This window comes from Spermophilus citellus (assembly GCF_964194105.1).
Source record: "Spermophilus citellus genome assembly, chromosome: 7".
NCBI classification, from domain to species: Eukaryota; Metazoa; Chordata; class Mammalia; order Rodentia; family Sciuridae; genus Spermophilus; species Spermophilus citellus.
The window spans coordinates 57,089,219-57,154,058 of record NC_138188.1 but is presented as its reverse complement, the minus strand read 5'-3'; the positions used below and the strand labels follow the sequence as shown (position 1 = coordinate 57,154,058).

The window sequence follows — 64,840 nt, the reverse complement described above, 5'->3', positions numbered from 1 at the left end:
ACTGTGTGGAGGTACCATAATTTATTCAGCTGTCTGCTATTAAACGCTTGGTAGCATTTCATTTGCCATGCAATTGCTGAATAACAAATTACCACAAATTTAGCAACTTCAAGCACAAATTTATTATCTCAGAGATTCTGTAAATTGGAGTCCAAGCATAGATTAGATTAGATTAGATCCTTTCTCAGCATCTCACCCCTCTGAAGTCACAGTGTTGGCCAAGGCCTTGATCTAGTCAAAAGCTTGGAGCCCTCTTTCAGATTCATTAGTTGCAGAGCTGCATTTCAATTTTCTTGATAGCTGTCAACCAGTACCATTCTTAGAGGTCCTTCCCCTTGCAAGTCCCTCCCCTTCAGCATATTCTCACTAATAGTAGTTTGCTTCTCCAAAGCCATAAAGAGTGTCTTTAAATAGTTCACTGATCAAGTCAGCTATAATAATATATATAATCTCCCTTTTGACTAATTCAAAATAAATTGATTAGGGACCTCAATTACATCTGAAAAATTCTTTTATTTTTGCCACACAATGTAATGCAGTCTCCCATCACATACAGAGATTGTTCTTGCAGTCAAGAGAGGGAGGTTATACAAGGCATATACCATGGATTCTACCCCAAATACTGCAAGACAATAAATTTCTGTTGTTTAAGCCTCCTAGTCTATGGTATTTTGTAATGGCAAGCCTAGCAAACTAATGCACCTATGAACCTATTCTCCCTTCAAAAATATAAATAAATAAAATACCCATTATCCTTTTTTATATATCATTCATCTTGTTTTTTCGAATATTTTTGGCTTCCACATACTTTCAATAAAAAATTATTTCTCTTAATTTTGTAGATGATTGTGATTTCTGTTTTTCTAGCACTTCCTGGTATATAGACACTTCAACTCCCTTCACTGTTTGTACCTACTTCCTCACATGCAAGTCACAAAATTCAGATGCATGTTCTCCAACACCCTGGCATTTAAGACCTGGGTTACTGACAGTTAAATACAGCAGACTGGCAGGGTGAATTTGGACAAAGAAGCAGGAACAAGAGAGTGCATTATGAAAAGGGGGCAACAGCAGCTGGTTCCACGGTTGAGCACCTTCAGCAGCAGTGGTGGGGCTGAGGTGTCAGGGCTCTATACAGGCAGCAGTGTGCTTCCCCCAGGTTGGTTCCATGTGCAATCATGGCCCATGGCCCTGACAGCCTTATCTGCCATTGTTCCTGACTCCACTTGTTCCCTCGTCTTCCTGCTCTAGGAGCAATCCCATGTTCTCTCAACAAAATTCCTTTCTGTTTTATCATCCTGACTGGCATACTTCCATGTTTTTCTGTGCAGAAATTAATGGCAACTTCCTGAAATTTTTACAATGAATTAAAATTGTTCCAATGAAATGTAAATTAACTTGATAGCTGCTCAGAAATGAGAATTCTGAAGTTATCTGGCAAGAAAAAGAAGCTAAAATTACAGTGATCTTTGACATAACACACTTGTCAGCTTTAATATCCAATTTATTTCCACTTCTCATTTCTAATAAGCACTTAATCACAAAGATGCACAATATTATAACCTTTAAGACAGCCTCTGGAGGCCTCGCTACTCCTTTGATCTTTATGTAGAAATCTCCTTGTACTCAGTAATTTCATAGCCCAGGAAAGCCAAAACTCTTCCTCAAGGTTTCTGTTAATCCTGCAGCAACTGATATCTGTCTGGCCTCCTCCACCTCTAAGCTGAGGTCCATATATTCTGCTACACTCCTCACAACACTAGCTCTGTCTTAGCCTTTTCCCACATATCAAGCTTTTATGACACTGACAGATTTGACTAAATCTTTTTGGAGATTCCCGCAGAGGGGTCACATCAAGGATTGGTGGGTTTTTGTCTTTTGTTTTGTTTTGTTTTGGAGGGGAGTGTTTGGTTTAGCTTGGTTCAGGGAATTGAACCCTAGTCCTGACATATTGCTAGCATACAGTCAACCACTGAGCTATACCCCTAGGTCAAGCAGTATTCTCGGTCTTCAGTCACAATTCCACCATTTTGTTGGCTCTAAATTTTTCCTTTATACTAAACAAAGAAGTTGTGGCCATTCTGTGAAGATTTGGAACCCTCTGATACCAAGAGACCTACAGCTTTCTTTTTTATCCAGTAGTAATCATTGTATCTTGTTTTTGTTGTTCTTGTCCTGACCCTCCTCAATCTGTCAGAGGTATCCATATTGTCTTGACAAGAATTATAATTAGAAAGGCCACCATAGAAAAAAAGAATGACATAATACAAGGTTTTCATTTGTATTGGGTGTGTGCACCCTTTGGTTTCTGTTTTACAACTAAAATTTCTTAGGTATCAAAATAGAAAGTCCTTGAAGGACACAAAGCAAGGAATTTAATCTATAATAATTTATTAGAAAGAAAACTAAAGGAGAGGAAGAGAATTCCTCCCTTGAATCTCTATAGGGACTAAATGAAAGTTACCTGGTGGGGAGGCTATAGAGAGCAGAATGTGTAGTGGAACATTACCTGGCTAGAGGTGAAAGGCGGGGCTGAATCACTGGGGTGGAGTTGGAGGCAAGTAGAAGAACAGGTTCACCATCAAGGGCAGCCAGGTTTTCAAAGCACAGTCCATGGGGAGCCTGACAGTCTATGGCCATTCCATTGAGGCCCACAGTACACTTAGAGACCACATAGAGGAACTATGTCAGTTTTCTTCGTATTACTAATGGCCCATGGCTTGTCACCCATGGATCAATAGGATATTTATCTGGTACACTCCATCCAAAATGTTCCTATAGACACTGCCCTTTTTCAAAAACCTGGAATTTGCAAACATCACTCAAAAAGAAATATTCTTACACTAAGAAAGAGTTGAAAATATGGAAGGCCAAGTCACCAATTTCCACATTTGGGTAAAAATGCAAAAGTGACAAAACACATTCTGGTGACACATTTATCAAAGCATAATTCCCCCCCCCCAAAAAAAAATCATTCTAAAGAGAATTTTTTTTTATCTAGTTCTTAATGTTATAGCATTTTCCTTGTAGTAATTGGAATCAGTAACCATTACTCAATTTGCCAGATTAGAATAATTTTGTATAAAAAAAAGAAACAGAATTCCCCAGGACTCTGAATTGACTATGAATCAAGCATTTTTTTTTTTTGTCCCCGCATCAATGAAGAAATATTTAGCAAAGTCTGACTCATTTGTGCTATCTTTGTTAGCAAGGAAAGAATTGCAAATCCAGACTCCTATTTTAAGGTTGTTGGAGCAAAGTAACATGAAGATCTCTGCCATATTGCCAGGAATCTATATGTCACTATATCCTTGGTTTTCCTATTTCCAGGGCATTAGAAATTCATGTACTTGCCTCCTCCAGCAGCAGCTTGGTCAAAGAGCTTGTAATTTTTAGTAGCACCCATAATTTTCACTACTGAGCCTTGGATCAAAAGATTTACCATAAGCATGGGACCAAAACTGTTTAGCAGTTAAGTCAAGCTATAAATGAGCTCTCTTCTAAGGGTAAATTTACTTTCTCTTAAAAAGGGGAACTTCCCTGTGACATCCAACCACTTGTTACTAGATTTGCTCTTGAAAAAGCAAGTAAACTGTGGAATAAAGAAGAACTTTGTATCTGGTGCCTACTTCTTGACAAAATCTCTTGAGAAGATGCCTCAGTTATTAACTTAAGCACAACTGCTTTTAGGATTTTTGACAAGGTTTTTGATGCCAACACATGCCTGTGTCAAAAACAGTGAATCACCAGGACATGCCACCAAGCAGTAGAGCCAGGTATGGTGCCAAGCATTACAGGGGCCCATCTGTACACAGGGAAGCAAAATTCTTTCAAGCAAAGTTTTGCTTGGCTAAGAAGTACTGCACCATTTTGAAGCCATTAACAGTGTTTATAGTCTCCAAAAGATATTCACAAAATGGAACTTCTTTGATTGCTTTAGCATGCATGTAACAGGAAAAAAAAAAAAAAAAACAGGAGCTGGCTTCCCTGAAACACATTATTAGTTGTGTTAAAGAAATTTGTGTGGCAGCTCCATTTTCCATTGTGAATCAGGAAATGTTAACAGTTAGATGGAAATCACATAATGTAGGATATGATGCCTCAGTTATTTTCCCCTGCTCCAAGCTGCTCCCAGATTGCCATTCCAGAGCACATGGTTTCCTCAAGAACTCTGTAGATATGTGTGTGGCTTCTTTCCTTTCTGATACAATTAACATTCTGGCAGATGTCAAGAATGGGTGGGTTGGCTGTTTGGTTGGTTGGTTGGTTGGTTTGTATTGGTGATTGAACCCAAGGGTGATTGAACCACTGAGCTACATGCCCAGTGTTTTCTATTTTTTTACTTTTAAGACATAATCTCACTAATTTGCTAAGGCTGGCCTTGAACTTGTGATCCTCCTATACCAGCCTCCTGAGTCACTGGGATGACAGGCATGTGCCACTGTGCCTGGCTTAAATCAATGCTTTTTGGGTGGGTCAAATACAAGTGGGTATAAAATCCTAGTCATCACAAACTGAGTCCTTTTTTCCCAAGAGAAAGATCCACAGCCTCTAAAGCATTTCAAAATGGTCACACACAAATTATCTCCTTGGTTTTGTTTGGGATTTGAGATCCCACTGGCAAGAACTCAGCCACATTGAAAACACAAAAGCTTTTGTGTTGGTGGGAAAAGGGGAAAAAATGAGATATATATCTCATTATTTTACTGCTGTGAATGTCCCCGAACATGGTTCTCTTCTCGTTCCTGCAAGCTAATAGAAAGAGTCCGATCTCCTGTTGTGGATAGGCACTGCTTCCCCCGCCTCCTTGCATTTCTAACATAATTCAGAGCCAATGGACATTTTTAGATCTCCCCAAGCACGTTAGGTACTTCCATCTATTCTCCCAACTCTTTCTTCCTATAAGGAGGAGAAAATGACCAAAAGTTTGGCCATCAGTCTGCATTTTATTAACAGAGAAAACTGCTTTTTCTTAAAAGGTTTGCAGCCATGTTCCAATACTTCTCTTCCATTTTGCCTCTTCAATCTAATTTGTACATTTATGTGGTCCTGGTTCTTTAGAGCAGGTCCATAACATTCTCCATGTTCTAGCAGCTCCTCCTGAGTCTGAGAAGAAAAGTCTGGTCAAAATCTTTGCTACAGACCCACCTATCTTAGCTCTAAAAGAAAAAAATGAAGAAAGCTTGTTTAAGCCTCTGGCCTTAATAGCTCTATTGTTCTCTGATTTAGCTTCCCAGAAAAACCTTACAGACAGGGTGTCAGTCAAGGAAGAGTTACATCAGGAAAATAGAAAGCACTCTAGATATTTAAAATAGAAAAGAGCTTAATATGGGTTGGGGCTGTGGTTGGGCTAGGGTTGTGGCTCAGTGGTAGAGCGCTGGCCTGGAATGTATGAAGCACTGGGTTCAATCCTCAGTACCACATATAAATAAATAAAATAAAGGTTCATGGACATCTTTAAAAAAAAAGAAAGAAAGAAAGAAAAGAACTTAAATACAGGGAATCAATTTCTATTCCTGGAGACCTAAAGGAGACAAGAGAGGAACAAAATTTTACCCAGAGATCAGGACCCACAGGAAGCCACACTGTGCTGTTCATTGCTGCTGCAGACGTTCACAGATGCATGTCACTACTGCTGCTGGAGCCAGAAGTTGAAGGGCTCCATCTGCTGTCTTCTCCATCTCATGGCAAAGGAGTCTCTTCCATTAGAAGAATCTACCTGGAAGCCAGCTGTCATTGGAGTCTGGGAAATGTAGTCCTCAGACTTTTCTGCCACACCGATATGGGCCTGAGTACTATCAAACAATAACTGGTACATTGGAAAATTATGCCTACTTTAAAATTAGGCATGTTGTTTTCTTTCCAGCCATCCTTATAAAACATAAAGGCAAAATGCCTTCAGCTAGAACCATATACCAAAGGAAGAATAAGAGTGAAATGTGGGCCCCAAAACCTTATCTGGGCCCCTTAACATTTTTACATATTTGCCAAAAGCAAGTGGAGCAGTTTCAACTACCTTCCATTCAATCAAGAGGAGTTTATTACTTTTCTAATAAGCACATGCATTCAGACACATGTCTTTGGTAGAGTACTCAAAGAACCTTATATGACCCAAACCAAAGAAGGTAACTTAATAATGGCATGGTTTCCAAGTTACTGCGGTGAGGCCTGTGCTTGAGAGAGGCTGGAAATGTGTTTGCAGAGAGTGACAAATTAGAGAGTTTGAACAGAAGTTTATTGAGAAGAATGAGAGAGGGGATTTGAAATGAAAGTTTATTGGGGATGAAGGTGGGTATTTGCTTTCTTCTGAAAGGACGGGATGGAGGAGGAAGGAAGGATGAGTAGAAGAAATATCAACTGACTTTGAAGAGCAGGATGCCTAATATTCTATTTCACTTTGTTTGAACTGATGTGATAACAAGTCTCTTTTAGGTCCTCACAAATTGAGTGTGGATTTAAAAGAAAACAAAGAGCTGAGTTTCATATTCACACTGATGCCAGAGAAGAGGTAAAGAAAAAGCCACAAATTATGGAATGGAGCACAAGAAGGCAAGAAAGTCAAGGAACTGGTCTCCAGGAGGATGGACACGTATGCCCCTACAGAAGTATGCACATCTTGAGAAGGGCTCTGGGATTCTGCAGGAGGTGAGCAGAGGCTGTTGTGCCTTTTCATATCTTAGGAACAATGAACCCTTCTGATATGTAGATACAATGGACTCAAAGGAAGTTTTGCCATGAGAATTCCATCCATGCCAGCCAAAAGTCCCTGTTGTGATAGCATTGGTAGGCTGGGCCTCCTTCTGCTGACCCTTTTCGGTAACCATTGCACTATATCCAAGGGTTCCATCTATCTACCTGTCACAATCAAGAAAGGATACCCAGAAACACGGGCAAATTGCTTCTTTGTAAGAGTCAGTTTTGTAGTTCAATACAGATCTATGTAGTTCTATGTATCTTTAACATTCTAAATGACTTCTGCCCACTTACTCAATAGGAAGCCCATGGCTGGTTACTAACAGACAGAGGGGGCTTGAAGATTAGCCTGGCATTGTTTCATTTTCTTGAAACATTAATAAGATACAGATAGGCATGGGAAATTAGAGTAAATTAAGATTAAAAGTGCCCTCCAAAGGTGAGGAGAGATGAAGACAATGTCAGGTCCTGCATTGAGACACTTTCTATTAGCTCTTTGGCTGGAATCACAGCCTTTTCTAGATTACAGAGATGGACTCACTTGAGAAAGGACAAAGAAAGGTACATTGAAGACTGTGTGCTTTTACATATTTGTGGTTAATCTACATATTTTTAATTTGGAGTGTTGAAAGTAAGCTTTATAAGTTACTATGTTTATGGACATATATTTGTTTATTTAATAGGCTTCAACTTCATGTTACATCCAACAAAAACAAACACAAAATATCAATAATCATAATGTTAAGGCACATTTACTTTAATTCATATCAATAAATATTAGGTTCTATGACATGGTAACAATAAATTGTCAGCTCATAATCAGTTGCAGTACAAAGCATTTGAGATGAAACAATATCACCATTCTAGAGTTTTATATTTTAACAAAAAGATTTTTACAATTTTCTGAAAATCAAAAAGAAATTTAAGAAAAAAAAATTTAAGTCCAGGTATGTATACTGGTTTTTAAATTACTGAAGTGTACTATCTTCTTAGAAGTGCTATCTTCCAAGAATATTTGTTATACATTCTTAAACAAATAATTGAAAAGAAAAGTTGATGCAAATTATGCAGAGACACAAGGACTTCATGAAGAATTGTCTCCTAACAAAGTTGACTGCTAGAGTTTTGAAACAATAATAGTGAAAGTATTCCTTTAAGGAACCAGTAACTGAAACTAAAGAAAGGTTTTCTTTACTTGTGAAAGTTGCTTCTTTACTGAGTGAGCAGCCAACCATCCAATCAGCCAAATCAAGAGATCTCTAGGTGTCAGAAGCCAATATAAACTAGCAAAAGTTGAATTACCATCTAGTATCCCATCTTCTTTAAATCATTAGCAAATAGTCAAGAAGAAGGAGCAATAAAATATCTCTGGACATAAATTAATCTCTTCTGGTGATCAATTATTTTGGAAAGGAATTACTATGACTGCAGTATTACTATACCCTAGCACTTGTGTATTTAGAAGTAGGTTTCTTGAAACCCCTAAAACATAACTCCTGGAGAATTTGCTGACAACATTTATAAAGCAATTAAATATACAGCTATATCTGGTTTATAATTGCTAACTAAATTAATTAACCAATTTTTTTTTCTTTCTTGGTGCTGGAGATTGAACCCAGGGACTCACACATGCTAGACAATTATCCTACTAATGAGCTACACCCTAGTCTCCACCACACACAAATTTTTGAGCACCTTCCAAATTTCAAGCATTGAGCTAAGTACTAAAAAAAATGAAAAAAAATTAAAATCTAAAGCAAAATGCATTTAATACCATTTTTAAGAGACTTATTTTCCATCTCTTATAAAATACTAATAGATATTAATCATTAGTAGGTGAAATTTTAATATTTTTAAAGATTTTAGGGAAACGTTGTGTACACTGATCTCTTTTGCATTTCCTCCTCCTTCTACCTCCCTCACTACAGAAGTACAGGACTTCACACTGCCCTCTGGCCCTCTGTGTCTCATCTGGATACTCATGAGCCCAACCACATGAGACAGATCAAGAAGGCAGTCATACACACACCAGAAAGTGGAGCCTCACCAGCCGCTGAACCTGCCAGCTCCTTGATGATAGACTTCCCAATCTATAGACCTGTGTGAAATGTTTGTTTTTAATCCATCAAGTCCACCACATTTTGTTATAGCAGCTTGAACTGACTAAGAGAGTATTCAAGGTTTCAAGACATAGCTTTCATCATCAGAAGCAGAAAATTTAAAAATTATCCATAGAATTGATTTAATAATTTGCAAACTGATTTTCATTTTTACTCAAATACATAATTCAATAACAGTAACATGCTTTCTTAAAAAAAATAGGAAATGATTTAGGCAATGAATGATGATAACCTAGAAAGAAAAGGATCCAAAGAACAGATTTCTCCTTGTGTCTTCTGTTTGTTTTCAGGCAGAGTATGTGTTGATGATATTTCTAAATCAAACACAGGCAAATTGACAGCCCAATGCAATGCTTTGTTGGAACCAACCAACTGAATCACTAGAAAACAGATTTCTTCTGTTTTATTTCATGTTTCTCTAAAATGACACCTAGTTTATGGTGGTAAATTGTTTTTAAATGATTGGTTCTCTGGGAGTAATAATGCATGAATTCTGTGCTTGAAGATTAATATTATTTTCCACTCCATCTATCTTACTGTGGAAAATGGCGACAGCAGTGGATGTTATAGCAGGCTGGAAATGCTGGTCAAACCCAGCCATCTGCCCCTGGATCAGTTTCAGAGCTCTTTTAAGGGAGTCTGGATGAACAGAAGAGGTTTGTTTAAAACACTGTGCCATGCTGCAAGGCCAATAACTAGTTGGACAGTGCTAAAGATAGGAATAGGGTTACAAGCCCCCCAGACAACTCATAAGAGGACTTGTATTAGTAAATTGGAAATTACATGCCTGGAAAAAAAAAAAGGGGCAATAAATGTTATCTTAGAAGTGACTTAAAGAAATTTCTTCTTTCTCCAGAGAAAAGGCTTTTAATAGTTTCTAATATTTATTCACATATGCTGTTATGAAACAAAAGTAGGGCTCAGAAGTCATGTTTTTAGGACAAAAAATACAAATCTCTCAAACTATGTGAGAGACGATTGTACACAAAGACAGCATTCCACTGTCACAGGGTGTTAACATACAACTAATTTGCTAGACTTTATGTGAAGTGACAAAATTTTAAATGAAGTTATGTATGTTTTCCTTACTAACTTCACACTTACCGAAAGAAAAGAGCCAATGGATTACAAAATTTAATTACAACATTTAAGATAAATAGAAGCAAATGATACTGCATTTAGTGTTTAAAATAATACGGTTTGCTTGCAATGATTTGTGTATGGTTTGAGTGTGTTTCCCAAGGCTTCATTGAAATGTAATCCCCATTGTGAGAAATTTAACCCACTATGACGTTTGGGAGATGATATGAATTAGATAAGGACATCAGGGCAGAGCCCTATGATTGAATCCTGGTGGCTATTTTATAAGAGAGAAAGAAACCTAAAGAACACACACACACACACACACACACACACACACACACACATACACACACACACCCTGTGTCTGGACAAGCAATTCCCTATACCACCTTAGGACTCTGCCACCAAGAAGGCCAACCCAGAAGCAGGCCTTCAATCTTGGACCAGAACCATGAGTCAAAATGAAATTCTTTTTTTTTAACTTGCCCAGTCTGTGACATCATGTTATTAGTAACAGAAAAATAGACAAATACAATGTTCAACAAATTATCAAGCAATTAATAATTTCTGTCAAATTCTTGATGATTTGGAGATTGGATTATCTTCATTTTACTCTGCTTTTCCATTAAAAAAAATCACTAATAAATTTTTAAAAGGAGAGAGTGATTTGACTACCCTACAGGGGTCAGCCTTCTCTTTTCTAAGACTATTTTGCTGCTGGATTACATTTGGATTGGAATGTGTATAATAGTAGCCCCCTCCTTATCCACAGCTTTACTTTTCACAGTTGCAGTTACCTAGTCAACTGCCGTTAAAAAATTTCATGTGGAAATTTCCAGAAATAAAGTTTATGTTTTAAAGAACTCCTATTACAGTATATTGCTAAAATGTTTCTATTTCATTGTTATTGTTGTTAATCTCTTACTATGCCTAATTTATAAATTAAACTTTATCCTAAGTATGTTTGTAGATGTAATGGTTAATTTGTCAACTTGATTGGATTAGGAGGTGCCAAAGATTAAGAGGCTTGTTGGTGTGTCACTGAGGGTGTGTCTAGGAATGATTGGCATGTGGGATAAGCAATATCGAACTGAAGTGGAGACCCTCCCTAAGCATGATTAGCACCATCCAACAGTATGATGGCTTGGATGGAATAAAAGTTGGAAGAATGAGACAGCAGCAGGGGATGCAAGCTCCATTCTTCTTGAATGGTTTCTTGATTGCTGCTGTGATCGCCTGAGGATATCAGACTCTCCCTCCTTCACTCTTCCAAAGTGGACTCTGCCAGTGATTGATTGTCCAGGGAGTTTCCAGAAGTCTTTGATATTGGACTGTGGTAGCAACATCGATCCCTCTTGTTCTGAGGCTTCGGCCTCTTGGATTACACTGGTTCCTCCAGCTCTCCAGCCTGCAGACGGCCATTGTGGACTACCCAGCTTTTGGTTGTGTAAGACATTCTAATAAATCCCCTTTTGATAACTATACGTCCTGTTGATTCTGTTCCTCTAGAGAACCCTAATACTGAAGAGGAGAAAATATAATCTACAAGGGTATGGTACTTGTTTTAGTAAGCTTTTTCGCAGCTAGGACCAAAAGACCTGACAGGAACAATTTTTAGAGGAATAAAAGCTTATTTGGGGTTCACAGTTTTAGGAGTCTCAGTCCATAGACACCCACCTCCATTACTCTGGGTCCAAGATGAGGCAGAACATCATGGCAAAGGGTGTAGGTAAGGAAAGCAGCTCAGGATATGGCACCAGGAAGCAAAGAGAGCCTTCTCAGTATATATCCCAAAGGCACACCCCAATGACCCACCTCCTCCAGCCACACCCAACCTGCCTACCAGTGAATCCCTGTCAGGGGATTAGTGCACTAATAATGTTAAACTCTCATAACCCAATTATTTCACCTCTAAAGTTTGTTGCATTGTCTCACATGAGCGTTTGGGGGAGCTAATATCTAAACCATAATAGCACCCTCCAGTTTCGGTCATCCGCTGGGGGTCTTGAGATGTGGATAAGAGGAGGCACTGTAGTTGGCTAGGGGTGCTGCACCAAAGTACTGTTCCACAAACTCGGTGGTTTAAACAACAGAAACTCACTGTCTCACAGTTCTAGAGGCCAGAAGTCCAAGATCAAATGTCAGGGGGTTGGTTCCTTCTGAGGAATGGGAGAAAAACTCTGTCCCATGCCTCTTCCATAGCTTCCAGTTATTTGTTGGCAATTTTTGGTATTCCTTGTCTTGTAGAACCACCCAGATGTCTGCTCTCATCTACATATGTGTCCTTCTCTCTGTGTGTGTGTATCTGCATGCAAATTCTCCCTTTTACTGTAAGTACACTACTCAGATTGGATCCAAGCCCACCCTACTCCAGTTATGACCTCATCTTAACTAATTTCATCTATGATGACTCTATTTCCAAGTAAGATCACATTCTGAGAAAGGGAGGTTGGACTTCAATGATGGGTTTTGTAGGACACAATTCAAACAATAACAGAATATTATAACATTCTCATTATTTCACAACCTTCTGGACCATAAAATCCAAAAGAAGCAAGTGAGACCTCATTATAAGTCTGGTTGTCAGCATTTTTATATTGCACACAGCCTGCACTGGAGCATGAATATGTAACATTATGTACATAGGAAAAAGGACCAGACCTTCCTACAGAAAAGCAAATCTGATGTTTATAAAGTAGAAACTTCATAACTAATATCTTATATGTATTGTTGGCTTTCATCTATTGCAACTAACAGTTCAACTAAAAATCACTTTATTCACAAGACAGGATTTCAAAAATTCTGCCAAGGAAATTCTAAAACTGCTATAGTTTGATCAAAAACTTAACAATGAGCTTCAACTAAGCAAATGAACATTTTAATGTTGTTCAAAACAAGGGAGATACACATTGAAGCTTGAAATGGTTTTTATTATGACAAAATTGGAAGAGGTAGATTTTTTTAATGTGGTTTTCTTTGTTTGTCATTAAAAGTGACAGAAAGTGATTTGAAAAAAAAAAACTGGGAGATGCTCATAAAGTTTAAGGTAAAAAGAAAGTACTGTCCATCTTTCTTTGTCCACTTCCCAGAAACCCAGTTCCCCCCTGGAGAATTAGAGGCAATCCCTTTAATCTCCACATTTAAAACCATTGATACATACAAACTCACACAAATAATAGCAGCTGTGGACCATCTTGGGCCTGACTTTTTTCTCTTTACTTTGTATTTTGAAGACCCCACCAGACCAATAGTGGTTTCATTTGCCATAACAGCTGCACTCATTGTGTCCCCAAATCAGAATTCTTCTCTGGTAGAAATTTTATCTACATAAGGCACACAGTGTTCTCACAGTACTATAGTGTGTCCTCCCCAACCCACTGGGCAGTGGTGGCCTTCTGGTGAGGGGGAAAGAGGCAGGAGCCATGCCTACAGCATAAAACCAATGGGAAGAAAGAAGGGCTGTCAAATCCCAGCTGTACTGGAGAAGCTGTTTGGTTACTCTTGCAGTTTCACAAATAATAATAAAGTGAGAAATTGTTGCTTCCTTACCCAACCTCCCTTCCCAGTTCCTTTGCTCCTTAAATTTAGAAGTGAAATATGTAAAGGTATGTAAACTTTTTTGTGTGTGCTGGAGATGGAACCCAGGGTGCTATACCACGGAGTCATATTCCTAGCTTTATTTTAGTTTTTATTGCGATCTCACTAAATTGCTGAGACTGAATTTGTGATCCTCCTGCCTCAGACTTCCTGAGTTACTGGGATTACAGGTGGCAGGACTGTACCTGCATTGTTCTAGTGATTTTAAATGCTTTCACAAATTTGCCCCTATTTAGTAGCAATTAAGTAAAAATGATAGAATTTTCTGTGTCAAATCTTTAAATACAGAGAAAATTATTCTTTTTCTATGATATTTATCATCCTTTTACTATAAAATAATACATGTACATTGTAGATTATTTTAAAAATAAAAAGACAAGCACACCACTTTAGCTGTACATAACCAGGAGGGACATTTTAGCACATGCACTCTCAAATCTGTTTCTGTGCATATGATATATTTATAGGTTGTTTTACTGTTGTTTTGCTTTGCTTTTCAACACTTATGACCAAACTCATACTAGGCAAGTACTTTACCTCTGAGTTACATCCCCAGCCCTATATTGATGTTCTCATAAACTTAGGATCACATCACACGTACTAAGTGGAGGACTGCTTTCTCTACCTCCTCTACCTAAACATTTCTATATCATTAATTCTACAGTATAGTTACTAATAGTTACAGTAACTCCATAATATGGCTGGAATGTGATTTATTTCAAATACTCTGTTGTTAAACATTTTAGGTTATTTGTAGTTGTTAAATATTCAAAACAATGTTGAACTACATGTACCTGTGACTGTTTTTCATATATTTTGCAAAGTTAATATCCAAAGTTATTTAAAACATTTGTTCGTATCAAGTGGGAGCATGGAGATCCCTTTGAGAATTTGATGGGTTTTGAGCCTCTCCTCAGAAATTAAAAAGGGCAATAACACTCAAACATTTTCACATAATTTAGGAGCCCTTTTTCCAAAAGAAACCTACATTGAGAACACAGTACCATTTTATGGCCCTACCAACAATATTCATGACTTGATTCTCGTGCCTAAATTTTGTTCTCAAACTTTTTTTTTGTTCCAGGTATTGAACTCAGGGTCACTTAACCACTGAACCACATCCCTAGCCCATGTTAATATTTTATTTAGAGACAGGGTCTTACTGAATCGCTTAGTGCCTGGCTAAGTTGCTGAACCTGGCTATGAACTCGTGGTCTTCATGCCTCAGCCTCCCGAGCCTCTGGGATTATAGGCATGTGACACTGCACCCAGCTTTGTTCTCAAATTTTTTATTGCTTTGATAGATGAAATAAGCATACCACTTTTTCTTAATTTTTATTTTTTGATCGCTAATGAAACTTGGACACTTTTTTCAGAACTTAATTGGTCATTACATTTTGTACTTTGCTTATTCAAGGATTTTTAGCTAATAATTCACATTTTCAAAATTAAATATAAAAGATCAATATAAGACCATAAGCTCAGATGATAAATTGGAAACAACCAATTCCTAGGTACTCTCTGGGTAAAGGAATGGTCTTTGATAAATGACTACCATGTGTCATGTCTCATTTTCTCCACTAGAGAGCAGTATTTGTTCACTATCCTCTGACTTGTACAGCATTGTGACAGTTCAACTTACTTTCACTAGGAGTCTTTCTGAAAAATATTTGCAAACAGTAGATTTAAATACTTTATCATGTATGTAATACCTTATAGTATAAAAACATAATTTTCTATTAAATATGTTTCAACACGTAAAAATGGAATTTCAATTATAATCATATTAATACTTCAAATTAAAAACCAAAACTGTATTAACATTCATTGTTACATTAATTTACTTATTAAATTATCATTATCTATAAAATATTTTAAGTACAATTTATGATCAAAACTTTACAAACCACTTATACAAACTGAAGAAAATCAATTAACTCCTGAAAAGCCATTCTTGTATTCTGTTTTGTTTTTGTGGTCGATTATTCTGTAAAGCAGAAAAAGAAATACTTGTCTCCCCACCTCATCAATAATTTTCAAATTAAGAGCTAGTAGAACACCTGCTTCATTGAGCTATACTGCATTGTCACTGTTCAGCCGCAGATTTTTGAAATAATTTGCAATGTGATATTCTCTTTAACTTTGTGAGTTAAACCCCAAAATGATGGATGTGAAGATTTTAAGTTTCTAAGCAAAACTTTTTTCCTGCAGTGGTAAGAATTGAAACCAGGGCCTTGAGCATGTTAGCCAAGCACTTTGCCACTGAAAAGTCCAGTCCTCTGAAAAGTCATTCTTGGAAGGTAACCATACTAAATCTTGATTCCAAATATTTTGTCCCATTGACTGACCAGGTACAATATAAAGCCTTATTCTTCCCCCCCCCCACATTTAATAAAGATTTACTCATCACCTGTCATTTACCGAGTATTCTTCTAGATGCTGAAGCTGTAGTACTGAAGGAGAAAACTCCTTGACCTCCAGGAGTTGACACACTAGAGGATGGGGCAGGAGCATGAAGAAATCCTGTCTTCTACACACTTCAGAGAGTGTAGAGGATGGGGGGGTGCTGAAAGGAAAGGAAAGCTGGGAGTAGGATATAAAACACAGGGAACAGTGGAGAGACAATCTTAAATAGAGTGATCACAGTGCTTTTACCCACAAGCTGACATTTGAACAGAGAGCTTTAGGAGCTTGGAGTCAAGTAAACCTGAAAAAAAGATTATTCCAAGCAGAAAGGGAAAATCAAGTGCAATGACTAACTGGAAAGAGACAGTGAGTCAGTGCAGAGGGACCAGAGAAGTGATAGGAGGCCAGAGGACCGAGGGCCTGGTAAAACCTTAGGCTTTTGGGGCTGGGGATGTGGCTCAAGTGGTAGTGCGCTTGCCTGGCATGCACGGGGCGCTGGATTCAATCCTCAGCACCACATAAAAATAAAATATGTTGTGTCCACCGAAAACTAAAAAATAAACATTAAAAAATTCTCTAAAAAAAAAAAAACACCTTAGACTTGAACTTGTACTCTGAATGGCATGGGAGACAGCCATTCAGGTAAGAGGGCAGGGTTGCCAATATAACTTTGTGAGACACCACTATAGAGACAGAATGAGACCGTAAAGAAAATAGGAATAGAGAAAGAAGACAACATGTTTGAAGGCCTAACCCTGGAATATTCCATGCTTAACAATCAGGGCAACAAGATACCAGCAAAGGTGGCTAAAAGTGAGTGTCTAGTATGAGAGGAGAAAAATAATCAAGAAAGAAGTATCTGGAAGCCAACTGCTTCAAGGAGCATAGCGACCATCATTAAAAGCTGAGGGCAAGGACTGGCCCTTGACATCAGCAGGATGGAGCTGTGGTACCTTGAAAAATGCTAAGTTTGTGGAGTGGCGGATCCAGAAGCCTGATCAGAGGATTGCAGGGACTCAGTGACAGTGGAGACAGCAGGTAGAACAGGCATTTAAAGGAATTTTGATAGAAGGAGAACCTAAAAATGAAGCAATAGATGGAGGATGACAGGAGGTCGAGGGAGCATTTTCAAAAGATGGGAGAAATATAGTATTACTGGGTGTTCTGGCTGGATGGATTTGGCCACCCCCATAAGAAATATGCAAAAGATGGAAAAATGAATAGTGATCTTTATGCAGTTTGATCAGACTGGGGAGAAGCAGCTAGATTCCTTCTTCCCTCTACTCACAAAATCAGATATATCTTCCAGAAAAAAAAAAAGTCCAGGTGTAACCCATGAGGTAGATTTAGTTAGCCAGCCTGTATTGGGCCTGGTGGGTCATCTGCACTCCCACCTTTGGCATCTGTCAGGGTTGGAGCCCTTTAAGCTTCTTTCTCTTAACAGGAGAAATATGTTCCCAATTTAGAGGGGGGGTGAGCCCCAAATTCATTCTGTTTCAATATCACAGTTTTATGCTATAGGCAGGAGAGGGGAGAAATTGGAGGTTACAGAAAAGATGAGAAACTTTCCAAAGCAGTGTCCTTGAATAGGATGGGATCCAAAGCAGAGTTAGCCATATTCAGTATGTGGCCAAGCTCACTGGCCAAGGAACTAGAAGGTAGGAAACAAGTTTTGGTTAAGAAGATAAGGGCACTGAGTACAGTTCACAACAATGTATTATATACTTAAAAATGTCTGAGATAATAGATTTGTAAGTGTTCTCACTACAAATAAGTATGCAACATATGTAATTACTGTGCTAATTGATTTGATTTAGTCATTTCACAATGTATACATATTTCAAAACATCATGTTGTACACCATAAACAAGGACAACTTCTATTTACCACCTTTTTTTGCAGGGCTGGGGATCAAATCCAGGACTTCATGCATGCTAGGAAAGCGTTCTACCACTGAGCTACATTCCCAACCCATTTGTAATTTTCTTAAAGAAAAAAATTTTAATACTCTTATCAGAACCTGCTTCAGTGCATCTTCACCAGCATTTTGTATTAAGACTTTAAAACATTTTTTTTCTAACTTGACAAATTAAAATGATATTGTTTACTGGGTTTTGTTTTAATTCATATCTATTTTTAGTAAATAACGTTTTACATTAAAAAGTAAAGAAAAAGGTAAGAGTCACTATTACTCCATGGCCCTTTACTCTGTATTTTATTGGAAAATGTGCCTTAAAGAAGTTGTTTGTAAGTCAATACCATTTTTAACTAATTCCATTTTTTAGCAGCCTGATTGCTGGGCTTCTGAAGTCACCATATTATCAACTCACAGAGACTTTCACAGCAAAACTCCCCAAAAGAATAAGCAGGTTCTTTGTCCATCATGTGAATACCCCATACCCCATACATGTCTAGTAGGAAACCCCCTAACCAGTTCGCTCATGCTTTTTGCTGATTTGCTGCAGAAAGTGAACTATGAGGAACTAGGGTTGTGGCTCATGCTAGGTAGAGTGTTCACCTAGCATGCACGAGGCTCTGAGTTCGATCCTCAGTACCACATAAATGTAAAATAAAGATATTGTGTCCACCTAAAACTTAAGAATAAATATTTTTAAAAAAAAGAAAGAAAGTGAACCATGAAAAAGTAATTGCCAGGGAGTGTTTGAAATAGATTACTACAAATTGACAACAACTTTCAAATACTTAAAATTTTACTAGATTCGGGACTTACTGGCTGCTCTCTCTGATTGGACCAACATACTGATCCCAGATCTCTACCTGACTCATACATTGGCATCTTTCTGGTTTCTGCTGAAACGTCACCTCTCATACAAATTAACCACACGTTCTGTCCACCAGTGTCATTCTCTTTCCTTTGTTTACTTTACTTTTCAATGCACTTGCCTTGCTGAAATTCTGTGGAATGTTTGCCTATTTTTCTGGCCTCTCCACGAAGACAGGAAAGATGCCGGTTTTGCTTACTCTTCTAGCAGCACACAGGGTAGCTACTCCATGAGTATGTGTTGAGCACATAAATCGATGTGCATGGATTATCAGAGAAGAAGGGAACAGAAGCAATGCTGTTGGCAGTATTTGGGACACACTTACATCAAAACAATTTTGTTTACCTGAAATTCAAACTTAACTAGGGATCCTATACTTCATTTGGCAACCGTTTTAAATGTTGGCAAAACACTCCAAACCATGGTACACCCACATAAATACTTAGGTCACAGAACTAGTCATAGCAAGATATATCAGGAAAATAGTTAGAACAAATGAGGCTTGTTTCAGGAAATTATACTATGAAGAAATATGATTCAATTATTTGCTCACTAAATGCTGTGTGCCAAGCACAGTTTAGCACATGAAAGTTACTCCACAGTGGGACAAACTATCCTGTATCTCACTTTGTTCTTATTTTTATTGACAACATCTTATAAATTAATTACCTTCTTAAAAATGCCATCCAGCTAGACACAGTGGCAGACATCTATAATCCCAGCTACTCAGAAGACTGAGGCAGGAGGATCACAAGTTCAAGGCCAGCCTGGGCAACTTAGTGAGAACCTATCTCAAAATGAAAAGGGCTAGGGATGTGGCTCAATGATAGAGCACCACCAGGTTCAATTCCCAGTACCACAAAAACAAAACAAACAAACAAACAAAAATGCCCTCCACTCACTCTTGCTCAGAATCAAGAAAGATATCAGTTTTCACAGCTGGAGGATAGGAGAGTGTGTGGAAAGGATTTATTTACTTATACCTAAAATAAATATTTCAATCCAACTGCAAGGGGAATTTTCTTCACTGTTTTTATAACTCCCTCAGTGTAACTTAAGATGACAGGCTCACAAACTTGCATTGTTTCTAGATATTCTATTATCCTCCTTAATAAAATGTCTTCTTATTACAAATACCTATATTCCCACTGCCATCAATCTACACCTGGCAAACATTTGCAATTCTTTTCCCCTTGAGTTTCTAAAGAGACATTTTTCAACAAAGCTGCCCTTTCTTTCTCATCTATATCTTTATCTGCTCAGTTAGCAGTATTTAGTTAGCATTATGTTACTTCTGGATCAACAAACAACCTATTCCATGCCACACCTTTCATCGGAGGAAGAAAAAAGGTGTGAGGTTTGAATAGCATAAATTTATTAACAATTTCTCACAGGGTACAGTGGAGTTTGGAAGCCTTTCATGGAGGTCTTTTTTTAAAAAAATAAATATTTTATTTTAGACTAATTTTAGATTTCCAGAAACACAATAAAGATAGTACAGAGTTCCCAAATCCCATACTAAGATGCCCCATTATTAATATCTTACATCTCTCACAATGAAGGTATTGAACACAATCAAAAGTACTTTAACAAACATAACTACCATACTGAAAAACAGTGAACAGTAATTCCTTCAGAGGCTTTGTTTAGAGGCTGGGGGTGTAGCTCAGTGGTAGAGCATTTGGCTAGCATGTACAAGCCCAGCAGATACAAGGCCCTAGGTCTGATCCCCAGCCCCACAGTTTTCCTCCATCTTTGTCCCCCACCCACCTGCCGCTATTCCCACAGGGCAATGCAATCTTCCATTCTCCACATGTGAAAACAAATGGAGAAGTGAGCAGACGTAGGCATCTGCTCACTTAGGCCAGAATTTCTCACATGGGGACAGCACTTGGGCATGTCTGGAGATATTTTTGATTGTCACCACTAATAAGGTGTTATTGGCACTGATTGAGTGGAGACCAGAGATGCTACTCAATATCACACAGTGCACAGGACTGTCCCCAAGAAAGAGAATGATCCAGCCCAAATATCCACAGAACTGATTCTGAAAAACTGCACAAGGCAGAGCTGGAGTGAGGCCCCACCCTTCCCCAGGCCACCAGTCACCTCCCAGCCCTGACTTGTATCAGTATCCAAGGAGCCTCTGGTCAAGGTCTTGAGGAATGGGCAGAGAAGTTCATCTGATCCTGGAGCACTTCCTTGCCGCAGACTCTGGTCCATCAAACGAACTTTCAGTCCAGAATGAAATATACTGTATTTCCATTCTTATCCTTAATAATAGAAAAGTGAAAATCATTTAGAAGGAGATAGAAATGACAGTTCCCTAGAAAACTGGACATGTTGCTTTCCAATGCATCATTGAAGAACAAACTGAAAAGAACAAATGAAAATCATTTGTTCTGACTTTGACAACCCTCTTGACTCTTGGGGCAGGTATTATAGGAGAAATAGACTTTCCTCTTGGGAAGTGGTTAGAGCTCTGGTCAAGGATGATTGCAACTTACATGTTAGACAGTTCATCCAAGAGGTTCTTGTCTGGGTCACCAGGCCCAAGCAGCCCCGTCAGCTGTTCTGACCAGGAACAAAGGGCCCACTGAACACAAGAGAAGGGAGCAAGAGTCAGCTCGGAGACAGAATGAGACAGATAGCAAGCATGCTGCAAAGGATGGAGGAGGAGCCAGGCAGCTTCTCCAGCTCTTCTTAAGGCTTCATTTAAGGAACCCCCAATCTAAGCAGCAGCTTCCTCATCCCATCACAGGGAGTTGGCTCCCCAAGATTACAGAACAGAGCTTTTTATGGCAAAACTCTTAAATAATGGCAATCATACAATTATGGTATACTTATCATCTACCATTCTAAATTTACTATATGGTTTCAACTTGGAAATTCTTAAAACTCAAAGCTAGGCACAGTGTTTCACGCCTATAATCCCAGTGGCTCGGTGGGGGCCAAATCAGAAGGATCTTGAGTTAAAAGCCAGCCTCAGCAATTTACCAAGGCCCTCAGCCACTTATCAAGACCTTATCTCTAAATAAAATACAAGAAAGGGCTAAAGATGTGGCTCCATGGTTAAGTGCTGCTGGGTTTAATCCCTGGTTAAAAAAAAAAAGAAAGAAAGAAATTCTTGAAACTCTAAAAAGAACTTAGTTATGTCCATGACATCCGAGGCCCCAAAGAAGCACGCCACACTGCATGGCCTCCTTTTAGTCTCACCTCCCAGCACTCAGTTGTGCATAGAAACTTCTCTGCCTATTTTCCCAACTCTTGATATTTTTTGTGGACCACACTCCTAAAATTTAAAAACAAAAAAGTGCAAATACAATCCAATTTGCACACTCCATTTAACAAAAGCATCTTTGGTAATCCAGGCCTTCTAGGAAGGCTAAGCTTTCTACATTTTCTCCATTTCCCCTGCTTCTCTTCAAGATGGCAGCTGAGAGAATGGCAGTGGGTGCCAGATACACATTCCACATTCCTTGCTTTCTAGCTTCTCTTCCTGGTCACTGGAACCCCCAGCTGGCATCTGACATTCAGTGTAGGCCTAAGGAACTGTCAAGTTTTTCTCAGATGGATCAGGAGTTTGTCAGCCTTATTGATACCAAATCAATTTCCATTCTATTTGCACTGTTTTTGCTTGGAATGTTACTTTGCTCTGTCCCACATACATTAATATAAATCCTATAAGTTCACCCACCAGTACCACTAGCTATCTAAATGGTTTTCTATAGTATTGTAGAGACATCTAGAACACTCTAGAGGGTATTCTGAGGAATTAGGTCCTCAACCTCATCTGATCTTGAGGTTGCCCACATTGAGATGGTGAGAATCTCTCTGGGAGACTTCCTCCTCTAAAGAAGGAAGTAAGGCCAAAGGCACTCTTCTTTCCCCTGTAACCTCACCCTACCTAAAATATCTTCACTTTCAGCACTTTGGTCTAATGAGGTACATGTAGATGTCTCATCTCACCATCTTCTCTCTCTGATTCTCTTACCTCCTTCTTCCCACAAGGATAACCTCTCCTCTTTATCATTTTTTTTCTAGCCAGGACTAACCTAGCAGAATGCTAGTGATATACCAGCCCAGATAGGGTGCTACTAACTTCTCTGTCCTGATGGGAACCACCCTCTTCTTCCCTACAGAATTTGACCTCAGGGTTTGTGATTCAAGCTTGAAGCTAACTAGAAGAAGAAGAAAACATGATAGATACCATAACAAAACAAAAATACATCTCTTAACCAGGCATAGTGGCACACTCTATAATCCAGCAACTCAGGAGGCTGAGGCAGAAGGATTGTGAGTTCAAACCCAGCCTCAGCAACTTAGCTAGGACATAAGGAACTCAGGAAACCCTGTCTCTAAATAAAATCCAAAAAAGGGCTGGGGATGTAGCTCAGTGGTTAAGAACTCCTTATTTCAATCCTTGGTACAAAAAAAAAAAAAACAGAATATATCTCTTCAGTATTTTCTAAAATATTATTTCTTTATGTCTATTTTCTCAAAAACAGAATTTTTGAACTCCTTTTTAAGAGGCACTTAGCCCCCTAAATTATCAGTACACCATCAGCATCCCAAATAAGTCTTTTCATTATCTCATACACAAATAAAACAATCACGAACCATGTCTCCAAGTTTTATTATCAACCTAAAAGCAAGACTGCAGTATGGGACTGGAGGCTGTAGAAAAGCTATGGGTGAGGAAGTGTGCAGAGCATTCAATTCAGAAAGCCAATGAATCATGGAATTTGGGGCAAATAAAAGTATGTTTGGAAAATCCAAGGCAAGCACCATTAATAAAGTAGAATTGTTTTATGGATAGTTAGCACCCATCCTTAATTACTTGAATAATCTTTAACATCATATAGGAGGGATACACCCTCCGGTTTCAAAAGATGAGCCCTGCCCTATAAAACTTATCACATGAAACCAGTTTTATCTAGCTTCTTTTAAAAATGAATCTGTAAGTACAATTGCCTAATTGAATAAGGCATTAGTATGACTCAATTTCATTTTAATTTCTTTAGGAAGTCATCCAAATACGTACGTAATTTTTGGCACAAATAGTCATTTGCAAGGTCACAGAGAATGAGCAAAAAGAATAACTTCCCCATTATTTGTCATTTCAAAATAGTGTATGTCTTTTTGCATATTGATTAGATCTCAGGGGAAAGTTGGAGCTTATTTCTAAAGTCTTATTATTAAACCCTCAAGTAGATTCCAGGTGAAGAAATTTGCATAATGACTTTTAAAAGCAATATTTAAAAAAGTCTTTTCTAAGCAAGATAAAATTTATTCAACTAAATTGATAAAATACCCATTACATCTTGTTTTTAGCAGGTTCTTTTCAACACGTGCATAACAGTTTCATTGTCTTCCATGTATGACTTAGATCCACACTAAGAATAAATCTCTGCTTTGGCAGCACTATAGTTTCAAAGGGGAAAAAAGAAAGTGTGATTATGGAAAGATCAGATGAGTTTAAAAAGCTGTTGGTACAAAAGAAATTCTGGGGAAACAAGCACAGAAGAGGTAATTTTCTCAGATTCTCAGGCCTACTGAAACCTCTTATATAAACATCCCTTAAACCTGGTGTAATTTTTTTCAGAGACACAAACATATTTATTTAGGAAAGCAGATACACATTCATGGGGGAATGCAGGATATCTCAAGAGAAACATCTGTGGGAGTAAAGTCAGAAATACACATTAAATGGAAAATGTCAACCATCTTGAGCATGAGAAGCTTTGGGAGTAAAGCAGGGAGTCCACATTCAAGGGAGGACACAGGTCGTCTCCAGAGGGACAGACAGCAGCCCCTTGGTATAGGGTATGAATATTTATAGAGGAATCATAGCTAGGGGCTGGACTAGATATGGAGCCAGGACAGAGTTACACAATTTCATATCAATTTTTCTATTAATTGTGCATTTCCCTCATGTGATTATCTGCAGACAAGAGGCCGGGTCATTGGAATGGGCAAAGGACATGGGCTGAGTTGCTCAGGAGTACTCATTTTGGATTTCAAAGGCTCAGGGGTATTTTAGGGCTTCTCTTTTGAGACTCAGTCACTCTTTCTTTTTCTGCATCTCCAAATTCCTTTCTCAGGATTAGTGGGAGAAAGGAGGGCAATAAGGCCTTGGATATGATACAGAACTGGAAAGAAGGAGAAAGAATGAAGAGCTTCATGAGATCTGGCCACTCCCCAGGACCTTGGGCAGCAGGAAGAGAACAGGCTCCTCACTCCTGATCCTGTCTTTTCAAGGCCTTACTTGTTGCCCCAAGTGGCCACCTTTGAGTGTACAGGTCTTGGGAGGAAGCAGCTGGACTTCATATAGGCAGAGATATTCTTCAAGCTCTCAAAGAGGGAACTTATGTCCAAAATGTTCAAAACTCATCCAGGCACTTGGGGTAAAATATATGGTGCACATCAAGGATATCATAAGTGAGAAAATACAGGTGATCCTGTCACCAACAAACCATGGCCACTTCCCCAGGGACTGTTAAATTAGTATTGGATGAGTTTTATGGCCTTCCTTTCATCTTCTCTGGGAGGCCCTCCAAGCACTCAGTTTCTCAAAGTCTACAGCAGACTCTGGACAGCTGATTAGAGATGCACATAACCTGGTTCTTTCTACTCTTCAGTTTCCCCATATAGGCTGTGCTTGCAGGTAATGCAGCCCAGGGTAGCGTTGCTCTGGGTGATTTAGTAAGCCTTGTCAATTAAGTAGGGCAGATTGGGAAAGTCCAAGCCCAGCTTGAATTTCTCATTTAGCCACTGGCTTCTGTTATAGTCAGGAGTGTCCCCCATCCTGTGTCTCTTCTCATAGTTTAATACACACGTGTCCTCATATGTCTCCTCATAGCTTAATATACATGGAATATACGACCCAGTATCATGGGCATGGTACTAGTGTTGCAGATGAGCTGACTCAACGAATGTAAGTGTTAACCAAGATGTAAACTAGCACTGAGAAAACCATGGCTTTTCACACCTAGAAACTTCCCAATCATTTTCTTTTTATTTCAAAATCTTATTTTCTTTTTTTTTTTTTGTAGATGAACAAAATAACTTTGTTTTATTTATTTATTTATTTTTATATGATGCTGAGGATCAAACCCAGTGCCTTACATGTGCTGGCAAGTGCTCTACCACTGAGATACAAACCTAGCCTTCATACTATAATATCTTTTTTTATTAGTTGCTCAAAACATTACAATGATCTTGACATATCATACATTTGATTCAAGTGGGATATGAATTCTTTTTTTTCCAAGTGTACAGATTGCAGTATCACATTGGTTTTACAGCCACATTTATACATACAGCCATATTAGTGTCTATTGTATTCTGCTACCCTTCCTATTCCCTCCTCCCCTCCCTTCCCCTCCCATCACCTCTCTCTACCCACTCTATGACACTTTTCCTTTCTCTCTCTCTTTTTTTCTTCTTTGCACCATCTTATATGTAATTTTCTACAACAAAGAAATGAATATTTCTCTATAATTTCCTGTAGCTCTTTTTGATACCTATTTTATATACTTGCCATGAACAAACTTTTGCAAATTTTCATATATCCTACCATATTTAAATGCACACATTCATGGAAACACACACACACACATAGACTCATATATCCCAGACCACAAAGGAAGGCAAAATTATATCTGGATCCTTTTTATCTTCTAAAATTCTTATTCCAGCATTTCCATAGGCAATGTTTGGTAAATGTTTATCAAGTTGAATTAAAGTTTGTTTTAATACTTGAAATTTTTAGCTCATATTTTCTGTAGAAAAAAAAACATGGAGCTAACAGATGGTGAACCCAATACAAGCAAAAGCTTTAGAAAGGAGAGAAGATGGCTAAATAAAATATCTAAAGGACTTCAAAAATTTACAATACATTGACATGGTGTGCAGCCTACATTTTATTTTTAATCAGTTTTATTATTATACCTAAGTTCAGCAGAAAATTTGCTGATGTCAATATGGTAAATTTCCAGGATTTTAGACTGCCTATTCAAAACCCAAAGCTGTGTTGACAACAGGTATATCAAAGAGACTGATTGCATAGGCTTCTGATTAAATTAGTATTGGATGAGTTTTATTGCCTTCCTTTTTAATATCTTACCACTGAAAGCTCAGTGCAGGAAGGTTGAATTTAATTGTTATCAGGTTTCAGAAAGTATGGCTTTCCTTCCAGATTCTACCCACTTTTCCCTCTAGGGCAATTTCCTTTAATTAAAGAGGTAAGTGTTGCCTCTTGGGGTGGTGTATCATGAGGGGACTCTAAATTAAAAACCTAGAAAAAAGCTATGCACATATGGGATGAAGGTAAATGGATACAGATTTGTTGTAGTAGAGGAACTGGGAGAGGAAGAAAGGAAGCCAGGCAGGCAGAAAGAGAGGGAGGGAGGGAGAGAGGGAAAGGTAACAAAAAAAAGTGGAAGAAACTTCAATGAAAACGTGGGACCAAATAGAGAACAAGTGAGTTTTTGTGAATTTAAACACATCGAATCTGGCTAGGACTGTACCTATTGATGTAGTCATCTGGAAGTCTCACTGCCCTGCCTTGCATAATTCTCACTGAATGGTATTGATATTTCTCAGAATTGAACATGCGTATGAATCATCTGGAGACCTCGTTAAAATGCAGATTCTGATCCCCATGTCTCTGGAGTGGGGCCTGAAAGTCTATTTTTCACAAACTACCAAGTGATGCTGGAGTCTGGGAACCACCCTTCGAATAGCAAGATGTCCATTGGTGCACAGAGCAAGGAACTGGTTTTCTTCTCTTCGAATACAAAAATGGGGCTTCCCAACTTTGGAACTGTTGACATTTGGGGCTGGATAATTCTTTGCTGTGAAGGGCTGCCCTGTGCATTGTAAGATGCTTGGCGGCATCCTTCACCCCTACCCACTTGATTCCAATAGCATTCCCTCCCTTAATTAGGACAATCAAAAATGCCTCCTGATATTGCTAAAATTACTTTGAGAGTGTGGGGGGGGGCGGGATGGAATAGATGGATGTTGAACCACTGAAATAGAAGACATCATAGGAATATTTTAGGGGGAAAGACTGCTAAATAAAATGCATGCATCTTTGTAAAAGCATCCCTGTGCTTCTAACATCAGTTCTGTGCCAGCTTTGACCCTTATCCAACCTTGGCCTTCCTCTAGAAAAATAGCAGTGGGGAACGGTGGTGGAAGTCTTCATGCCAACACCTCAGATGAAAACATTACAACTCAGCCAGCTGCAGCCTGGCCTCCCTCCAGAAGAGCCTGTCATCCAAAAACCACCCCCTCCATTTGCCGCAGAGCTGGCAGGATCTCAGAATATTCCTGGCATCCAGGAATAAAATTCTTTGTACCTATTCTTAGGCTTTGGGTACAGGTTAAACTAGTAGAAATTTTTACTATTTTCAGTTATGTTAAATCAGACACAGAAAAAAAGTTTTAATGTCACCTCTCCAGTTGCATCCGAGATTCACTCCTTTCTAGTGCTTTAAGAAGCAAACAACAAATATTTTTAGAAGACTTCAAAATTATAAGGAGATATTAACATGGGTGAATTATAGTTACTTCCTCCTGGGAACAAAAAAATTAAATAAAAGCCGGTAAAATATGTCTTCTGGTATCAAATTCTCAGTCCCTGAAGGGCAGAGAGCTGGGATGACTTGAGTGAAAGCACCTTCAAAGATTTGTCCTCAAACCTCATCTTCTGCACTGGGGCTCCAGTCCAGACTTCCCACTTTGGAGACCTCTCTTGACTTGCTCCTCTGAATTCAAAGGACTTAAGTTCCAGACCAGGAAGTAAGGCATGATAGAAGAAATAAGAAACAGAAAGAAAACATAAAGGAAGAACAAGGGGAAAATATTTTAATTCGGAAGTTCTGCATAATTTTCCAGGCTCTTACTCCCTAACCGGTCTCCCATGCAGGCCTCTTACTCCCATATTCTTGGGAAATCTGTAAATGTACCTGTGCACTGTTAATTAATCCTCAAATAGATAGATTAAGTAGAGATATCTTGAGAAACCTATAATTTAGGGGCCTTTCTCGTACTACCTACTGATCAGACAATGGAAACCCCACCAGTCTGAGTATCCTGAGAATGATCAGTACACCAGAAACTGTCTTGAGATCACTGGACTGACATCATTCCTACTTGCCTTTCCATACCAGCACTCTATTTCTTTAAAATAGAGCCCGGAACCCCAAAACCTCATCTCTCTTTCTGGAACTGGTCTATATTCTCTCTTGGAATGTGTATTTCTTGCTTTACCGTCAAAGACATCTCTCTTGAGAGTGCCCCCCATTTTCCCTTGAATGAGTGTCTACTTTCCCAAATAAAACTCAATCTAGGCTTCTGACTGGCACATGCTTTGAAAGTGTTTTCTGTCATGTAAAACAAGAATCCCACTGGTCCCCCTTCTCTCCAGGAACTCCTCAGACCCTTCTTCAGAGACACCTCTTTTGTGACAGAAGTACATACCTTCTGATTGAGCCTTGGAAGTAACAACACTGTCCACTTCAACTTAATTATCCTCCACAATTAGTTCCAGGAGAAGATCGTTGTTTGAATTTACCTCTCTGAACCTAAAAAATGATAGTGTCTTCAAACTCTCATTTTTAATAAGTGATTTTTTAAAATCAAATTTTCCAGAACACATAATAAAAGATAAAATGACATTTTCCTTTTCGTCTCCACTCAATGCCCAAATTGCTCAAATTGTATTCCAAAGTATTTTTCTTTACCTTTCTTATTTTTATTGTTCAAGTATATTTTGAAAATTCAGCTGAGTATTTATTGGGTTGTGCTAAATTACATACTGTATGGAAGACAAAAGAATAAATGTCTCATCTCAAAGATGTTAACTATTGAATTAAGCTAAGACAAATAAAACAACTAGTGAATAATACAAACAGCCCTAGGTTTCCCTGAATCTTGAACTGTGCCCATAGATGGCTCCCAATGAATAGGTGTGAAACAAGTAAATGAAACTATTCACTTTCTACAATTTCTAAATGCCGACAAAGCTGACAGACGGAGACCTGTGAGGGTTATATTGTCAGAGTGGGCCTCATGGTAAAAACTAGACAACTCTCCACTCCTAGAGAACCAAACTCTGGTTTGGCTCCTAGAAATGTAAGCCTGCATTTCTATGATACCTCCAGCCCCCACTAAAATGCCTGGCAAGAAAGCTCAACACCACCAGGAGAATTTTCTGTGCTTTCTGACCTCCTTTTCTTAGCGCTTTTACTAAAAATGGCTTACCATTATGAGTCCTTATTCTTTTATCAAAAATGGCTTACTGTTGTGAATCTTTTGATGTATTTGTCTCTTCCACAACTCATGAGGATCTTTCTTTTTCAAACACCTAAAAGACATTCTTTGAAATGCAATCATCAGGATAGAAGCCTAACGTTAATAATGGCCAGCTAGTAGACACAGCTGGCCTAGTTACCTTTGCATTGACCAACCCTCCACAAATTTTCATTTGAGCCCCATTTCTAATCTCTCTCTCTCTCTCTCTCTCTCTCTCTCTCTCTCTCTCCCTCGCTCTCGCTCTCTTTCTCCTTCTCTCCGCCCTTCCCCACTCTCTCCCTTTGAGGAGATGGATGTATTTAATGTGGTGATGGTACCATGGATGTATCATATATTCAAACTCATTAAAGAAGTATACACACTATATGTGTGAAATTTTATATATCAGTTATACCTCAATAGGGCTATAAAATACTTCATAGACAATGTAACATATTGCAAGATTTCATAGGTAACTCTTAGACATAAACCATAAGAACTTGTTGGAAAAATATAAGATTAAATCACCCAGTCATGTTTGCACAAATTGGAAAGCTCAGCTCTTTACTATTAGTAGTTATGAATAAAATCTGTTTTAACCACTTTAACTAATGTCCTGCTTTGTTCATCAAAGAGTGTGGTGAGAGTGAAGTTGAGCCTGTGAAATAGACAGAATTCCCAGGCCATTCTTAACCACTGGTTAGTGTCCCACCTCCATATCTCCCTGCAATTGCTTTCACTGCATACCACCAGCTCCTATTCCCCTGTTGAGTCTGTCTTCAGAGTGTGAGCACCTCTGGGGCATGTGGTCCTTACTGTACCTAAGGGCAGACCAGTTTCACACCGCTGGAAAGGGTCTGCTAACAAGAACCCCTGCTGCCCACCTCCCCTTGCATTTATCTCCCCCAGAGTACTCAGAAACTGTGGCCCAAACCAGCAACACCGGTTAGCAAAGTGCTTGCTCCTAGCAGGTACTGTGGGAAGGAAAGAACTTCCCACTACAGAGGCAATGAAAACTCTGTCCATGATGCATGTTCCTCCTGTGTCCTGCTTTGATGGGAGAGATGGAAGGACGTGAGAGGGCCTCTGAGCTCATTAGTACAATCTCCTCACTTAAACACTGAGGAGTTAAGATCCACTGGTTACTATCACTACTTTTATTTTGCAGACATCCTCTATACCAGGAATTGGTTCAAAAGCTCCACAAATGACACTCTGCTCCCCATTTTACAAAGGAAGATACTGAGACGAGACTCAGAGAATTAGGTGTTTTACCTGAGGTAATGCAGCCACCAAGTAGCAGAGCTGAAATTCAAACCCACTTTAAAAAAAACACTTAAGCACATTCTTAAACATTTCGCACACGAAAATTAAAATAAGCCACTGCCTTCTACCTCAAAATTAGTAAAATATTGAGACCATCATCCCACTTTGTTAGATACATTTCACTTTAACTGTGCAGAACTGTCAGTGCTGTGGATGTGAGTGAAGGAAGCTATGAAGTGTAGAAATAAATATGCATAAAAAAGTTTTCCTTTTTTTTCTTTTATTGTTTTTGTTTTTGTTTTTGATACTGAGAAGGAACTCAGGGGTGCTTTATCACTACCCCAGTCCTTTTAATTTTTTTAAGACAGAGTCTCACTAAGTTGCCAAGTGTCTCATTACACTGTTGAGGCTGGTTTCAAACTTGTGATCCTCCTGCCTCAGTCTCTCTAGTTGCTGGGATAACAGGAATGCACCACTGCACCCAGCGCCACCCTCCCCCCCAAAATTTTCTGTTTATAATCAATTTTCCTTCAGTTTGCCTAAATTTCAATAATATATAAAAGTGGCAAAATAACATGTTTTCCTGTGAAAAGCTAAAGTGATAAATTTTGTTTTATTTGTCTTGGTTTAATGAAAGCCTAGTTCAGAAAAAAAAAATCTGGAAATACCAGACATTCCATAAGGGGGCAACATGAGGCTGTCACATAGGTAAGACATCATTTCAATAAACTGCAGTTCCTCTCTTTAACCTCCAAAATTTCCACAGCCCCAGTTCATTCCAAAAATAATATTCCAGGAATTGATTTTAAGAATCACTGCCAGGAATTCCAAGCTCTGAGAAACTTTCCCATGACAATCATAGCTAACCATCAGAAGAAATAAGAAATGTAAAAACTGAAGTTTGACCTTGAGCAACATCCCTTAGTCTCTTCTGGTCTCCAGGTGTACATCTGTAAAAGGAGGCTAATACCACAGTGTTGCTTACCATGGAGGGCAGGTACAGGTTTCTTGTAATCCTGTATTTGCACACATAATATTTTTAAAATTTGATTAAAAACATAACTAATTCAAATAGATTGCTATTACCTGTTTGGACCCAGGATCTTCAAGACAAAATATGTTTTAGAAGCATAAACCAGGAAATGTGTGCAGTACCAGTCCCTATGACCCAGATGTACAAGGAAATCAACACCTCTGCTAAAACTCACTCAACAGTAGCTTCCCCTGGCAGGGATGCAGCATTTAGGGAATCACAGAGACATCACTCAAAACCTGTGGGGCCTTGCAGCCAAGCTCTTTCAGAGATGTGGGAGTTTCTTGTGTGTTTCAAGAAACTGATAGCCTGTATACATAACTGGTACCAATAACATAAATACAACATAGATTAAAATCATGCATTTAAAAATGCCTCAGAATGTAATTAATATTTTTAAAGATGATTTTATGGTCTTTGTCGAAAATTATGCTGTAATATTGATTTGTCTGCTCTTTGCCTTAAAGGTAGCAACACTGTGTTTTTCTGTCATAGCACTCCTGATAATAACAATTGACGTAAATGATTTAACCATGAGAACCTTGTTTCATACATCCTACTAAAGAACAACTGTTTACTGCATTAAGAGTTCGTGACTTCATGTAGGTCTACTAGTTTTACAGTTTAGGATTCAACGGACATTTTCTCCTTATTTGTTTATCGCCAGAAATAACTCTGAAAGCATTTTGAAATTCCATCATTCAAGGTTCTTTGCTGATACAAGGGCAGTTTTGTCACCAGCTCTAAAATGAAAAAATACTGAAAAGCAAATAAATAAAACAACTTGGAGATTCCCATCGAATTGACCTAGTTTAAGTCATCAATAGAACTTAAGAAGTCCTTGTCACTAAAGAAATCACAAAGGTAAGACCAAGTATTGAGCTTAAGCCATAAAATGAACTTGCAAAAGGGGGTCCTGAGTGATAAAAATTTGTTAATACAAATATTATGTATTCTGGAGACAAGAGCAGGAAACCCTTCCATTCTAGAAAATTCACCAGCTGGGGAGGAAAAAAAATACACAAGCCTTAGTCAGAGTAATAACAGACCCACCCTTGAGGAAAAAAAAACAGCATGTTCAAGCTGGGCTCATCCATCTGTTGAGTCAATATTTGCACATTCAAAACTTGCAGGTATCAAATGTACATATTTGCTTTGAAAAGAATTTTTAGAGCTAGAAAATATGCTATTCTTAGTGACAACTATTTGATACCTCCTGACATTCCTTCCACCATAAATGAAAATTTCTCAGAAGAAATTTGAATTCTTACATTTAAAGCTTCTTACAATTGTGGTATGAGACCCTTAGCTGAAAACAAAAGAATTCTTATGCCTCTGAATCCCAGAGCCCTGCAGGAAGCTTCACTTTTTATTTGATTCTGAGGGCTGACCCCCTGGCAAAGTGGAAAAGAGAGAGAGAGAGAGAGAGAGAGAGAGAGAGAGAGAGAGAGAGAGAGAGAGAAGTTCTCAAGAAGCAATGTGAAAAGTAACAAAAAAAGAGAGAGAGAGAGAATGAGAGAAGATGAAGAGCTCTATTTGTATTCAAAGAAAATTCTAGGACAGTGCTATAATAGAAAGCAGGTATGTTTTGTGCACCACAAATAAAAGCACAAGCCATTGCAAATATGAATGCAATTTCAGGGAGAATCAACAGCATGTTTGAAATCAGAGCTGTCATGGACTTACAGTTGTGGCCCTAGAATTAGTAGCCCCTTTTTATAAGGCGCTTTAGTGTATGGCTGGAGGAAGACACAGCATCATCTACAACCTTCTTCGTTTAGTCTACTTTTAAAGAAACATACACATACTTGTGAAAGCAATGGTCAAACTTCCTCAGACCCTGAGATAATTTAACTCATATGTACAAATTTTAAGGCCAGTTTTTTCACAATAAAATTTTAAGGCCAGTTCTTGCCCATGGTTGAGGCCTTAGCCTCCTGCAATCCCTGACAAGCCTCTGTATTTTATCAAAGTATCTGTCTTGGTTCATTTGTGTTGCTATGACAAAATAGCTGATAATGGGAAATGTATAAAGAATGGAAACTTATTTTTTGCAGTCTAGAAGCTGAGCAGTCCCAGAACAAGACACTGTCAGGTACAGGGTCTGGTGAAATCCTTCTTCTCATAGATGGTACCATTTACATGTCCTCACATAGTGGAAGAGACAGAATGACAAAAAAAGGAAATGAATCCTGTGATCTCACATGGCAAAGAGAGGAGGAACAAAAGGAATCTAAGCCAGTTCCCATCATCCTTTTAATTAGGCATTAATCCATTTGTGAAGGCAGAGCCCTCTTGATTTAATCACTTTCTAAAAGGCCCCATCTACTAATACCACCACAACGAAGATTAAATTTCAACATGTGATTTGGGGGGAAAAGTTCAGACCATAGCAAGCAGTATCCTTATCTCCCTTCCAGGAAAGTTGATCATTAGCCTGGTTCATGTCTCCCATCTTTCAACCTGGTCACCTGTGTGCTACTTTTCAATGGGTTCCACCTACCTGAGTCCTCTCCTTGTCATTAGTTTGAACCCTGGTTGCATTTCTCTCCCATCGTGTGTCAAATTGCAAACATGCCATTTCACTAACCCAGCAAACATCAGGATTACACACAGCAACCGACCTTTCCAGAAAGTTTAAACAGATAAAATATGCCTTCAACACAAACTTTCTCATGCTTACCCACCACTTTCATGCCTTAGTCCTCTTTTCACATCCTCTTGCCCCAGGCTTCAGCAACAGGGATAGTCCTACATCCAAGTCCTGCATGCACACCATTAAGGAACAGAAATTGGCGTTCTGGTGAGCATCTCCACAGGAGTATTGACTGTGTTGAGGAATCAGTTCCAGTGTGTACAAGATACATCCCCATCTTCAGGTGGTGAAGAGAAGCTCACAATCTAACAAAATTTCTCATACCATCTCCTCAGTCTTGAGGAAATGCTATTAAATAACTAGCTTGTCGAGAATGTAGGTTTTATGTTAATGTCTATAGATAAGCCCAGAAAAGTTGGTTAGGTGAGAACAGGAGGTTTGTAATGCCAAGGAAAGAAGTTCAACTGGATCCAATGGGTCAAAGACCATTAGATAAAGGGCTTTTGTGCAAAGCATAGTACAATTAATGCATGATATAGTAAAACAGCCCAATAGCATGAGAATTGTCTGAAAGCAGAATGATCAGCTTTGTAATTCATTTCTCTCCTTGTTAATTTTCCCATTCCCCTCACAACCTCTTATATGTAATTTTGGAGAATTACAGTAGATGGGGTAGAGAGAGAAGATGTGAGGGAAGGGGAGGGGGGATAGTAGGGGATAGGAAAGGTAGCAGAATACAACAATTACTAATAGGGCATTATGTAAAATTGTGGATGTGTAACCGACGTGATTCTGCAATCTGCATTTGGGGTAAAATTGGGAGTTCATAACCCACTTCAATCTAATGTATGAAATATGATATGTCAAGAGCTTTGTAATGTTGTGAACAACCAATAAAAAAAGTGAAAAAAATAAAAATAAAAAAAAAACTCAAAAAAAAAAGAAATGGAATCCAATCGATAAAAAAAAATGATCAGCTTTGTCAAAAGAACAAAATTCAACAAATTATGTTTAAAGATCTAATTGCTTTGTTTTTTGTTGTTGTTGTTTGTTTTATTTTTGTTTTTGATTCCTTTTGTTTTGCTTTAGTAATTCATGAATCAGGCTACATCCCATCTATGAAATTGAATGACACTTTGGTAAGTAAGCAGAGAGGGTGGGCTTTGTAGGGGAAACAGAAACAAGAAGAAAGCAGAAACAAGAAACATAATGTGAATTGATCATTTCCAGGTTTCTTTTCTTACAGGGCTAAAGCAGGGGGAGTTTTTTAACATGCTGGTTTTAGTATGACTGAGCTACTTTGCTGTGAATCTCCTATTATTTGAAAGAATCTCCTATTTCTAAGCTCAGTGTGGTTATGAGGCACCTCACATGAGTGACTCTACTCTGGTAGGGTATGGTCTAGTAAGGCCTGGTGCAAGAGCTCAGACCAAAAGAACAGCCTCTCATAACTTTTATTTGACTACTTAAAACCTGGATAAGCTAATATAATTTTCCAGCAAAGAAATCAACAGGGCCTAAACCAGAGAAGGGCCCAGGAAACTTAGAAATACAAAAACCTTGCACAAGAAGCCACAAGATCAGGACAGAGAATGTATAATTGCAATAAAAGTGAGGCTTCACACCCTGGTTCCAGGTTCAAGAGTGGCACCAGGAGCAGAAATCCTTTGATTTAATGTAAGTTTATTACAAAGGAGCTGAGAAGCTCCATTTTCCCCAAAACAGAAATAACAGTGGTCTGAAATTTGAGCCTTATTTTCCCCAGTTCATTCACTAAGCATTTATTTAGTAATTTAATGTGCTAGGAAGACAGAAATAGTTAGATAAGGTCCAAATCCTCCAGGAATCCATCAACTAGTTCTATGACTGTATGTACATAATTAATCTGGTTTTCCTTTTCTAAAATAAAAAATTGTCACTCCATATTCATTGGTGATTCCCCCCATAACAGTATCTGGCAAAATATTATATAAGTGCATGCTCTCTGAGAGCCTTCACTAGCTGTGGTATAAAGATCTATTATGATCCCATTTCTAGCTAGGCAGAACACAAAGAGGACACAGAGCTGAAAGAACATTATTTCAAGTGATAGTTTCAGACATCACAAAGGACCAGAGACAATGGTCCTTCACTGCTCTGCTAAAAGTAGAATTCTCAGGTATTTTTCAGAATTCTATGCACCACCAGTAGTACAAGAAAGTATCCTATGCTGCACTCAGAGCCACATGTAACAGGGCATGTTATTTTGTAGCATCTATTTTACTTAAAGGTTTGAGATAATCTATTGATTCACATACTTTACATTAAAACCCTTACATCAAATACATTATCTAATAGAATATAAATTTGGCACAAATTTTTCATTTTAAACATAAATTTAGTGCTGGGGTGTTTGGGAATACGTGAAAGAGATTGGGTGAGAAGGCAGAAGAAGGGAAATATATAGACTTTGTGATGTGCTCCAGGGAAAACAGGGGAACCATGCTGAGTGCATCCATACCTTAGGGTAAAAAGAAAAATCCTGAACCATTTAATGAGATCCCAAACTCAGCCTTCCCAGGCATCAGTATATATTTTTATTTCCTCTCATTTCTCCCTACATTTACTTTTAGTAAACTTATATGTGTTTTAGAATTCTGAGACTACTGTATACAGGTTATAATAGCTATTGGAAATTGGAGAAAGCTATTGGAAATTGAATGGAATGACTGCCCAGCAGCTGACACTAATGTATGTGTAAGGTGAAAGCAACAGTGCAGAGGAGTGTCATCACATGCAGACAAGGCAATCCCTCCCCTTTGCATCCAAGCATCACAGCCCCATCTGAACCAAAATGTCAGGAGCTTTAGGTCTCCCTTTACCTCATAGGGACTTTGAAGAATTCAATAGCTGAACTTTTTTTGCCCTTCTGGGACGTCTGTGTACATCTTGACACAAAGCAAATCATTTCCATGATGACCATAGATAAATCTAGACATAAGAGTGGCTTTGGATCTCTTAAACTGAAATGAGAAAATCTGGTTCAAGCTGTATGACTTTTTGCTGATAAAGGTGATGGATTCAAAAGAGTAAACATAATATTATTCAAATCAATAGTTATTTTACTTTTCTCTAATCTAGCGATTTAGCTTTGGCCTTTCTGAAATACTCCTGAAAGCTTGTCTTGTTGTCAAAGATCCTTATTTCAGATAAAGACTTGAGAATGGTTTACAATGATCCACAGCATGGTGCCAACATATTTTTCAAGTGCTACTGATATTTTCTTATCATTGCACTTCTACTTTCCCCATTCCCACCCCAATTTCTTATATTTCACATTTATAAATCAATCAGTTTAACTTTGATGAAAAAGGTCTTTCCTCTCCAAAGATTTTTCAAGACATTTTAGCATAGAAACTGATTATAATCAAGCCTCATATATCACATGAAGTCTTCTCCTGGGAGTGGGGTGTCTTGATGACTATGAAAGTAAAACTGGAAGACAGAAACTTTATTACTCTTCAAAGATCTTGGAATGTGAACAAAAAGTTCTATGTTTTGGTTTCTTTCTTTACTTGTAAAAAAACCAAGATCCTGGGCCAGGGTTGTGGCTCAGTGGTAGAGTGCTTGCCTAGCATGCGTGAGGCACTGGGTTTGATCCCTGGCACCACATAAAAATAAAAACAAATAAAATAAAGGTATTGTGTCCATCTACAACTAAAATTATGTTTTTAAAAAACAAGATTCTAATTTATTTATTTGATAGTTAATTTAAATTGAAAATTAACCATAAATAAATAGAAGACAAGAAAAGAATACAGAATTTTTATTTCCAACATGATTATCTAATTAATATAATGGAAACTAAGAAGACATCTAAGATAATACTGACTGTTAACACACATTATCCTTTCCCTACCTTTTATTTTGACAGCTTCTTTAAAATTTATTTTATTTAATAAATACTATAATATCTTGAGACAGACTTCAAGAAACAACCTGGTGAGGCACCACTGTTAAGAATTACAGAAAGAGGTTTTTCATTAAATAAGTCACTTTCTGACTAAATCTCTGGTACTTCTTACCTCCTTCATTTGTATTATGTTTACTTCTTATAATTTAGCTCTCACTCCTGTAACTTCAATAGCACTGAACCTTCAATACCAGAGTAAGCACTAGAAAAAGGCCCTTCCTCCTCACTCTTAGATAAAGAGGATGCCTGCACAGACAGTAGTCCCAGCCCTTGCAAAACAAAGAATTTCCTAAGTGTCGGTATAAATGTGAGCTTGTTCCCACAATTTCTTTCAATAAGAAATGATGATATCGACTATATACTAAATATCTAACTCTCTAAAGACTTGATAAGTTTAGCCAGAATTGCAGGAAATATCCAACAAAAACACTCAGGGATAAACACATCTTCACATGAGATTGTGCAGGAAATAAAGAACTGTCAGGAGATCACATCTGATTATATTTTGGTGGGCCAGCTTTCATCAACCTATAGTTAGAAGATCCAAAGAACTCCACCAGAAAACTGCTAGATCTAATTTTTTAAAATTCAGCAAAGTAGCAGGTTATAAAATCAATAGCTATCATATATACTAAACAAATTCAGCAAAGTAGCAGGTTATAAAATCAATAGCTATCATATATACTAACAATAAATCTGCTAAGAAAGAAATCAGGAAAACAAGCCCATTCACAGTAGCCAAAAAAAAAAAAAAAAAAAAAATGAGGAATAAATCCAACCAAGGAGTAAAAGACCTCTAAAATGAAAACTAAAGGACATTGAAGAAAGAAATTGAAGAAGACCCTAGAATAAGGAAAGACTCCTCGTGATCATGGATAGACAGAATTAATATTGTTAAAATATGGCCATAAAAAAGTCCTAAAATTCTTTTGAAAGAATAAAAGACCCAGAATAATAGAAACAATTCTAAGCCAAAGAAGCAATACTGGAAGCATCCATAAAGATGATGGATTTAAAAGAATAAACATAATATTGTTTAAATCAATAGTTATTTTAACTTTCTCTAATATAGAAATTTAGCTAACTTCAAATTATACTACATAGCTATAGTAACAAAAACTGCCTGGTACTGGCCTAAAAACAGACATATAGACCAGTGGGATAAAATAGAAGACACAGAGACAAACCCACATATCTCCAGTCATCTGATCTTTGACAAAAGTAACAAAATATACATTGGAGAAAAGAAAGTCTTTTTAACAAATGATGCTGGGACAACTGGTCATTCATATGTACAAGAATGAAACTAGATCCTTATCTCTCCTCCCGAACAAAAAATCAACTCAAACATGAATCAAAGAGCTCAGAATTAGACCAGAAACAATGAAACTCCTAGAAGAAAATGTAGAGTCAACACTCTAGTTTTCTCAATAGGACCCCTAAAGCTCAGGAAATAATGCCAAGAGTTAATAAATGGGACAGCATAAAATTAAAAAGCTTCTACACAGCAAAAGAAACAATTAGGAATGTGAAAAAAGAACACCCAGAAAGGGAGAAAATCTTTGCGAGCCACTCTTCTGACAGAGGATTAATATCTAAATATATAAAGACCTCCAAAAACTTTACACCAAAAATCAAATAACCCAATTAATAAGTGGGCAAATGAATTAAACAGATACTACTCAAAAGAAGAAATACAAATGGCCAGCAAATACATTTTAAAGATGTTCAACATCATTAACAATTAGGGAAATGCAAATCAAAACTACAGTGAGATTTCATCTCACACTAGTCAGAATGGCAGTCATCAAGAATACAAATAAATGCTGGAAAGGATGTAGACAAAAAGGAACATTTTTACACTGTCAGTTGGATTTTAAATTACTATGACCACTAAGGAAATCCATATAGAGGCTCCTCAAAAGACTGGGCATGGAACCACCTTATCACCCAGCTCTACTACTTCTTAGTATTTATCCTAAAGGATTAAAATCATCATGCTATATATACATGCATACCCATTTATAGCAGCACAATTCACAAGAGTCAAACTATAGAACCAGCCTAGGTGTGCATCAATGGATGAATGGATTAAAAAGGTATATATACACAATGGAATTTTATTCAGTGATAAAAAATTGAAATTATGTCATTTCCAGGAAAATGGGTGGAACTAGAAACCATCATGTTAAGCAAAATAAGCTAAACTCAGAGGTCAATGGTGGTATGTTTTTTCTTATATGTGGAAGCTAGAAAGGAAAAAATGGAAAACAAAGGGAGAAGAGTGGGGGTCAGTAGAGAAAAGGGGGGAAAGCAGGAAGGGAGGGGGAAAGTGTTTAGAAGCCATATTGGTCAAATAATATTGTTATGTTGTGTCCATATAGAAATATGTAACAAATCTCATCGTATGTACAACTAGAGTGGCCAATAAAAAATGTGTAAAGATAAAAATTAAATAAAATAAAAAGAAGGGATGAGTTAGGCAGTGTAAAATTATGATAAGAAAAGAATGAGATTTCTGCATTCCATTCTGCTGCCCCTACTCACTCAGTTAACTGATTGATTGGTATTACTCTTTATCCTTGTGCTCAACTTCCATTCCCTTCACCTGGTCACTGGAAGGAGTGCACCACCATGCCCAGCAAGAACTGCGATTTTAAGATCCATCCATGCAGCTGTGTGTTTGTGCATCTTGCTTCTCATAGTCCATGGTGTGTATTGGCTGCCTAATATTCCATGGTATGAATTTGCCACACTTAATTACCCCAAATGGTGTCCTCAAGGCACCGAATAACACTGAAATGTCCTGGTATATGTGCCTTTTATGGGCCTATATAAGACAGACAGACTGACAGACACACACACACACACACACACACACACACACACACACATACACACACATTTGCCATTGATATGTGATTATGAAGACTGGTTTTAAAAAGTCCTTCCCTGTCACTAAGCTACAAGGACATTTCATGATTTCATCAATTGACTTCTTATTTATATCTTTCACATTCAGGAAGATGTGACAGGCAATTTACATAAAACTTCTTCCCCCAATTGGAGCACTTTCCAGATAAGCCAGGCTATGCCTTTGGGTCCTCTGTCTTGAATGGGCAGGTCTAAAAAAGATCTGCAGCTAGAGATCCTGGGTGGCCCCTCTGGTTCTTGCTCTCATCATGTACCCAGGTCTTAGGCTGGTCCTCTACTCTGTTGATAACAAGAGGGCCCACAAATAACCTTTACCTTTTGCCTAAAGTCTATTCTTTTGCTCACTGATAAAGAATGGGAGTGAGGGCAATAACAATAAGCTTGCAAGGTAAGCATACCCAGGATCCCACCTGGGTCCTCTGACAAGTCTAGTACCTAGTCCAGCCAGCTTGGAGTAACATTAGTTTTTGATGTTTTCTATTATATTAACCTCAGTCTTCTACTTCATATAAGCCAAGATGAGCATAGATTTTCCCAATGTTTAACAGCTCTTGCAACTGATTTCTAGGACTTTTGTGGCTGGCCATGATTGGGTACAGCAACAACAGTGTCTTCAGCTAGTCACAGTTGGGGCGTTACTTGTTCCCCAGGGGCACAACTCTGAATGGTAATGACCAGATGACTATAGAGACAGCTTTATAATTTTAAAATATTGAGATGTGTTACACATGCCTGCTTTTTTACTGCAGAATCCAATCAAGTGTCAATTAATTTCTAAGAAACATCAAATCAGAGAAACATGTTAAACCAAAGCCCAGTGAGACAATCAGCAAAATCAAGACTCTAGGAACAATATAGGACAAATAACAAATAAATTGCACAAGGAAAGACAAAAGGATTACTTAGAAGCTATACATTAAAAGAGATTTCTTAGAGTGCCTGCTTCGCATGCACAAGGCCTGGGTTCAATGTCCAGCATCACAAGAGAGAGAGAGAGAGAGAGAGAGAGAGAGAGAGAGAGAGAGAGAGAGAGATTTCAGAAATAATACTACACCATGTGGCTTTTGCCTGGATTGAAGTGGATTGATTATAAAAAGCATTCACAAAACATTTGGGATGATTTGAATACTAAGTATTAAGGTCATATTTAAATTTTTTGTCTTTTAGAAATATACATGGAAATATTGATGTATTACCTGATAGGATATCTGGGATTTGCTTCAAAATAATCTAGTAGCCAGGGAGAGGCGGTAGGGGGATGAAACAAAGGAGATGAAGCAAGATTAGCCAGGAATCAATCCCCACCCCAGTGAAGGTGGTAGTCCCTAAAACAATGTGTGCCTTTCAAAAGATGTAAAGCCCTGTACTATACAATGTGGTACTATAAGAGCGATGGAAAGACGGTGACTAATGATTGCAAGGGACATAAGAGCAGACTTATGTTCCTAGAAGATTGAGCTGGTTTTATTTTAGAAGATAAACTAGAGGGCATATGTTATGGTTTGGATGTGAGGTGTCCCCCAAAAGCTCATGCGTGAGACAGTGCAAGAAGGTTCAGAGGAGAAATGATTGGGTTGTAAAGAGTCTTAACCCAATTAGTGAATTAATCCTCTGGTAGGGATTAAATGAGTGGTAACAGAAGTTGTAGGGTGTAGCTGGAGGAGGTAGGAATTGGAGCATGGCTTAAGGGTATATATTGTATCTGTCAAGTGGAGAACTCTCTTCCTGCTTCCTGATCAGAGGTGGTTCCCTCAGCCACACTCTTCCGCCATGATGTTCAGCCTCACCTCAAGCCCCAAGGAATGGAGTCAGCCTTCTATGGCCTCTGAAACCAACCGTGAGACCTCAAATAAACTTTTTCTCCTTTAAAATTATTCTGGTCAGATCCTTTAGTCATAGCAGAAAAAAAAAAAAAAAAGCTGACTAAAACAGCATGCATCCGGTCAAGGTCTTATTTGGAAGCAAAGGTTTTTCAGAACGATGTTAGGTGCCCACAGAATCATTAGAAGGGTTAGAGAAGCAGTTTCAAGACTAAATTCCTAAGAAAAATACTAAACCTATTTTATAGACCTGGCCTGATGAGGAATCAAGTCTCTTCTGTGTCAGTGCCAGGAGCCTCACCTTGAAACCACTGCCACAGACCCAAACGAAAAGCCAGGGCTACAACCCTTGCCAGCAAAATGATCTGCACTTGGCTCTACCCTCTACCAACTGCTCACTTCTGAATCTGTCCAGTGAGTGAGTGAAAGTTGTAAAGAAAGCTGAAAAAAAAAAAAAGTTTTCTGCATGTTAGAAATGCAGCCAAAAGTTTTCCACATGTTAGAGGTATTATTTATGTCAATAAGTAATACAGGTATATAATAATATATAATAATAATAATATAATAAGACAGGTATAAGAAAAGCAACTCAGAAGTGGCGCACACCTGTAGTTCCATTCTGTGGGCACTCCAGAAGCTGAGGCAGGTGGATCACAAGTTTGAGGCCAGCTTCAGCAACCTAGCAAAGACCCTGTCTCAAAATAAAAAAAGGACTTGGAGTACTGCCCAGTGGTAGAATGCACCTAGGTTCCATCCTCACTGCTGCAGGGGGAAAAAGGCAGAGGAAGAGGAAAGAAGAAGAAAGAGAAGAAAAGAAAAGCAACTCTGAATCCAGAATAAGCTTTTAATTTAAAACAGCCGGATAATCTTGAGCAAATTATTAAAGCTTGCAGAACACCAGTGGCAAAATTCTCACTAGTCAAACTGGAATAAAACTATTTTGTTTTGTTGTAAAAAATAACACAAATGTTTCAAAAGTAATGGGAATATGGTAAGTTTTTAGTATATATAAGTTACAATTAATTATATACCTCGTTAGTCCTATTATCTCTGCAAATGTTTAAATTCTTTGACCAAAACCAGAAGACATAATTCTTGATTTTAAAATTTTCATAGTTTAGCATTTTATAAAAGATTTTGCCACTGGGTGTGGTGTGACACCCCTATCATCTCAGCTACTTGGGAGGCTGAAGCAGGAGGATTGTAAATGCAAGTCCAGTCTTGGCAACTTAGCAAGATCGTGTCTCAAAAATAAAAACAGAAGGCTGAGGATATAGCTCAGGGATAAAGCACTCCTGGGTTCAACCCCAGTACCAAAACAAAACAAAAAGATTTTGTTGAATTAATTTTTCTGATAAATTCTTTCTTTAATCTTAGCAGCTATGGAAATAGCAAGTAGTTTAAAGTTCAACCTTAAATGTTGATCTGACCATGAAATTACTTTTGGCTATTAAATTTTACCTTATTCTTTCATGAGCTTCTGATTAAATATTTTTGTACGTATTGGCTCAGAAGAATTAACTGGTATCATTTGACATTTGAAAAATCCATAAACTGTGAGAGTATAAGAATATGAATGATGGAGGGAGTGTCCCTCCCCCTGGAGTGCTGCTCCCCTCCCTTCTGTGTCTTCTAAAGAACAACATACCAGGATTCTCCCCTCTCTCTCCTGCATCTTCATTTTCTCCCTCACTACTGGATTATTCCATTAAGCATAAAATATGCTCTAATATCACCTATTAAAAACGACAGCTGGGCCTGTAATCTTAGAGATTCAGGAGGCTGAGACAGGAGGGTTGCAGATTCGAGCTTAGCCTAGGTAACTTAGCAAGATCTTGTCTCAAAATGAAAAAAATAAAATAAAAAGGACTGGGAATGTAGCTCAGTGATAAAGTGACCATAAATCCACTCCCCAGTACTGCCACAAAATACCCTTTGCCTTGGCCCTCTGTCCCCATTCAGCTCTTGCTCCATTCTTAGCTCTCTCTCCAATGCACACTAACATCTACCATCCATCACACTTGTGTTTACAACCCTTACCAAAGATCTTCAACCACACCATACCTGATGGTCAAGACTTTGTCCTCATCCCACCTGCCTTCTTGCTCCATTTTGACCCAGTTCACTTTTCCTCTCAGCAAACATATCTCTTCATTCTAGTTTTACAATCCCAACTCACTTTATTTCTTCTATGCCCAACTGCTATGTATAGAAGCCTAATGAATATGTCTTCAACCTTCTTCTCTTTGCCAACTCCCCTCACACCCATGCCCCATCCCAACATAGCTCTCTGCTGGGACATGATTTTAAATGTTACCTATTCACTGCTAAAAACCACATTTTTAATCTCCAGCCCTGATTTCTCCCTTGAGTTTTGGCCCCATAAATATAATTATTTAATCAAAATCTACATTTAGGTGTCAAAGGTAATATGTCCAAAAGAGAACACCAAATTTTCCCTTATAATTTCTACATCTTTATGTTATATATGGAAAGAGGGAGGTGTAAGGATACCAGTCGTTTTGCAAAAGTTCCTTTTAAATGTTTGGTTTCTGTGAATGAGTCAAAGAATTATTACAAGCTGAGTGTTGAAGATGGATTTAACAGGACCTCCACCATCAAGAAGCTCAATATAGTAGTATAAAGCCATAGCTTTGATAGCCACCACTGTCCTTGACATGTACTACTTACCTATTATCCAAACTTGACAACTTCTTGTCCTCAGTTCCCTCATCTCTGACATCATAAGAATAAAACCCATAGTTTTCTTATTTGGTTGTTATGAGAATCAAAGTAATCTATGTAAAAATGAAGATTATAATAGAGGCTGGCAGGTAGAAAAACACTCCGTACATGTTAACTTTTGAACAAGTGTTGAAAATCATATGCTTTATTGTCACCTGAAATTCAAAGTGTTTTTTCTTTATGCTTGGAAGAAGAGACATACATATAAAGATAAGAAAATATACAATACCCTTAGAGTGATATATAAAATGATTTCCAAAAGAAAATGTTTCCCAACAAAAAGTCCAAAATAAGTAATTGTCACAGAGACATCAACTGCATAAATGTCTTTTTCTCTATCTTCTGTTACTTCTTTTAACTTCTTTTATCTTTTCCCATGGGTCACCTCTTTCCTCTCAAGGATTCTTAAAAGAGGACACTCCACCCTCAAAGACACATTCATTCTTCCCTCCTCCTGCATACAAAGGATGTGTTTCACTGAAATCCAAGTCAGGGCCCTGACTGTGCCCAAGGATCAATTATAGAAAGTCATAAATGAAATGCTTTTCAAGCACTCTGATTTCCAGACTGTGGGGATTGTTTCTCTTCTCTGGGCATAGGCATTGAGTGTTTAGAAGTATGTTCTTTCCTTGGAAAACATTAAAGGCAATGATAGCAAACAAAATTGTTTTGCCGATCAGTAAATGCTCTTTCAGTCATTTGCTATCAGCTTTTTTCAATCTTGGTTGAGAAAAGTCAGTGATGTCTTGAACTCTGAAATTGCCTTTAGAAGGTCTTACCAACCTAGCTCATCATCCCATCCAGCCCTAGTTTTTTTTTTTTTTTTTTTTTTTTTCCTAAGACTCCTCTTTGTTAGGTGCAGGACAGGCTGAGTAAGCTGTCTGCAGGGCATGCCAAACAAAGTTAGCTGCAGGATGACCTGGCCTCTCAAACCCTCTGTCTGGTTCTTTATCAACTATTTGCTTCAAGCCCAAACGCCCAAGCCCCCACTCAAGGCTGAACACTCAACCCCCTGCTCAAGGCCGAACATGTAACCCCCTTTTTGCCAACAAGGCAGCTTGCAGACCCAGAAACCTCATTAGATTTGGGCTACAAAAACACCCTCCCGCCGGGGCCCCTCTGTCTCTTGCTCTCCCTCTTGCTCTTGCTCTCTCTTTCTTCTCTCTCTGTCTCTCTCTCTCTCTTTCTTTCTTTTCTCCTTTGTTGCACTGCTGCAATAAAGATCTCTTGGTCGCTCCGAGTATTGTGGTCACTTTCCTCTCACTCTTAATTCTTGTATGACCAGCGTTTTACAGACTCTATTATTAAGTCATTTCCATAGCAATCTTCTCATGTTAGAAGATTTTTGTGGACAGCATATTTTACATCATATATACTTTTTAAAATAAATCTTTGCATTCACATAAATTATTGGAAAAAAAATGAACTTACTGAATTTTACATCAAAATACTGAGGTATACTGCCTGAGGTACATCCTTCTTGTTTTCCTACAGGCCTTATTTAACCATGCAGTCTAATCAGCATTCAGAATAAGGGATGTCAGGAAGGACAGTTTCTATGTTAGGAACTTCTAAGACCTGAGAGGGAAGCATCAAATACCTTGTTTTACAGATGGAGAAACAGACTCAGAGAGGTTTGGATGCCTAAGTTCACACAGCTGAATTGATGGTCTTATCTATTCCTGGTTCATCCTATTTGTCCTTTATCACTAGGATAAGCAAAGCTTCTCTTCAGAAGTTTTGTAATCTTTTCAGATGTCTCTTCAGATATAATCTAACTCAATGTCATCCAGATCCTCTCTGCTCCAATTTGACCCTTGACCCAGCCTCAGAAACCTATCTACTCCCCCTTCGAAACACTAAGGCATACCAAGTGTTACTCCAGAGTGGGGCCAAATTTCTGACTTTTGTGGTACTAGATCTTTCGCCATCAAGGATGAGCCAGGCTCAGATCAAACCTTGATGCAAGACAAGGCAGAACTCCTAGTCAGGACCAAAAGAAAACTGACCTCAGAAAATGGGAAGTGAGGGAAGCAGAGGATCTGGAGCCAGAAGACTAAGTACTGTTCCCAAGTTCCTCATTTGCCAGCAACTGGATATTGAGTTGCCTCATTTTCCTGAGCCCCAGCTTCTTAATGAAGATAATGTTAATGGAGAAATGAAAAATGAAAATGGAGAATAATGAAAAATGGAGATAGCGTTACCAGCAGCCAAGCCAGGGAACTTGCCTGGTATGACCACATTTAGTCACCCACCTTTACAACCATGAAAAAGGGAGAAATTAATTTTATGCAGTCTGATCAAACTGGAGAGAAGGAATGAACCATTCTGTTAGCAAACAAGGGCAACTGCCTGGATCCCAACTGTCTATAAAAAGGACATAGTTTGCCTTTTTCTAATGTAGATGTATGGCCAAATTCAGACAGAAAGGATCTATGCAGATTCCCTGGCTGGACTGCCAAAAGCAATAGTTGAAATTTCTGACTTTCCAAACAGCTTTACCATAATGATGAAAAGAAACAATGGAGATGGCCCAAGTGATTCTCAACAGAAAAGTGAATAAACAAAGCATGACATATCTGTACAATAGAATTATTACTCAAAAACAAAAAGGAATAAATTACATGAGACTAGACAGAAGAACCTTGAAAGCATTATGCTAAGGAAAACAGGGCAGATGAAGACTGCAAAACTCCATTTATAAGACGTTCTACAGCAAGAAAAACAAACCTGTGGTGATAGAAATCAGGATAACGGTTTTATGAGATCAGAGTAAGGAGTTGATTGAGAAAGGATATGAGGAAACTTTCTGGGGTGATTCTATATCTTGATAGACATAAGGAATTATCACTAACCTCTACATATTTCACCATATGTAAATGGTACCTCAATTAAAGAAGATGTTGAAATTCACAAATTTTTGTAAATAGGAGAACTCTACACAACTGTAAAATGCCATAGCTGCCCCCTGAAATATTAGTCCTCTTTATATTGGTCAGGTTGGTCAGAAAACCTCAAAGGAGTGACTTGTGGTGGCTCAGAAAGATGCACTTAATTGTAGTTGCTGTCTTTTATTATCCAGAGCTTATGGTTGGATCCAAATATAGGGATTTCTGAGAAAAGCAAAGAGCACATAAATAAAGCAATACTAAGTTTAGAAATAATGAGTCACATTCTAATAGCAAAGTGGCATATGGACCATTCCACAGCATATATACTTCCTCTAAATCAGACTCCCTCAATTTCCATAGGAAAGGGAAGTTTCTATTTAAAATTTAGTTCAAGAAAAGTAAGTAGCAATAAAAAGAATAATAGCCATTTGTATTGGGTGCACAAAACTCTTCCAGATGTTTCTCTTTCTACTCACAACAGCCCTATAAAGCAGGCAGGATAGTCTCCATTTCAAATATAAGTAAAACAAGGCTCAGGAGTGGCTAAGGAGTTAAGATACATACTAAGAATTCAAACCTGTGTGTGTCTGACTTCATAGCTTCTGGGTAAACTTACCCACTTAGTGTTCCAATTAGTTACCTACTCAGTAGTATGGAATCAAATCTCATGACACAATAATTATTAAAAGTAATATCTAACATTTATTGAGCCCTTATCAACTGTCAGTCATTTAACATGCATTAATTTATTAAATGCTTAAACCAAGCTAAGAGGTAGACATTATCACCAGCCCAAATTTACAAATGAAGAAACTAAGAGATGTAAAGGAACTTTCCCAAGGTCATACACATAGCCCAGCAGAGCCTGGATTTATGCCCAGGAAGCCTAGATTGGAAGGCCAAACAACCATTACAACCATTGTGTCACTGGATGGGGTCTAAGGAGGTTTCCAGAAGAGAAAGGGGGACCTCACCTCAGCCCTGGCATGTTCTTGACTTAAACCACAGACAGGAATGTCAGGATGCATTAAAAATGCACAAGTAGAGATTTATCCAGAAAAGCAAACAATAGAATAGGGCACTCAAAGGGAGAGGGAGTCTGGGTCCTGAAGAGTGAGTGAGTGAGCCATGCTTTAGGGGTCTCAGTTTTCTTCTTTCAAAGGAAATTTTGTAAATGGTGAACATGAAGAAGCGTGGCATGGCATCAGCCTAATGAGAGCAAGCCTTTTGATCACAGAGCACAGAGTAGGCCACAGTGGTCTCATTCTTCTCAGAATTGTCAGGCTGATGTTTTCTAGTTAATAGACAGCTCTTGACTGTTCCCATATTATATGTCTCTAACATGCACTGTCTCTGTCTAGGTTTATTTTAATTAGTCTAAAAATATATTTTGGAAGCAAAAGAGGTATATAGGTATGAATTAAGTGGATCTGCAATACTCTAAGATTTATTGAACCTTTTAAAAATTTAGGCCTCGGCCTTGGGTAGTGAAGGTCAGAGCAGTTATGGAGTTTTAAGATTTTTAGATTCTTTCCTTCCAGTTGTCTCCTTTCTATACATCCTGTTTTCTTCTATCTTACCTCAGTTGTACCTTACCAGGTGACTTATCTCTGAGAACCCAAAATGCAAAGCATCATACAACAGGATTAAAATCTTACTTCCAGAAAAGACTAGAAACATTTTCAGATTTCCTAGGAAAGATCTGTAACCAGTGGCTGGTCCTAGATTGTAAAATGACACACATCTTCTGGGCACAGTGGCTTGGGCAGCAAAGGCAGGAGGATCACAAATTCAAACAAGCTTCAACAACATAGCAAGACTCTGTCTCAAAATTTTAAAAAGTAAATAATTAAATCAAAAGTTTGGGGATGTTGCTCAATGGTAAAGCACTTGAGGGTTCAATCCTAGTACTGCAAAAAAGAAAGAAAAGAAACCTACATCTTTTATTTCTCACTCCTAAGAGCAGTAGGGACTATGCTATAACTATAGTAAATATAATGATAACAGAAATTTATAATTTTTTTATTAACAAGTATCTAGAAAGTTCACAAGGTCAGACATGGCTCCTTGATAATGGACCGTCTCTTAAAATTTTCATTCATCTAGTCCAGTGGGTCACACCAATACCTCCAAAAAATGTATCAGATTCCCAAGGAAAAGGCTCACTGTGTAGAAGGAAGAGTAGAAGGAGGAGTATAGAAGAGGGAAGAAAGACTGAGCTTGAAGAAGAAACCCATGTGTTTCTGATACTCTCCATCCTCTTCCTCCTCTTAGAGATTACTGATCTAAGACTCATATTTCTATCACAGGGTTCTCAGATTTTTGCATGTGACAAAATCATCTGGAGCGGTGGGATTTCTATCAAGTTCCCAGGTGAGGTTAATACTGCTGGCCTAAAGCCCACATATTGAGAACCATCACCTTATAATATTAATGTCTACATAGCCCCTGCTTAAATACCTTCAACCACAAGGGACAATGAAGTAGAATTAACACTGCCCACTAAACCAAGCAGGAAGCTCTTATTTCATTTACTGACAATGAGGAAATGCTATAGATGTCGAGCATAAAAACTCTTTTTAATAATAAATTCTAAACATGTTATTATAAAATAAAAACAACAGAAATAGGTATATTTCACTAAATACAAAAAGGCAGGCTCTTCTTTTAAAACTACCAGAAAGCTCAGTTCAAAATTGTCCATGTACAATGTTTATGCCTCATCAGAAGAAAACCCCTGCAGACCCAGAGCAAATATGCAGGTTCTGCATAAATGTTGACAGCCTGAGTCTCAGTTGAGCTCATTTAGCTTAACAAGTCTCTAGCTCCAGTTCACAGTCAGAACAGGGATCAATAAAAGCTCCATAATGCTTTTTTGTTAGTCTCCAGACTTTCTTTGCACAAGTGATTAAGGATGAGCAGAGATCAATAGTGTGGTAGACATAGACCATGCCTACTTGCTCATTAGAGCTCACTACAAGTTACAAAGCCAAGTGATACTTTTTAGGGGCTTTTTGTGTTTTTCTGGGGTTGTTTAAGAGATCCTCCCCTCCATTGGTTAGAAAAACTACAAATCCTACATAGGAAAAAAGGCCTTAGGAATCTCATGGTTTAATTTCCCACTGGCCTATGTTGGAAAAATCTTGTTTTTTGTTTTGTATTGAGATGGCATCCCTCTATGTTGCCTAGGCTGGTCTCAGTCTTAAACTTGCATATTATTGATAGCAAAGTTAGAGCACCTCCCTTGATCTCTGCATAAGAGATAAATGAACTATATAAAAAGGGAAAAAATGAATTAATACAGTTTAATCAAACTGGGGAGATACATTTAGATTGTTTCTCTGCAGGTCCTGGGGAAGAATAAAACAAAACCAGGAGATACATATATGTAGATTTAGCCAGGCAGTGCCAGCCAGAGAACACATTAGTTTCGATTTCCTTGGTGTCTATAGGGGCCAGCAGGTGGTTTTAGTTTCCATTCTCAGCATGAGAAAGTTCAGGAGCTAAACTATTCAGAGTTTTTAATTTCAAAGGGGCTCTGTTTCTTGAGGGCTCAAATGATCCTCCCACCTCAGCCTCCCAAGTAGCTGGGACTACAGGCTTGCAACACCATCCTGAACTCTTTTTTAGAACATTTTAGGAGAGGTAAATATGACAGTCTTCAAGATGTAAATGAAGACAGAGATCTTCAGGACTTCCCTGTGAGAGAAATCCTACCTGGCTCTCTGACATACTCCTTATGGGGCATGATTGTTGTTTCAAATAAATCCTTTCAGACTATGGTAACTACAACAGCGTTAGAAGGGAGTCAAGACAGCTCAACTAAATAACTGACCACCAAAAAATAAAAGAAATAAGCCTGCACTTGTTGCCACTGTATGTCAGATTAGGCACAGTTGGACATGAGTGCTCAATAAATGCTTCTTGGATAAATTAATCATCAGGCCACCATGGGTATTCACAGCTGTAACAGTATATTTATAATTTACCCTAAATGTTGTGTTCTATTGCTGAGAGTCTCATGAGGCTGCAAAGATACGAGTTTTAGTTTGAGACCAAAAGGAATAGTGTTTTACACATAAAATAGTGTTTTACACATAGTGACACCAAAGGAATACTTCAATATAGAAGAAAAGTGTGTTAAGTGGTAGGTGTTAGGCCTAGATTGTCATTTTCCCACTTAAAAAAAAATAACTCTTTATCAACTTTACTATTAAGGAAGAAACCTAATAACCACTGAGTACCTACTCTATACAAGGCAATGGGAAAGACTCTTCTACAAACATCACCTGAATCATGACATCAGTAGGTGCTATATCCAGGTAATCCACATGGATATTATTTAAAAAAAAAAAAAACAATCAGGTAACTTAATTTTTTGTACTAAGTATTTGAATTCCAGGGCACTCTACCACTAAGCTACATCCCCATTTCTTTTTATTTATTATTTTGAGATAGGGTCTCCCTAAATTGCTCAGTCTAGCCTCAATTTTGTGATCCTTCTGCCTCAACCTCCTGAGTGGATGGGATTATAGGCATGTACCAGCATACTTGGCCTATCAAATAACTTCAATGTTAAATTTAAATTAAATAACATGACAGTTATAAAGTTGGAAAGTAAATTTCTAACACCTAGCAAAAGTTTCCCTACATTTTTTAAATGGCAAGAAGTGCAGAAAACAAAAATTGACTTTAGTAGATGAGAGTAAGAAGGATAATTCCTAGTTTAGTTAGCAATATCCTGTGACTTAACTAGGACACTGGATGTGGATTATTTCCTCACCCATGAAAGTCAACCAAAAGAGGGCAAGTAATGGTTTGGAAGTCCTTGGAGAGGCTAAAGATTATCATTCCATTCTTCACAAGAGGCCAGGAAGTCTAAAACTTCTCCAAGTATAGGAGGCCTCAAATAAAAACATTTACCAGAATGACCGAAAAGCAAGTACCACCTGAGCCCACTTGCCATTAAATCCTTTCTCCAGCCTCTCATTTTCTATGTTGTATCTCTCCCTGGCTCAGCCACATCTTATTCCTCTTTTCATTTTGGAGGGAAAATGTCTGGTTTTTGTCTCTCCGTGTCTTTTCAATGTTCCCATCCTCATTTCTTTCCTTTATTCCTCCCTCTCTTTCTTCCCCAGTAATCAAAATATAGATAGAAATTTAGTCCTCAAATTTATTTTAGAGCCCAATGCTGCTAAAGGAAGGACACAAATGCTTGTTAGAAAATTTTATGGTTCTCCCTTAAGAATGCCTTATTTTTTCTGATGTGCTTCACCTCTACTTAAAACTTCAAAGTTTTGCCAGCACGGTGGCAGATGCCTGTAATCCCCGAGACCCTGGAGTTCTGAGGCAGGAGGAATCAAATTTGAGGCCAGTCTGGACAACTTAGCCAGACCCTGTTTCAAAATAAAAAAAAAAAAAGACTGGGGATGTAGCTCAGTGGTAAAGCATTCCTGGATTGGATCCCCAATACCACTAAATAATAAATAAACAGATAATAGATAATATAAATAGATAAAAATTAAAACTTCAAGATTTTATAATTAATATAATTGTCTTGAAACTAATAAAATACATGCTAAGACTCCATTAAAGGTAATTTTAAGATAGACTCATGAAAAGCATAATTTTTTTTTCAGCCCTGGAGAAAGAATACACACTATAAAAGAGTATGTACCTTGAAATTCTTGTCCATCTGTAAAGACAATTAATAAGTCAAAAAAAAGACATAATAAAAAAAATCCTGTATAGAAAACTTGGAGCAAATAAAATGGATTATCACTAAGATATTATATATCATATCATACTATATTATTTTACATTATATATCATTCTCAATTATATTGTTTCAGGACAGAGAATGAAAACCTGAAGCAGAACAACAACACAATTTATCTTAATATAAAAGAAATAGAAAAAACACAATTTATCTTAATATAAGGGCATTTTTTTTCAAAGGTAAAGAGAAATTCTATCCCTAGCATTCATTTCAGTTCAGGTATTGACCTACCTCTTAGTCGCTCCTTCCTTTGTTATTATTGATTTCAAAATCAGAAGGAGGGCTCACCATTTCTTCATTTGTTTGTCCCTCAAATGCCTACAGGGAGTTGAGGCTGACAGAGAGGAAAAGGATAGTATTCTCTTGCCTCTGCAGCTTCTAAACTTAGAGACAACCTCAGAGAGCCAAATGCCTCTAGAGGGAGGACACAAATGCTGATAAACTGCTGAGTGAAAGTATTTGCCCTTCTTATAAATATCAAAGAACAAAAATTGTGCTCCAAGATTCCTCACAGGTTCGGAACCACTAGCAGGCCCTATCATGGGTCCAAATTCAGGATTTGGTTAATTGGGCTTCAAAATCAGGTACTCGATTGCTAAACCCACTGAGGCTCACTCTTACTCTATTCTCCTGGAATTTGAAAAATCCTTTGTCCTCAAAAGGACTGAAGTTTGGGTTTTCACTCTGTCTCTCTAAAGATCTCTCACAGAGAATTCTAAGTAGGCCCTCCACAAAATATGCTGTATTTAAGTAGCCACTGCAGAAAATAGTTCTTGCCCCCCCCCAAATTGAAAGCTATAACCTGGAATTGTTCATCTATTTATTCAATAGTTTGAGGAATGTCTAGACAGCCTGTGACTCAAAAATCTTATCTTAACTTTCCTTAGCAAAGAAGCTATGAGCCTACTTGAAACTAAATTGAAAACATAATCCCTTCTCATTTCTATTTAATTTTCTCCTGAATTAAATTTGGATACCTACTTGGCAAATGCAGCTTCATAACAAAGCCATTCTGCCCACTGTTTGCCCCTTCTACAAAAAACTTCTAAATAGAAATTGGAACTGCTCTCTCTCTCTCATCCAAGTAAATTCAATTATCAATGTTAGTGGGAGACGAGGACAATGTGAAATAAAACCTAAGTAAGTCAAATGTTTTACTTTAATTACCCATGTTACCTCCTAACTTCCCCAGCACTGCTGTCCAATTAAAAGCAAATGTAAAACTTATATATGATTATCATTCATTAGCTTGATGACTTCCTAACTAAGCAACTTGATCATTCCAACCTCAAATTCAGAATTCAAGCTTGTACTTCTGCAAACTTAAAAATTTTATGGACCTCTAGAATGCTTTGAATATAGGAGACCCACAAATGTTAGTTACATCCACATGTTCCAAGGGACTATTTCATGGCTCTGATTACTTAATGAAGTCCACTCTCAATTGATAAGACAATAAATATATGGTGAAGAATACTTCAACTTACATTTTCTTCTGCATATTCTTTTATTTCAGAAATCCTCTGTCCCTTTACCTGCTTTTTCCTACAGAGTAGAAATTATTATCTGTAAACCTAGACACTTGGCAAGCTGAGGCAGGATGATGGCAAGTTTGAGGCTAACCTAGGCAACTTAGTGAGATTCCTGTCTCAAAATAAAAATTAGAAAAGGATTGGGAACATATCTCAATGTGTCTCAGCAATAGAGCACTCCTGACCTCAGGTCCAATACACCAAAAAATAAAAATAAAGTCACAGGTTTTTTTACTTTTGGGGGCATAAGTTTATATATTTTTAATCATTTACATTTGAAAATTTTTCTCCTTCTTAGATCTAAGTAACTATCATCATTCATCCAGTTCAGACCTGAAAGGCATTAGTCACAATGCTTCTCTCTAGGCCACAATGGCTAATTCCCTTGATGCCAAGAATCTCTCTTATTGCTCCTTCTGTTTTCATCATCAAGAAATTCTCAGTAGACTTACTTTCCCCTTATTAAGAAGAGTTGTATGTGTAATCAGTAACATCTACCCAGTGTGGCACTCTCTTCTTGGTCCACCCGGTCACCCCACCTTGACAATGTCTTTCTGGTTAGTAAGTGTTCTCAGTCAACGCTAGACACTGATACTCTGCTTTCCTGTCAGTCATGGTAATTACACCTGTTTCATCCACTCCTTAGATTTTCTATCAAATGCTCAACCAGATGCTTAACTGGACTCTCAGTTCTAAAGCCTGAGCAGAGACATATATTCTAGTAGGTATAAACTCATTAAAGAAGTCCCTACTTTTCAAATGCAAATTGAAAAGAGAGTCTACAAAGTATGCTACCTCTTTAACTTTATCTCTGCGAGTCAGACTTTAACTTCCATTAGTTGAAGATTCTTGTATCCTCACATCAATATCACTGAACTATGGTACAAAGAAAATTCTAAGTCTCCATTCCAAACACTTTTCTAATTTACAAGTTCAAGAAAGAAATACTCTTCTAAGTTAAACCTTTCTTTTAGCCCTAATGATCTGTATGATATGACAATATATATTTTTAATGTAATTCAATAAAAATCACTTATTGCTACCCCTGTTTTTCCTCTTGATCTTCTCCATGTCCTTCTTGTTTTAAGAGCTTTTAGAATTAATACATTCCTAGGAGAAAATGTTGAATTGTAGTCTAATTTTTTTTTATTTGACATTGAATGTTGTTGGCCATATAAATTATGACAGTAGATTTCCTAAAAATCAAAGGTTAATTAATATAAACTACCCATCGGTAAACTTTCTTATTAAATGGGATTAGTGTTTATTTTGTTTCTTAATCATATGGTATAGTTTAAGGAAATAAAGATGAGGGCAGTCGGCCCACCTGTAATCCTAGTGACTCAGGAGGCCAAGGCAGGAGGATTGCAAGTTCAAGGCCAGCCTGTCAATTTAGGAAGGCCCTATTTCAAAATTAAAAAAATGTAAAGGATTGGGGATGTAGCTCAGTGGTAAAGCACCCTTGGATTCAATCCCTTCTCCTTATTAAAAAAAAAAAAAAAAAAGGAAATGATACTGTGACCTTTCTGCAAGATATTTTTCCAGTTCACTTTAACAGGCACAGAGATTGCCAACCACAATTCAAGATACTAAGTGAGATATTGATATTGGTAGGAGGGATGCAGGGTTGACCAGGACATAGTCCCTGGATATTGCTAAACTTCATTCACATTTAGGGCTTAAAACAAAAGTTTAACAAAAAAAGTTCAAGACTTTTGCACTAAAAACTACAAAATTCTGTTTTTAAAAATGTTCAAGGATCAGAACAGCTCATATTGTTTAGATGGCATACTCCCCAGATTAATCTATAGATACAATCTGTAGAAAGGGATACCAGAACTTAATCAAGATTCCAACTGCCTTTTTCACAAAAAATGACAAATCAATTATAAAAGTTATATGCCAAGGATCAAGAAGAGCCAAAGCAATCCTAAATGACAAGATCAAAATTGGAGAACCAACACTTCCCAATTTCAAAATATATCCCATTAAAGCTACAGTAATTAAAAACAGTATGGGACCATGTTTATAGCAGCACAATTCAAAATAGCCAAACTATGGAACCAGCCTAAGTGTCCAGCAATGGATGAACAGATGAAGAAAATGTGGTATATATACATAATAGAGTTTTATTCAGCTATCAAAAAAATAAAATCATAGCATTTTGAGGAAAATGGATCGAACTAGAGACCATCATGTTGAATGAGCCAAATTCAGGAGGTTAAAAAGGTTATGTTTTTTCTTGTATTAGGAAGCTATAGAGGAAAAAGGAAAACAAAGGTGGCAGTGGATTTCCTAAAAATCAAAGGGAGATCAGTAGAGAAAAAGGACCAAGAGGTGGGAGGGAAGGGAAAAGTGCTAGAGAGTGATATTGGTCAATTTATATTGTTACATTGTGTGCACATACAAATATGTAACAAGAAATCACATCTTTATGTAGAACTATAATGCACCAATAAAAATGTGGAAAAAATAAAACAATATGGCACTGGAGTAAAGCAAGGTCTGTAGACCAACTGAATAGAATTGAGTGTCCAGAAATAACCCCTTACATTATGGCCAACTGATTTTGGTAAAGGTATTAAGACAATTCAACAGAGAAAGAATAGTCTTCTCAGCAAATGGTGCTTGGACAGTTTGCAAAAGAACAATTTGGATACATACAAAAATTAACTTAAAATGGATCATACACCTAAACATAAGAACTAAATTCCTAAAACTCCTAGAAGAAAACATAGAAAGTAAATCTTTGCAAACTTAGGTTAGGCGATGGTTTCTTACATACAACACTAAATGCACAAGAGACAAAAGAAAAAAGAGATAAATTAGATTTTACAAAACTTAACAACTTGCAATGGTGGAGCACACTTCTGTAATTACAGCTACTCAGGAGGCCAAGGCAGGAGGATTGCAATTCTGAGACCAATCTGGGCAACTTAGCAAGACCCTGTCTTAAATTAAAAAGTAAAAAATGGGTGGGTAATGTACCCCTGGATTCAAACCCCAGTACTGCAAAAAGAAAAAAAGAAAGAAAGAAAAGAAAAAAAGAAACGAAAATGAAAAAAAAAGAAAGAAAGAAATGAACAACTTGTGTGCTTCAAATGATACTATCAAAAAAAATGATCAGACAGCCCACAAGATGGGAAAAAAAAACTTTACAAATTATGTGTCTGACAAGGAACTTGTATCCAAAATACTTAGACTATGTAAAGGATTTTTACAAGCCAACAATGAAAAGACAAATAACCCAATTTAAAAATTGGCAAATAAATTGAATAGACATTTCTCCAAACATGTACAAATCACCAATAAACACATAAAAAGCTGCTCAATGTACTTATTCATTAGGAAAATACAAACCAAACCACAGACTCACCAGAATGGCTAAAAATCATAAAGACAAAAAACAAGTGTTAGCCAAGATATGCAGAAATTAAAATTTCTCATATTATTTGTGAGAATGTAAAATAATGCAACCATCTTGGAAAATTGGAAGTACTTCAAAAAATTAGAGATTTATCATATGGCCCATTAATTCTTTCCTAGATATATACCTAAGAGAAATGAAAGTATGTCCACACAAAAATTTGTACATGAATGTTGATAACAGCATTGCTCTTAATAACCCCCAAATAGAAACAATCCAAATGTGAATTAACTGATGAAGTGGATGAACAAAATGTAGTACAGCCACATAGTAGAATATTATTCAGCAACATAAAAAAAAGGAAATTTGGATATACACTATGATGTGAAAGAACCTCAAAAAATGTTAAGTGAAATGTTAAGTGAAAGAAATCATTCACAAAAGATCACATATGCTTTTATTTATGTAAAATATCCAGAATAGACAAATTCATACACAAAGGAAAAATTCATGGTTGCCTAGGGTCAGAAGTGGGTTTAGAGGAATGGGACATGATGGCTAACAAGCATGGGTTTTCTTTTGGATTGTGAAAATGTTCTGGAATTAGGTAGTGATGATGATTAACAGTTCTGAGAACTGTTTCAAAACCACTGAACTGAACCTTATAAAAGAGTAAATTGCATATTTTAATTATATGTCAATAGCATTGTTTTAAAAGAGTATAATAGGTGGAAGAGTAAGACAGCCATTTACAAAATTAAAAACTGGAGATTAGTATCAATTCTTGGTTGCTGGTTGTGGTGAGATTTTGTTTTAGTTTACACAGGTTAAGGGCATATTGTGATCTGCCTGATTTTTAAAAGTCTAGTCCTGCTGGGAAGAACTTCTCAGGTAATTATTATGTCTATGAGATGTTGCACCAAATTCCCCTGATGCCTCCCACACACCTGTTATGTAAATTTAGAATATTCATTAGATCAGAAATTAAAGTCTGGGACAGAACTACCCATTGCCAATGTGTTTCCATGAAGTTCGTTTTCTGTTGTTTCATCTTGACATCTAAATTGTCTTATCGCCTAGTTTTGCTATTTCTTATTTTCACTTTGTGTTTGCTCTTTTCATCCTTAATAGTAACCCTGATCTGAAAGTTTAATTTGACAGGAATCAAAATAATGCCTTTACAATAACTGCCAAATTCTCCACTGAAAAATGTCATGACACTAGAGTAGCTATGAATTTTCATAGCACATAAGAGCCAGAGAAAGATGTTTTGTTAAAGATGAATGACAACACTTTTAGTGGGAGTGGGAGACACCGCGGCTGGGTTCCCTCCTTTCTTGTTTCACAGCCATTCATTACCTTGGAAGAGTCTTAAACCAATTGATGAAGGATAAGAAAAATAGTCAAGGGCCAGGCACTGTGGTGATGCAGGTCTATTATCCCAACAGCTCTGGAGACTGAGGCAGGAGGGTCTCGAGTTCAATGCCAGCCTCAACAACAGCAAGGCACTAAGCAACTCAATGAAACACTGTCTCTAAATTAAAAAAAAAAAAAAAAATAGAGCTGGGGATGTGGCTCAGTTGTTGAGTGCCCCTGAGTTCGATCGCTGGTACCAAAACAAAAAAAAAAAGAAAAAGAAAATTAGTCAAGGAAGTTGATTGCTAAATCAAAAGCCTTCCAAGAAGCAATAAATCAATTAGCAAAGCATAGCTGAGGAAGGTTTGTTCTGGGTAGAACAGATTACATACCAAAACCTAAAATAAAATGGTTGTATTATTCAAAATTCTGAGCACTTTAGACCAAATCTATATATAAGATTTTGAGAGTTCTGTATTATCATTAATCTCTTCTGGCGTCTTTCTCTCTCGCTCTCTCTCGGAATTTCTTTTTTCTAATTTCTACTTTAATACCCTGAAGATTATTGTTTTGTTTTGTTTTTTAATCAACTTTTGTTTAGTAAAAGTCTTTTAAAGAGAAAGTGCTGTGTGATTTAATGCAATTCCAATCAAAATCCCAATAACATTCTTCATAGAAATAGAAAAATCAATCATGAAATTCATCTGAAAAAATAAGAGATGCAGAATAGATAAATCAATCCTTAGCAAGAAGAGTGAAGCAGTTGGCATCACTATACCAGACCTTAAACTACTACAGAGCAATAGTAACAAAAACAGCATAGTATTGGCACCAAAATAGACAGGTAGACCAATGGTACAGAATAGAGGACACAGAGACTAACCCACATAATTACAGTTATCTTATATTAGACAAAGGTGCCAAAAACCTACACTGGAGAAAAGATAGCCTCTTCAACAAATGGTGGTGGGAAAACTACAAATCCATATGCAACAAAATGAAATTAAATCCCTATCTCTCACCATTTACAAAACTTAACTCAAAGTGGATCAAGGACCTAGGAGTTAAACCAGAGACCCTGCATCTAATAGAAGAAAAAGTAGGCTCAAATATCCATCATATTGGATTAGGCCGATACTTCCTTAACAAGACTCCTATAGTGCAAGAATTAAAATCAAGAATTAATAAATGGGATTATTCAAACTAAAAAAACTTCTTCTCAGCAAAAGAAACAATCAGTGAGGTGAATAGAGAGCCTACATTTTAGGAGCAAATTTTATCAATTAGAGCACTAATCTCTAGGGTATATAAAGAACTCAAAAAGCTAAACTCCAGAAAATAAATAACCCAATTAATAAATGAGCAAAGGAACCAAACAGTCACTTCTCTGAAGGTGATATACAATCCATCAATAAATATATGAAAAAATTTTCAACATCTCTAGAAATTAGAGAAATGCAAATCAAAACTACTCTAAGATTTTATCTCACTCCAGTCAGGATGGCAGCAATTAAGAATACAAACAACAGTGTTGTCAAGGATGTGAGGAAAAAGGAACACTCATACATTGCTGGTGGGACTGCAAAATGGTGTAGCCAATATGGAAGCAGTATGGAAATTCCTTGGAAAACTGGAAATGGAACCACATTTGGACCCAGCTATCCCACTTCTTGGTCTATACCCAAAGGACTTAAAAATAGCATACTACAGGGACACAGCCACATCAATAGCTTCACAAACATAATTCGCAATAGCTAAACTGTGGAACCAACCTAGATGTCCTTCAGTAGATGAACGGATAAAGAAAATGTGGCATATATACACAATGGAATATTACTCAGCAATAAAAGAGAACAAAATCATGGCATTTGCAGGTAAATGGATGGAGTTAGAGAAGATAATGCTAAGTGAAATTAGTCAATCCCAAAAAAACAAATGCCGAATGTTTTCTTTGATATAAGGAAGTTGATTCATAGTGAGGTAGGGAGAGGGAGCATGGGAGGAATAGACGAAACTCTAGATAAGGCAGAGGGGTGAGAGGGAAAGAAAGGGGACATAGGGTAATTAATGATGGTTGAATGTGATGATCATTATTATCCAAAGTACTTGTATGAAGACATGAATTGGTGTGAGTATACTATGTATACAACCAGAGATATGAAAAATTGAGTTCTATATATGTAATAAGAATTATAATGCATTCCATGTTATATATAAATGAATAAAAAATTTTAAAAAATTTCCCTTGGTCTAGAACAATGATTTTCCTAAAAGAAATGTTCATAGAAAGCACAATGAGGGGAAAATGTTTTCCATCCATTTAACAGAAAATAGAATGGTTCACTTATTCTGAGAAAACAAGATAAATGTAAGATTAATTGAGATGAGTTCCTTTATAGGATGGATATATCCAAGTATTTTATTCAAGATTCTGGGTTTAACCATCATATGCTTCAGTTTTACAGCTATCTGGAACAACTTCTAACCCCAAGTAACAACCACATTTACTGACACATTACTGGACAGAAAAGTGTATCATGATGTTAATCAACAGAAGAATGGATAAGCAAAATGAGGTATGCACATAAAATGGAATATTATTCAGCCTTAGGATATACTACAACATGGATGAACTTAGAAGATATTTTGCTCAGTGAATTAAGACTACCCCAGAAAACAAATACTGTGTAATTATACTAATATAATAATCAAAATCATAGAAACAAAAAGTAGGATGGTGGTTGCTGCAGGGAAGTAGAAAGAGGAATTTATTCTTTAATGGGTACAGAGTTTCAGTTTTACAAATGAAAAGAAATATAAAGATGATAGTAGTGATATTTGCACATTATAAACATATTTAATACCATTGATTTGCATATTTTATAATGGATAAAATGGTCAATTTTAAATAATGTGCATTGTACCACAATAAAAAAATGACATCACACAAAAAGTGCAATATAAGAGTGAATGATTTGACATGAGCATCACTATCAATTTTTTAATTATTTAATTTGTTTATATTTTTAAGTCATTGTAAATTTAAGGAAGAGGTGCAAGATAGTACAGAGAGTTTCCATATATAGTCTTTGTCCAGTTTTACCTAATCTTAACATCTTATATAGCCATGACACATTTATGAAAATTAAGAAATTAACATGAGTACAGAATCATTGGCAACTTTATAATTTCACCAATTATTCCAATATTCCTTTTTTCTCTTCCAGGATCCAGTACATTTAGTTCTTTTGCTTCCTAGTATCCTCCAATTTGTGACAATGTGACAGTGTGATCTTGACACTTTTGATAAGTATACTCATCATTTTTTAAACTAGTGATAGGATGTATTCCTCATCTATGATTTCTGCTTCTATTTCAATCATTCACATTTTCTCTTTGGGGAACATATATAATTAATAGGTTTGATCTTCATTGTCTTATTTTCTTATGTGTCATGTTCTTTCAAAGATTTTATTTTCTCCCCCTACTTCATAAATTTGAGATTGCTTCTTATGTTTGATTTCTACCTTGGTTATTTGATTATCTTTAATGTTAATATCTTAGCCCATTGTTTCTTTTCATT

General features: G+C 37.4%; 1 long non-coding RNA gene across 1 annotated transcript; it reads right to left on the bottom strand.

The window, feature by feature from the left end:
- Window positions 1–26,864: 26,864 nt before the first annotated feature.
- On the bottom strand, window positions 26,865–55,352 carry LOC308653742. Its single transcript, XR_014023102.1, has 3 exons — window positions 55,234–55,352; window positions 29,174–29,277; window positions 26,865–28,472 (listed from the first exon to the last, which is right to left on the bottom strand). It is a non-coding gene; the product is annotated as an uncharacterized lncRNA (long non-coding RNA).
- Between the last annotated feature and the right edge of the window lie 9,488 nt (window positions 55,353–64,840).